A 72,089-nucleotide genomic window follows, 5' to 3' on the forward strand; every position below is an offset into this window, starting at 1 on the left:
TGGAAAGCCTGATAACATTTACATTTGTAAGGAACATACATTAGTGGGATGAGCAGCAGAGCTGCTCACAGGTGCTGCCAATCAGGGGAAACTAAAAGCTCAAATCAAGTGTCAATAGCAACAGCAAAACAAGCTGAGGCAGAGCAATGGCAGAGAAGATACAGAGAAATTAACAGGCCTTCCAAAGATTTTTTTTTTACCAAGAAGCATTAAAAAACAAAGAAATTATGTACCAAACTCAAATTTCCTTACTTTTTGTGCTATGTTTAGTTAAATTTTCTCAGTATTGTTTATTTGGTTTCGTGTTTTTAAAAAAAATTACTTTGAGGTTAAAGTCGTAATATTACGTCCTTACTCTCGTAACATTAAAATTTTAGTATAAAAAAGTTGTAATATTACAAGAATAAAGTCATAATATTACAATAAGAAACTTTGTAATATAATGAGAATAAGGTCGTAATATTACAATAATAAAGGCGTACCATTATGAGATTAATGTCGCAACCTGTGTTTGCTTTCTGTCTTGCTTTTGTTTAATAAACCCACATTTATGCCCACCATCTTATCTTCCTAAACAGCCATAGACTACTAATATTTGTATAACTGGTGGGCACATTATCCTTATAACTCCAGTGTAAAACAAAGGAAGCAAACTTCATACAACAAACACATCTTAACCATCAAACAACATTCTGGGCTGGGGAGTTGACTGTTTAAACGTGATATTTCATTAGTGTTTATGTGAGTGTGCGGTTGCTCTGTACATCATGGCCATCTAGTGGATATGAATGTGTATGTAAATGAGATGAAAGTAGTGTCCACTCCAGAAAAAAACACTGGGCAAAAGAGCTGCTTATTCAGAGAAATTATTATAGAATCTATTAATAAAACATGAACACCAGTTTCTACCTGTAGAGTTATTCATTGTGTGGTGTATGTGGGAGTAATCATGTAATTAAATGACTGCCAACAGTATTTATTTAAACACTTCTGGGAGGTTGTAGGTTGTTTTTGAGTTTTATGTTTTGTTATGAATAGATACAACCCACACTGAAAGCTGGTTAAATGGTGGAATACAGAAATTGAGAGTCTGTTAACATGACAACATGACATGACATTCGCAACTCCAAGAGTTTTAACAGATAGGCCCAAAAATGTTTGTACAGTGACGGCAATCTTAATGATTTGGGCTCTGCATTACACCACACTGGATTTGAAATTAAGCAAATGAGAAAATAATAATCTGTAGACTTTTAGCTTTAATTCAAGGGGTTGAACAAAAATATACGTTTAGGAATTGCAACCATTTTCTTCACATCCTCCTAATTTCAGGGGCTCAAAATCTGTGGCACTGTTTCAATAAGCTTCTGCAAGGTCACACGATTTTATTTCAATTCAGTGTTGCATTAATTTTTCACCAAGATCTTGCATTGATAAGAGTAGAAGAATCTCAATGGGGTTAAGGTGTGGACTCTGTGGTGGCCAATCCATGTGTGAAAACGACGAGCTCCCAGCCCCATGAATCCTGGCATTGTCCTCTTGGAATATGTCCGTGTCATCAGAGAAGAAAAAAAAAATCCACTGATGGAATAACCTGGTCTATAGTCAGTATATTCAGGTAGTCAGCTGACCTCTTTCTTTCAGCACATACTGTTGCTGAACCTAGACCTGACCAACTGCAGCAACCCCACATCATTTACTTTAAATTCAGTTGGCGACTTTTTCTTTTGGCCGTGTTTACATAGGTTTACATATCATCTCCTGTGGATTTTGCGTTTTACAGAGACTCTAAGACAAGGTCAGTGGCTGAACTGCACCTAACAGGGTATCACACATGTTGAAAAGTAACATATGACATTGCCAGACTGTTATCAGTGTAAAACAATATGTCTGCATGTATAAATATTCATTAGCAAGAGCCGAAATCTTATCGTTTCTCCCCCCACCACTCCTCCACCAGAATAAAACAACGTTATACCCGATCACCAGATCACAAAAAACAGCTCACAAGGCATTCATTCATACTAAAGACCACAATATTAAAATGAATGAAGAAACTATGGAATCAGACCTTTAATTTTTTTCTTTCCTAAGTGTTTCCAAATCATTTACATCTGTGCCGTGCGAACTTTCACAATTTGTTGGAGTAAGCACCAGATCATGACCTAGAACTTCCTATTCCCTTTTACCAGGGAATCTCTGAGCCGTCCCAGGCATACGCCTTCCCGCTTTTATCCATACTGAGGCTGTCTATGATGTCCATGAGGCACTGCACAGAATACTGTGTGCTGAACAGCTTGTGTTGGGGGACATTCTTGTGGTAGGGGCGAGAGAGGTCCGTATTCACTGTTCCAGGGTGCAGAGACACACATACTATTTTGGGCTGACTGCGGCCCAGTTCTATGGACAGATTCCTGGTGGCCATGTTCAGAGCAGCTTTGGACATCCTGTAACTGTACCAGCCTCCTAGAGCTGGAGACACAGACACAGACGGTGACAGCAGAATTAGTAGTGATGCAAGAAAATATCAATATACATCTTTTGTACCAGTCAACAGTTCATTCAATGTTTTTCTTTATTTCTTCATTTAATTTTTTTGTTTAAATTGTAGATTAATATAAAAAAGAAATGAAACACATAAGGAATTACATAGTAAACCGTAAAAAAAAGTGTTTTTCCTCCGCAGTCCCCTGACCTAAACCTGATCAACTGAGATGGTGATTTGAGGTGATTTGGAATGAGCTGGTGCTGATTCATAGCATGAAGGAAAAATCTAAAGTATAAAATACATTCTGGTTTAACACTTTTTTTAAAGAATAATTCCAATGTTTGTTCCAGTATAGCTTTAATATATATTCTTCAATAATACATTTACATTACAAAAAAAAAAAAAAAAAAAAGAAGTGTCCAAACTTGGCACTGGTGTCCTGTCCTATATATATTTAAGTATTGTGATATTCTGTTTCGCAATGTTGTCTTGATTCTTAAAAAGGTATTGTTTTAAATTAATAGTTTGCATGCAAAGACTGGCATCAGACAGTGTTTCATATTGTGTTGTGTTCAAACCCTTCCCACTAGAGAGCAGTGTTTTACTCTGCTCTCATAGATTTTAAGCATATGATTAGTTTTTATGTGTGTTTTTAAATAGCGTACCAGTTCTCCAAAACATTAGGCTGACTATGAATTAGTGTTGCACAATATACCGATACCAGAAAAGTATCTTGATACTTCGTCATTAAAAACGGTACAAGACCCCATTTATTTAGTACTTGTGCTAAATGATGAGCATGTTTTAAAGTAAGAGCAGAGAATGTGTAGCATGGTTGCTAATAGGAGCAATTTTGCAGACCGTCCTCAGCTTGTAGAAAAACTACATGCACAAAGCCAAGGATTCAATTATTTTACATACACGTCCTGACAGTCATCAAAGCCTGTCTGCAAAGATGCTTTACACCAGTACAAACCGAAGGAGCCAACACCTCCAACTTAGGAAAGCATACTTTTGGCAGACATGCAGATTTATTTAAAAAAAAAATCATTATCTATAGTCCTAAAAACATTTGACTGATTGAATAGCACATTGACATACATGTATTCCTTGCTAGGAACCCTAAGGTGGCCAAAACACTCCTGAAATAGGTCAGCGAGATATGCTCAGATATGTTCAATAACTCAGTAGCTGTGACATAATAGTATAGTTAATATATTTTTTATAAATAATATTAAGATTAAGATTTTGTTTATTAATAAATGAAATACTAAGTTTAATTATCAATGATTCCATTACTTTTCCTGATATTCCATTTTTTGCCGTGGTATCGTTTCAGTATCGGTATTGAGATATTTAGGCAGACATTTAGTCAAAAGCATAGGCGTAGGAACCGGGGGGGATGGGGGGGGACATGTCCCACCCAATATCAGAAACAGGTGGATTTGCCCCCCCCAAAAATGATACCGCAGAAGAACAGGGGCGTCGCCAGGAGCGAATCGTTTCTCTCAGCTCAGGTGTGTTTTTAATGAGTAGACAGAATGCTGTGTAAATGGGAAATCTCTTTGGGCCAATCACGGAACCGGTTCAGGAAAAGAGTCCCGCCTCTTAATAGAAACAGAATCAAAAATCAGCTCGCTTGTTTTGCGGAGGAGAGTGGGGAAGCCCCCCCTCGCTGTAAAGGATTTGTAAAGTTTTCTTTTTTAGATTTAGCAGCGGGGCGCAGCGAGCTGACGTTAAAAGAAGGTAACGGAGCCTATTTCTGATAGCTGGTTAAAAATAAACGAATCAAAACCCACAGATCAAACCCACTGTGAGCTTGTGATAGTCATTGTTACTTGTAGACTATGACTGCAGGATTACTGTAAATTAAGGAAAATTAAAAAATATTTTAGCTAGCTTAACTAGTTTGCTAGAAGCTGGGTGTAGTAGGCATATTTCAGTACAATACTTTATGTTGGTAGTTTAAAGCAGTTTCTTCTCCCTGATCACTGCACTGAAATTTTGTGTTTTCACCGGATCCAGCTCATCAGCTAATAAACACTCATTTATTGAGTTTACCTGTTAAAATCCCTTAGATTTACTAATTGAATATATCTGGTCCTTTAGTAAAAGCTCAGAACAGAAGGTTTGGGTCATCTAACGTTTATATTAACATCTGCCAAAAATCTCTATGAAACATAAGGTTACATTCTTTTACGTAAAAGACCACCATCATAAGTACTTTTAGTCGACAAAAGGTGGCGTAAATGTAAATATACAAATATACAACAGAATTGACACGCCAATACATAATAATAATAATAATAATAATAATAATAATAATAACATCTATTATTTTATTATTATTATTTTCAAATATGCACGCATATTTTTTTCTAACAACAGTAAATCTAAAGTGGAGTAACATATTTAGGTTGTAAAGTCACCTGTACTTGGATGTAACTAATAATAAACAGAAGTACAGAAAAGAAAGGTTTATTTGTGATTAAAGGTAACTCCACAAATGTTGTTCTAAGAGACTATAAGGTGGGCTTTGATTCATATAAGCAGATGTGTCCCCCCCCCAATATCAAATCCGCTCCTACGCCCTTGATCAAAAGTCATAATTTTGGTATTGTGACAACACTACTATGAATGGAATAAATTGGAATAACAAAATCAGATAAATTAACCCAAATTTAAGGGTAATTATGAAAATCCCAAGCCTCTCTCTACACAAGATAGACCACATACCATTGTCTCCTATTGAGCCAACCCTGGCGCTCATGTTCACCAAGACGCCGCTGTGTTGCTTTGCTTTATCTTCAGGCTGCTGACCGAATGCTCCAGTTCCCTTCTTCAGTAAAGGGGAAAAGTACTTTGCCATCAACAGTGGGCCCACCGTGTTGGTGGCTAATGTGGCAGTGATCCCCTGTAGATGGACACAATGAGAAATATAAGCAGAGTATGAAAAACAGGTAAAATTCACTTATCATCAAAAAAGATAAACGTTTTTCAGGAATAAATGAACAATTAAAAAACATAGAAAGGACAATATTTATTGAGCTAAACATACAGAAGTAGTGCGTAACACGTCTAATAAAACATGTCAAACTTTTCAGCATGGAGCAAGAAGGATCCTAATGGTGTCCTGTGTTAATTTTAGCCATATCATCCACGCCTAATTATACAGACATGCCAAAAGTCATGGGATAGCAGAATGTAAATTGTAAGATGCCTTAAATTATTGAGTGCAAGTGAGGCCTGGTAGTGATTGCCAAATAGATGAAACATTCAATTTCCAAAGTTGTGCGGACATTTAGCGCTGCTCAATCCAATGAGTTAAGATGAATTAATAAAACTGAGATTAATAACTATTGTTTATTTACTATATTCCATATAGATTTGGAGAGGTGTTTTATAAATTAAGGCATTTTAATTATTCTTTTTGCTATTTTCATAAAAATATTAAGCTATTGGAATGTGTAAAAAATCCTTCAGTGCCTTTATGAAACATCTGACATCATTGATATCACAACCTTCAGACTTTTATTTTCATGGTTCAGCAATTATATATATGAATTTCACTAAATATTTCTCTGTACAACAGAGGTAACTCTTGCTCTTTCTTTCTGGGGTGGTCCTGATGAGAGCCAGTTTCATCATACATTTTTGAAGCTCTTTGGAACTGCACATGAAGAGAATCTAAAATATAAACCATATTTTGGTTTTAACACTTCTTTTTACTAAATAATTCCTTTACTAAATTCCTTATTATTTAGTTTTGACCTACAATGCAGATTAAATAATGAAAAAAAAAACATTAAATAATTATTTGATATCAGAGTGATGATAAACAGGTACAGTACTCTGACAATGACCCATGAAAGCTGTTTTATAGAAGCTGTAAGTGGGTCTGGGTGTCTGTGGGAGTAATGGAGAAGACTGGTTGTGGGACCTGAGCAGACACGTCTCGTAGACTGGTCTCTCCTCTGCCGGACGGGTGAAGAACCGCCGCGCAGTTGATCAGCAGGTCTAGTTTGGGGAAGGTGGAGCTGAGCCGCTCAGCGGCGCTCCGGACCTGCTCCTCCCGGGTTATGTCCACTCTCATCACCGCCAGCCGGTCTGGGTACTCGCCGGAAAGCGCGGCTAGGGCTGGAGCTGTGTCCGGGTCTCTGCAGGTGGCGATCACCGCGGCAGGAGCTCTGTGCTGCATGAGGTGCCTGCAGAACTCCAGCCCGAGCCCCCGGCTAGCCCCCTGCACCAGCGCTACAGCGGCCATTACACCAGAACCTCCAACAGCGAGGAGATCCAGGAGATCACCCACTCCAGAGCCTCCACCACCGGGTTATCACACCACCAGAGGGCGCCACCCAGCGAGCTTGATTCACAATTAGTAACTCCCATTTCCTCCACTTAAAATACAACAAAATCAGCACTTCTTTCACATTAATTCGTAAATTGCTATCTATCTCATTATTTTGAGATACTATGTGTTTACTTAAAATGTTTTTTTTCCTGACAATTTTCAAATAATTAGTTAGTATCTCAAAATAATAACACTATCTAAAAAATTATGATTTATCTTAAAATGTTGTGATAGTATCTCAAAACGATGACTCTCAAAAAACAACTTAGTATCTAAAAATAACGACTTAAAAGGAGTATAAAAAAATAAAGAGTTTCAGTTTAGTTAGTAGCAGTATTAGCATTAGCCACTAACTGGGCTAAGCATTAGCTCTTTTACGGTTTAGAGGTGAGTATTATCAGCCTGTTGTCTGCTGCTAACCCCGGGTAGCACTGCTGGAGCAGCATTAACATTATCCGCTAACTGTGCTAAGCGCTAGCTCTTTTGCTGTTCAGAGGTGAGTATATCTGACTGTAGTCTGTGTGTTTACCATGTTGAAACAAGATACATGGGACGAACCGCTAGCTAATATCACCTTGGCTTATCAGAACACTCTACTCAGCGTTCCTCAGTGTAGCGCTGTCAAGTGGCATCAGAGACTGTAAAAAAAGATGGACGCCGTGTCGCCGTTCCCATTCATTCAATGAAAATGAAGTCAAAATCTTCCGCCATTTTGGCGATTCTGACACCCGATTCTGCGCAGTAGAGAACAGAGGAGGGAGAAAGACTGTGGAGAGACAGCCTACTCATTTAAATAACCCCGCCCCTGAGGGCTGCATCGTGGTCACAGACTGCAGAGCGGGGCGGAGCGGAGCTGACTGTCTGTTATTGGTCCCGCCCATAACCAGCCCTTTTACAATAACCACACCTTTTTTGAATAGAGCTGAATAAAGTTTTAAAAAACGAATTCTGTGGGGATATAAAAATTTGACAATATAAGCAGAGGTTACACTAGCTGTTGCATTTAAATAATGGAGGTAGACTTACAGTATATGGGAAAAAAACGTGATTGAAAGTTGTCTGTTTTGCCATTGAAACCTATGGGGATGGGTGGAGTTACACAGCTTTCTGCCGCCGAACAGCAGGGGGCGCCCGACCTGTGGTGGCTTCACTTTTGAGAGACGATGCTCTGTCCAGCTATATACAGTCTATGGGTGGCATTAGTAATGCTAATGCTAATGCTGCTGCACCCAGCCTTAGTGACAATCTGTAAATCTATGCTTACTGTAAACAAATAAAAGCACTTTACTCAGTGTACTTTAATCTCTTTAGATTTACACTTGTTTGACTTTAAAAGAAACATTTTTTTTAAGAATTACAGTTTTGTTTACTTAGCTCCGCTTTTCTTAACTTACACCACCACCCAGCAGCGAGACCTGCCAAATCAGAAGGAAAACATGTCAACACCACTTTTAAAACTTCTAAAGCTTCTAAATTCACTGTTCTCTCTGGACCTCCAGCATAGCTTACCAACTAGTTAGCTCTTATTAGCAGTAATCCTAGCACCATTACTGCATAAAACCCGTTTACTGTAGAAAAAAAAAAATACAGGTAACACATAACTTCATTCTTCTTTCCAAAATTCAAGAAATATCCTGAATAAGTAGTTTTTTACTATTTTTAATTTGTGTTTTAGCTGTTTAGCTCCATTCACCCCCATTCATAGAGCACTTCCTTGCGGGCTCCCTCTAGCGGTGGAACAGTCATTTCCTATATAATGAAGGAGATAGGAAGTGGGTAAGCTCTCTATATACAGGCACTGGCCGTAACACACACACACACACACATACGCTCGGTTAAAATGAATGGGGATGGAGTGTGTGTGACTGCCATCTTGCGGGAGAAGGACACTTACACAATCACTTTGTTTTATAACAACACTATTTATCTCATGTGACTTACTGGATTTACACAACATTAATATATACGGTACCAGTCAAAAATATTTACTCTGAATTAACACATTATTGCAAATATAAAGCAATGTTAACCTTCACTGCAGTTTTCTTCGATGTGGGGAGTGTTTTTTTTTTTTACATAAAAATGTCAAGCTGTTTAAAGACTATTTGAAAAAATGAAAATTTAATTCTAATACAGTATCCAAAAAAAAAGTAAAAATATACACAAAATATTAAAACATGGTAAAAGAAAAATGTAAAACTGTATTAATTACTGTAAAAAACATGAACATTGTAAATGTAAACACTATAACAACTCTAAACATATTCATGCTGGTGAAGAAGAGCTGGTATGGTGGTCTATGGTGCAGAGACAGCTGCAGCCAGGTTCTCATATGCATCTTCTAATTATCTTTTCTTTTCGATTAGTTCACAAGTTCGCCTTGTGCTGAGCGACATCACCCCTTGGAGTGATGAGGGAGAGAGCGCCATCTACCCACCTAAAGAGAGCAAGGCCAATTGTGCTCTCTTGGGGCTCTGGCAGCTGATGGCAAGCTACATGAAAAGAATTTGAACCGGTGAGCTACCCCTAATGACACACCGGACCCGAGAGAGCTTGCTGTTAAAATGAACAGGATCGAACCGGCGATCTCCACTTGTACAGGGCTCTTTATAAGCTCTCAGTAAGGGGTCAAGAGTTTGAGGGTAACACTGATGCCCCCATGCCCATAGATGCATCTTCCTGCAGGTGGGCATAATGCCTCTTTATACAAGGGGCTGTTCTTCAAAACTCTGTAATTATGCACAGAGCCAGGATACCCAACAAAAATGCCTAAAAAACTTTCCTTGGTGGTCAAAGAAGGCTAGCAGCTGGATGGAGTGAAAAAGCTTCCTGGTGTTGACGTAGCAGTGTGTTTTGATGTATGTTTTTTTTTTTTTTTTTTTACAGATTTGGCACCCGACAATGGCACCCACTGCCACTGGAAAAGATGGAGATCTGGCAAAGCAAGCAAACCCTGCTCCTTTCACCAATCAGAGTAATGACACTTGTAATGATACCACAGACAGCCTAACTCACTAACTCTGTTCACAATGTTGTGCACAGGTGACTTTGGCTATGTTCACATGTTCAGGCTGAAGTGACTCAAATCTTCTCTCTCGTACCCACACAACTCTTAGTGCAGCTGTGCAGCTATAGCTGTAAAAACAGCAAAAGCAAGCCACCTGGCCTTTTTTCACCTCTTCAACCCGAGCATGTACTTTTTACTCTTTTTACTTTTTTTGTACAGTTTACTCTCCACTTGAGCAAAAGATTCTCCACTAATTAGCTGATAATGCATTTATTTCCCTTTGCAAAGCTACGAGTCATCTCTTAAAAAAGATGTTTTTTGTTTTTAGTAAAGAAGGCGACATTGATATACGTACCAATGTGCGCATGTGAGGTGTTTTAGGGACAGATTCGTTCACATTACACACAGATACAGGTCAGCTACATTTGTGAATGTGAACCGTTAAGACAGACAAATTCGTTCTGAGCAAACATTCGGATTTGGGCAATGTGGCTTGTAATGTGAGCATAGCCTTGGAGATGGCAAAGGCTGCTCAATATCCCTGCTCCACCTGTCTTCAGTCATTTTTGACAGGGCCGAAAGAAGGCCAAGGGGAAATAGTGAAACAGAGCAGGAAATGAGGTTAGAAGTGGTTAGTTTATTAGAGGTGTTAGGTGAGTGAGTACTATTTAAAGATCTCTTTGTCTTCATGAGTTTCTTAAAGGTAGTGAGGGATGCTCCTGGCACTGGTGACCTTACTACTGAAGACGCATTGTTGAAAATACAAAACTGACTACACTGATGAGTCAATTCTAAAACCATGAACCACTTGGTGGTGCTGCTGCTACTCTGGTCTGCTGTCTGAACCATAGACTGTGTGCACAGTCACTAATCTGAACAGTGGAAAATAAATATCTTTAATGTTTGAAAAAATAGGTAATCAAAGGATGACATATATAAATGTATTCTAAAAGTAGATCTTCTACAATCTAATGCTCTATAAATAGCACAATAAAGCAATAATGTAAAATATCTTCAGAGTCTATAGGGACATACTTACAATACAAATAGCAAAATACATACTGTATATATACAGCTCTGGAAAAGAAAGAGACCAATTGATCATGTTTTCTTTTTGCTTTTACCAAATTGAAAACCTCTGGAATATAATCAAGAGGAAGATGGATGATCAAAGCCACCAAATCAAGCTAAACTGCTTTGCACCAGGAGTGGCAGTGACTGGTAGAGGAGAACAGCCCAAGATGCATGAAAACTGTGATTAAAAACCAGGGTTATTCCACCAAATGTTGATTTCTGGACTTTTTAAACTTTATGTTTGTGAACTTGTTTTATTTGCATTATTTTAGGTCTGAAAGCTCTGCCTCTTTTTTGTTATTTCAGCCATTTCTCATTTTCTGCAAATAAATGCTCTAAATGACGATATTTATATTTTGAATAAACAACAATGTTAATTTTACTCAAACATATACCTATAAATAACAAAATCAGAGAAACTGATTCAGAAAATCTGTCTGTTTCTGGAGGACTGGAAGTCGTCTATCATCGCACTTTTTCTAGATTTTTCTAGAGTTAGGACCTCAGAGCTTACATGTATGACACTTTTGTTGGGTCTTGTCACATTCCCTAAACATCACCAATAGTGACTCATGTGAAGGTTTGGTGCGAGGTCTTTGTGACAGTGATGATGGGCACATTTTACGTCTGATAAACCGGATATTTAGTGCCTCAGACTGAAGGAGGCTTTCTTTTCTCCCCACCCATACTGTGACAACTTTATAAAAAGAATAATAAATGCCACTTCACGCCTATAACGGCCTCACGCAACCCTACCACAATAGGGTGGTCCAATCAGAGCTAGTGCTAGCCAATTCGGTACCCTAAGCACAAATGTTTTTTTGTGCCCCCCCTGAAAATTCTACAGTAATATCACTCAGCAGAGGAAACTGACCTGCTCATTCATGCTGTGAAGGTGCACAAGCAGGTCATTTACAGAAATGTGATTTTCTTTTTCATTCTTTTTATTGTTGATGTAAAAGTTGAGTTTGTGCACTTCTGCTAGTCCTGTGTTTGTGCCAAAATAGCAAAGCACATGCGTTGCCAACATAGCAATGAACGCCTGAGTGTTGAGTGTTTTCTAGGTTAATTTCAGTTTGTGGGTCCTGTGTTTTCTGTTGCCAAGACACACTTTACTTCCAGACGTCCAGACCACCACCCCCTTCGGCATAGATATAATAGTAAACTCCTTTGTTATACAAACAGCACAGGTGCAAGCATGAAAATAGACTGTTGGTAGGGTGTAAGAAAGCAATGAGCATTATGACGCCTCTTGCGCAGTGTGTAAGATAGGGCCCTTAATCTGGTAATTGAGTGGTTGGGCCCAAAGTCTTCAGAACATGTCAAGAGGCTTAGAGCTGTCTGATCCACATAATTGACTCTAACAGAGCCAACTATGAATCAGAACAGAATGTAGAGTTTGGCATCATTGTTTAAAAGCCCATTTAACTGAGAGCCTGTCAAAAGCAAAACAGGTCAACATTAGAAGTGCTGAAGGTGAAGTATATCATGCTGAGGTAGCTTGTCTGAAGCAAGAAAGAGAAATCCTTAACACCAGTCCACCAAGGAAGTTAGATCCTGTCCTCGACTGTAATGGACTCTTGAGAACTGGAGGGCGTCTTAATCAATCATCTCTCTCTGCAGAGGAAAACCACCACCCCTGGTCACATTGGTCCTCTGTCACATTGGTACTCTGCTAATCAACACACTAAGTAACAGTTAGGATATAAGTCTTGACTTGTACTCAAAGGCAAACTTTTCAAGGTATAATATTGGTCTTTACAGGGTCAAATGTGTTTCCTATGAAGTACAAAGTTTTTTCCTAAAAGCAGGAAGTATAGATTTGTACCATTTAACCAGCAAAAAGGTACATTCAGTATTCTGTATCACTGTACTAATGAACAATATATATATTTTAATTATACATTTTTCATTGAAAAGCCAGACCATTTTGAATTATCAAGTTATTGACACATATTCAGTTCATGATAATGTTTATAATCTTTAGAATCTTTACTGCTACAAAAACATGGGTACACACAGGACTTTCACTGAAGGGTACTCTATTGTATCTCAATATAAGGTGCAGCCAACAAGTACTCTTTTACATACAAATCTGTACCTATTTTTCTTAGTGTGTACTACCATAAAAAGAGAAACATCAAGGCTAGGTAATCACAGAGAGGCAAAGTAATGCAATGCAAAACATTAAAAATACATACATGTAATTTTAGGAAAATTACAGGTGGAAACTTTGTAGATTTTATTTCTTAATAGAATGTAAGCAGATTTTCTAGAGTAGCACATTGGGATTGTTCGAGTAATACCAGAGAACCACTGGGTTAGAACATTTGTGTTAAGTTCTTCCGCAGGAGAGAATTTGATTGAAATTAAAGTTCCTGTGGAGTTTCTGTGGTTCAGTTCAGTTCATTGTGTGTGTGAGGGAATAAGTGACGTCAGGTTAATAATATAAGGCACCCCGCTCCCTCTCTCGCGCTCCTACAGTGTCCCCTCTCTGCGCGTTACGCACGCGGTGCGCTCTTAGTTCAGCCTTCTCCTGTCCTCGCGCTCATCTCTTTCCATTGCGCGGTAACCGGCGCGTGAATGCGCGCGGTGAGGAGAAGATAATAAGAGACCCGTGAGCGCGCGCGCGGCTTTCATGGTGGTCGGCGACGCGAACAGGACCACGGGTTACGGAGAGAGCGCGCGCTCGCTCATGGCGGAGGCGCGCGCGCGGGAGCCTGGCGCGCACGTGGCAAGCGCGAGGATCGCGGAGGCGCTGCTGCTTCCACGGCTCTTGGAGCTCGCGCACGACGGCGGCGGCGGAATTGGCATCGGCGGGGATCGCGTGCCCTCCGTCGCACACATGCCCGCGCACACGCCCGGCTCCGCAGCTTCGGACATGCTGGGACCCTCTGCGCTCGAGCCGAGCCTCGTGATGGCCGCGGCCAACCGCACGCGCTGCGCCGAGCAGATCCTGAGCTACGGCGGCGCGGAGAAGGTGCTGATCGGTGCCGTGCTCACCGCGCTCACGCTCAGCACCATCTGCGGCAACGTGCTCGTGCTGGTGTCCGTGTGCTTCGTGAAGAAGCTGCGGCAGCCCTCCAACTACCTGATTGTGTCGCTCGCGCTCGCGGATCTGTCCGTTGCGCTCGCGGTCATGCCCTTCGTCAGCATCACGGACCTGATCGGCGGCCGCTGGATCTTCGGACAGTTCTTCTGCAACGTCTTCATCGCCATGGACGTGATGTGCTGCACAGCGTCCATCATGACGCTCTGCGTGATCAGCATCGACAGGTGAGTTCACCTGTTCACCTGTCAGTACTTCCATTTCAGTATTTTACCCTCTCTCTCTGACTTTAGACACAGATTAGTACTTTACATTTACTGTCTCACTGACTTTAGACACAATTCAGTACTTTACTCTCTCTCTCTGACTTTAGACACAATTCAGTACTTTACTGTCTGACTTAGGACACAATTTACTCTCTTTCTGACTTTAGACACAGTTCAGTATTTTACATGTACTCTCTCACTGAATTTAGACATGATTTTGTACTTTACTCCATCTCTGATTTTAGACACAATTCAGTACATTAAATTTTTTCTCTCTGACTTCAGACACAGTTCAGTACTCTACATTTACTCTCTCTCTTTCTGACTTTAGACACTATTCAATATTTACTTTTTTCTATGACTTTAGACACAATTCATTACATTATATTTCCTTTTCTAACTTCAGACACAATTCAATACTTTACTCTCTCTGACTTCCAACACAATTTAGTACTTTACATTTACTCTCTCTAAGACTTTTGACACAACTCAGTACCCTACATTTACTCTCTCTGACTTCCGACACAGTTCAGTACTTTACATTTAGTACTTTACAAATCAATATTTTACATTTACTCTCTCTGACTTTAGACACAATTCAGTACTTTACATTTACTCTCTTTCTGACGTTGACACAATTCAGTACTTTACATTTACTCTCTGACTTTAGACAGAATTTAGTATTTTAGATTTACCCTATCCCTGATTTTAGAAACAATTCAGTACTTTACATTTACTCTCTCTGACTTTACATTTACTTTATAGATTTATGGATGACAGCTTTGCACACCTTGGTATTTTCTCAGTCAGCTTTATGAGGTAGTCAACTGGATCAAATGGAAAAAAAAGTCATGAATATGGTAAAAAAAAAGAATTCTGTGTAGTTTGAAAAAATATCTTATAAATCTTGTAAGTCATATAAATCTGATAAAAAGTAATTTGTTGTGTTTTAAGGTCCAAAACCACAATAGTTTGATAATGCCAAGTAGTGATTGATCACTGTTGATCGTTGACCTGTTAGAAGCTAAAACCTCCTTACCATTTTCTATTTCAGATACCTGGGTATCACCAGACCCTTGACATACCCGGTGCGGCAGAACGGCTGGTGCATGGCGAAAATGGTCCTCTCTGTTTGGCTGCTCTCTGCGTCCATCACCCTGCCGCCGCTATTCGGTTGGGCGCAGAATGTAAATGACGACAAGGTGTGCCTGATCAGCCAGGACTTCGGCTACACCATCTATTCCACGGCTGTGGCATTCTACATCCCCATGACGGTCATGCTAATCATGTACTACCGCATCTACCGGGCAGCCAAGCTAAGTGCAGCCAAGCACACCATCACCGGCTTCCCGCGGCCGGAGAAGAACAGGCAGGATGAGGTGGATGAGGACGAGGAGGACCCTGGAGACGGCTCAGAGGTGTCAACAGGCGTGGACTGTGTTACTGTTGCGATGAAGCTGCACAGGGAAGTGGAGGAGTGTGCCCGGTTGCCTCGTCTCTTGCGGGGAATTGGCGGTGGCTCCTCTGACCGCAAGAGCATCTCCATCTTCAAGCGGGAGCAGAAAGCAGCAGCCACTCTGGGGGTTGTAGTGGGGGCCTTCAGCTTCTGCTGGCTGCCCTTCTTTCTGTTGTCCACCACCCGGCCCTTCGTGTGTGGGACGGAGTGCAGCTGTGTGCCGCTGTGGGTTGAGAGGACCCTGCTATGGTTGGGCTACGCCAACTCGCTCATCAACCCCTTCATCTACGCCTTCTTCAACCGCGACCTGCGCACCACCTACCGCAGCCTCCTGAGCTGCCGCTACCGCAACATCAACCGCAGGCTATCAGCGGTTGGCATGCACGAGGCTCTGCGGCTGGTGGAGAGGCCTGAGACCACGGTGTCTGGGTGACCTTGGCTTACAAAAAGGGAAAAAGCATGAAGCTGCAAAACTCAAGCGGAAAAAAATGCTGAAAGACTTCAGGATTCCAGAGCTTGACAGGGCCATGGAACACAGCAGGGTTTCAAGCATCATTATGAGGACCCTTGTAAGGTTTTCTAAAGAGAAGTCCAGATATCCAGCTTTACTCTTGAGCTTTCTGCGATGGCATGGAACACTTGGTCCTGATGATTTTTTAGAGTCTTGCGTCTTTTGAACATCTTTGAAACAGGGATGCCCAACAAGGATGCTGAACTCTTGAACTCATAACTGAACCAAACAAATAAATGTCATGACATGCTCAAGAAAATATGATGATCTGCATAGAGGGTTCCTGCTATAATGATGGACCAAGCAGTGGACTTGATTCCCCAAACAGTTTTGGGTCAATTGGGTCATTATTTGTGCTTTTCCAGTTGAGTAAGTATCTTTTAAGGCTTGATCACATCTGGCATTAACATGAGTTTTGTATAAAAGCACATCATCACATCCCATCATCAAAGGTGTCAAATGTATTCTCATTCATTACTCTGTAGAAGTATAGATACTAGGGTTTAAAATACTTCTGGAGATGTTGAAGTATCAACTCAAGCTTTTTACTCTTTAAGTAAAAGTGTAAAAGTACTGTTTCAAAACTACTTAAAGTATAAAAGTAATGTAAGGGGAAAAAATTACATTAGGACAAAAGCTTAGGCCAGGCCACAGGGTCCTTCCCTTTTTCTAAAAGCCATAATAATAAACATTCTTAAGCATTATTTTTTTTAATTTAAATTAAATGATTGTTCATTAGGTGATTCTGCCATGTGCTGGGCATTAAAGGGAAATGCAATTAATACATATTTAATATGTTTGACCAGATATTATTTGATCATGTATGAGATTTTAGAGAACTAATATTTTAATTATATAAGGAACACACAATCTACTTACATGAAAAATCAACCTGCAAGTTACATTCATTTTATTATTATCATTATTTAATAATGCAATAACAGTGTATGTAATGTAAATATACACTCTGCTGTGATTATCATAGCTTTAAATTTATTATGTTAAAAAAAAGTTATTAATTATTTTTTTTTACTCTGAATGTAGAAGCCGCCACATTTAATGTGAAACGCGAAACTTGCTAAACAGGAGTGAGATATAACTTGATTAAAATATAACACATCTTGTTTAACTACTCTAGAAGGCTCTAGTAACACTGAATGAGAGAAAAAATAGAACTTGAGAGTTAAATTGCGCCTTGTTTTGGAACTTTAGGTTGAGCTGGAAGGGAAGGGAAAACTTATATATAAATATACACTATTATACATTCTTGAGAATAAGAAAAATCTTGTTTAACTACTCTAGCAGGCTCTATGAACATTGAATGAGAGAAAAAATGCAGCCCTAAATCTTGTTTGCAGTGTGTCTTGGAGGTGTTTAAAAACACATGTTAATGCCAGGTGTGAACAGGCTCATGGTGTCAATTGATGACACAATTTGTTAATAAAGCATCATTATCCAAAAATCCTGAGAACAAGAAGATTGGACCGTATGTGCACTATTGATATAGTGTACAAACCCACGTTTTAAAATTAGGTTTTTTTGGGGCTTCATGTGTTCGAGTGAACAAAGACATTGTCACTGTAATCTAAGAATCGCCATTTCAAATGCCGGATAATGCTGCTTACCATCAGCAGCCGGAGTCTGAGAATGTACAATTATCCATGCTTTCTCAGGGGTGATGCTGCTCAGTTCATTTGACTGGGGATTGAGTAATTTGCCTTCAAAATTGGGGAGAAAATGGGAGAAAAGTAGAAATATACAGCTCTGGAAAAAAACAAGAGACCACTTCAGTTCTGAATTAGTTTTTCTGATTTTGCCACCTATAGTTATATGTTTGAGTAATGAATGAAAATTGTTGTATTATTCTATAAACTACGCACATCATTCCTCCCAAATTCCAAATAAAAATATTGTCATTTAGAGCATTTCTTTGCAGAAAATAAGAAATGGCTGATAAAAAAGATGCAGAGCTTTCAATATTTGGTGGAATAACCCTGGTTTTTAATCACAGTTTTCTTTCATCTTGGCATGTTCTCCTCCACCAGTCTTACACACTTCTTTTGAATAATTGTATGCCACTCCTGGTGCACAAATTCAAGCAGTTCAGTTTGGTGTGATGGCTTGTGATCATCCATCTTCCACTTCATTATATTCCAGAGCTTTTTAATTTGGCAAAATCAAAGAAACTCATCATTTTTAAGTGGTCCTTTATTTATTATTTCCCGGAGCTGTATACATACAGTACCAGTCAAACGTTTGGACACACCTTCTTATTCAATGTTTCCTTTATTTTTATATTTTATATTTAATTTATTTTGTACATTGTAGATTCATATTACAGACAAGTCACATGAAGGGACACATATGGAATTACATAGTAAACAAGACCGTGAGAAAATTCCCAGGGTGTGTAGATCTGTCCTCAAAGCTAAATGTGGTACTTAGAAGAATGTAATGTTTACAGAATAATTCTGCACATGTTCCTGTATAGCTTTAATATAGTCTTCAATATTAAATTTACAATGTAAAAACACATTGAATGAGAGGATGTGTCCAAACTTTTGACTTTTACTGTATAAAAAAAGTAGACTGTCTTGACTGAAAATTGTTGAGGACATGTTTGATCTTTCCCCATTAATTAATTTATTGACCCATTAATAACTCGTTTGTCAACTGCCAATGTCGATTAAGTCATTCAGAGTGGTTAATCAGTGGCACCAAATAATTTAATTCTTCTAAAGACAAAAAAAACAAATTGTTTAGCACTTTCTGTAATCCACACGTTCTGCCGCAGCTGAGAGGCTCCTGTGACTCGTTTAGCTCGCCTGCTGTGGTCAGAGTTGAGGAGGAATAATAGGCATTTGATACAAGTTCTGCAATTAGATCCTCACTGAGGAAGAGTGATGGTAAACCGAGCTCACCTTCTTCTCGTATCAGCAATATTTGATCTGACATTAAAATAACTGCATTTACATTTTAAACCAGTACGTATTACAAGCCCGTTTGTTTATGGGTATTTCGCGCCGACACCAAGTATTGTGTAAGATGATTTATTTATTTTGTACAGTTATTATTATATATAAATATTTGTACTGTAATCTATAGATCATGCATGTTCGGGATACCACACATAAAATATCAGTGCATTCTGTCTGTCAGGGATCAGCTTTTTTTTCCCAGCATTTTTTCCACCTTTGTCTATGTTATGTAATAGTTACTAAAATGACCAACACCATACGTCTGTAGTTCTATTGACCTGATCTACGCAACATTTCACAACAAGCGCCACTTTTGACACAGGGCCACAGTGTTGTTCTGCATTCTTTCCTCCGTAAAACACATCAGTGTAGATGAGTGTTTGCTGTTTATTTTCCTCAAGCCAGCTTTTTGAATAAATACATGTTGATGAATGCTGTGTTTTTGCATATCTGACAGATGCATATTTAGAACAGCACCATGTTGGTCAAATCAACATACTGAGGCCCTGACAACTTGCAAACTAGAGCTTTCTTCCAATTATCAACTGCCCAAACACTGATGTCTTTTTTTTTTCAGCTTAGGCGTAAAAAACATTCTTATACTTTGTAATTTTTGGACCTAATGCGCCTTACTTACTTTGCACCCAAGATGCGAATTACGGGTGGTTATTCAGGGGGTCAGATCCACTAATTAAGACTTCAACCCACCCTAAAGGGGTAAAAACAAGTTTGCGGGGTACAAAACATTTAAATATGCTTCTTACATATACTGTTAAATACTACTAAAACAATGCAGTATCTATGTCTGGAAGAATATTGTGATACAATTTTAAGCACCCCTAAAGTGGATCAGACCATTCCATGTTAATAAGAATTCCTAAGTTAAGGTGCACAAGCTGCTCAAGCTACAGCATTTTGTTTCAGTAGCTTGCTATCTACTTAGCTTTCTTAAATGTCATTTAAACACACTTTTTCTTTACATAAATAACTCACATGAATTTGCTATCCCACCTTAAATGCTGCTGTGGCGGCATGCAGACTTCAGGCTGTAGATACTATTTCTGCCGCTTTTAAGGTGGAACAGAACATTCAAATGGGAATCCACGTTCTTTTTTATATGGACTGTTTGTGATTTCTGCACAACCAAAGCAGAAATGTCTAAAAAGGAAAATGTGTTTTAATGCAGGGAAAATGTTACGGTGGAATGGAAATGTGTTTTAAGGCGTAAGGGAAATGTGGACAAGAAACTAAATGCTTCATATGCTACAGTAGACCTAGTGAGGAATTAGTTAGATGAGTAGTTTTACAGTAAACTGGTGTATTACAATTTTTTAAGGTAAGCCTTTTTTTCTATCTTTTTAATTGGCTACTTTGAAAAATTAACAATAGCTAAGCTATATAAATAGGTTCCTACAGCTCCCCTTTACATTAATATTGTAGTCCCAGTGTAAAAATATATGGATGAGATGGGACAAAAGACTTATCCTACAGGGATTTTCAGTTACATTGTTATTTTCAATTTATTTAGAATTAAATAACAAATGATTCCTGTGGAAGAGATTCTGTAGAATATGTATTAAAAGATTATGGTAAGAATAGCAGCCAATATCATTGTGTGTGTTTTTGCAGGATTAACTGTGGATGTTGCTGTATAATATATTATTTATGACTATAAAAATGTGCTCCTTTGTGCACAACTAACCTCACACACCTCCCTGAATTAACAGTGAAAGCAGTCAAAAAATGGGCAAACAATAAGTGCAGGATTCCCCAGGCTGTTTTACTAAAAGGCTACAGCAACTGGATTAAGGGTTATGTGCACCATGTGAAACTAGATAATTGCTTTTTTTTGCTGTATTGAATTTTCACATGTTAGTTAAGCTAGCTTACTAGCTAGTTAGTTAGTAACTAACTTAGTGACTGTAAAAAAAATACCTTGTAGTTCATGATCACGTTGAGAGCCCAGCAAGATCTATTTTTCCTGTTGCTACGATAGCAAAGACACACTGAGATGCTCTAAATCAAGCTGCCTGATGCATGGTTAAGCTAAAAGAGAGCACAACAGAATCCTCAATAAAATCCCAGAGTTCTCTGGGACTGCACCACAATGGACGTTTTAAAAGTACTTTTTAGCATGCTCAGAGCAACTACACTATTTTAACTATTTTTAATTATAAAATAAAAAACAAAAACTTTACTAAAATTGGATTTAGAATAAATACAGTTATTAAAAAAAAAAAACTAAATACAAGCCATTTTATGTTTTCTCACATCTCAACTGCAGCCACCCACTCCTGCAATTCCAATGCACTCCACTCTGGGGCGCACCCCACAGTTTGAGGACTTGTTGCTTTGATGGATTTTATTAATATTTAATAAGACTGTATTGCTTTATGCAACGCCAACTGTATCATCACACACTAGGATAATTATATTAAACAGTATCGGGCTTCCTGTAGATCTCACATTTGGCAGGGCCGGTGATGATGCCCAGACAAGGAGGGTGGGGGGGTGGTTGCAGTGATTGAGTGAGAGGGGGAGCGTGAGGATGAAGTGGAAAGAGTGAAAGAAGTGTTCTTATTCTGTTCTGAATCACTTGTCATGACTCAAATCCAATTAACCACCCGTTCTATGAGCTCTCGCAGGAATGGGTGGCTAATTGCGTGTAAATGTGTGTGTGTTTGTGTGTGTGGGATAGGATGCCCACCTGTGAACGCTACCTGGCAGGCTAGCCAAGGTTCCATCAAAGTCATGTTCAATGTTCTGCTGAATGGAGAGCAGCAGAGACGCGTCTCAGAAGTCTAATGCACACAAAAAGGAATTATTTTTGTCCGCCGTGTTCTGAGTTATACTTAGCTTAAAAGCCCGTGGAGCCGCGGAACAGGGGCTGGAGAGCCTGTGAGCCTCAGACTGAGAATAATCTGCTCTGTTCCCTCCACTTCTATTCACACTTTCAGAGAGAGAGAGGACAGCTCTGTGATTAACCAATGTGCCTATATTTCCTTCTCCACTGGTGGTCAAAAGAACTTGCCTTTATGTGATTTTTACAATAATGGCTGGTGGACTGAAAATCGAACAGGATAAAACTAGGTATTCTAAGTATTCTGCTGCTGGTGTTACGCAAGCACTTTTTTGTGTTTTTTATGTTTGTTGGTCTCTCCCTGGCTCTTCCTTTACAGGTCACCTGCTCTAATTAGACTGAAAACAACCACCAATAGGAGATCTGGCTGGAGTAATTGGGTACCCATGCTGCAAAAGTTGAGAAAACTCAAAATTTCAAGGCAGCTTACTGCATTAGATTTTTCAAGTTTTAAGGCCAACTCAGAATTTTAAGTTTTGAAGAAAACCCATGTGGTTTGCCAACTAGAAATCTTTAGCCCAGATAATTAATTTTTTATATGTATTGAAATTTCAAATATTAACTCTCACCAACCTAAACATTTAATTTGTGTTTTTAAGTTTTATGAAATGTGCATTGTATAGGTTATCTGGCTATCTTTTAGGATCAACCAAAAAAAAAGTTGTGCCAGTGAAAAGGTGTACATTAATTTAATCATCTAGCAGGTGCAACACTATATTTTGGTTCATTTAACAAAGCAACTGGGGACTTTATTTAGTCTATTTCATACTTGCCTTATGGTCAATCATATAAGATTGCGAGTAATGCAGATGTTATCAGCTGGACTCAGCCAGTATATAACCTTCAACACCTTTAACCAGACTGTTAATAGTATATAATGCATATGCAAATTTCATGAGAAGGCAGTCTGTGAGGAATGACTATACACTAATGCTGAGTGAGAGGTGGGAGGACACGCCCAATATGCAAATAGCATGACCAACATCAGGTGGAAACCCCGGCTGAATTGCTCTGTAGACCCCGTTCAATTAAAAGGTCAACCTGAGCATGTGCAGTAGTGCAGAGTAGTTGGCTTGGCCTCAACAATTTGTAAATTTTGTAAACACAAATTATTTAGTTTGGCAAATTGTTTTTTTGTTTAATACATTTATTTCTATTTTTTCCCAAGGAAAGCGCAGCGACTCGGTTCCAATACATCACCTCACAGACGCCCGTGCTGTGGACATCACCCTAGGAGTGATGTGGGAAGAGAGCACCATCTACCCACCCGGAGGGAGCAGGGCCAATTTTTCTCCTTCTGGGCACCGGCAGCTTTATGGCAAAGCTGCATGAGCAGGGGTTCGAACCTCTGACCTCCCGCTCATAGTGGCAGCGCTTTAGACCACTGGACCACTTGGCACCTAGTTTGGCCAATTTTTAACAAGAAATTTAATAATGTTAATTGAGTTTGAGTTAAACTAGTTTGCTATAATTTAGAGTACAATTCAATATTTTTTGTTCAGCTGACTTAAAAATCACCTGAAGGAGAACAATTTTATGTTTTGTTTTTCACAGTGCAAGATGGCTGCAGAAGAGAGAGGAGTTTTGTCACTAGCTTCGTTACAAAATGTAGGCTGTTGTAGGCTGGTGGGATCAGTGACGGTTTCCAGCTTCCAGCACATTTAACCAGTGTTAAACTAGCTGTGACTGTTCTAGTCAGCCTGTCCTGCCTCTAAGTATCATAGATCACTCAGTCCAGGTTGTGTTGCCTCCACCGCCTAATTTGGGGCGATTTGCAGCAGTTTGGAAATCGCCCCAGATCTCTCTTTTTCACCAAGTGTATCAGGTTCTGCAATGCAGTCTCAGCAGTTTCCAGGAAGGCTTGCACTAGCATGCTACATCACACGCAACTTGGGCGGGGTTTCAAGGGCTGTCTGGTTTTCCAATAGATTGTATATACATTTGGTTAACCACGAAAGCAGGAATGCATGGGCAGCTCAGCGAACCAATCACATCTGCCACTGCCCACGTTGCTTAGTTACATTTTTGGAGATGTGTGCATTGGGCTATGAACTAGAGTCCGCGTCTGCGAGTAGGATATTCTTAAGACCAACTTATACTCCTAAGTTGAACCCATGACGTAGCCTTCGCGTACCCTGCCAGAGCACATTTATACTTTTTCTTGTGTGTGTCCATGGCTCTGCGTTGCTCTGCAGTTTAAACCATAAAAGCGGGAATGTGTGGGCGGGAACACGAAGCCTGGTGGACCAATCACAGCTTCAGTTATCTACGATGCATAGTCACATTTCTGGAGAGTTGCCAACTTCTAGTCGACAGTTTTTTGATTGGCAACAAAAACCTCTGCTCGGAGGCAAACTTTGCGATTACACACTTAGCAGCAAACATCTAGCAGGTTTAATATCTAGACCAGTTGTCGACTGCCAGTCAAGAGCAGCATCCACTTACAGCCAATAGAATTGTGTTGAGAGAGAACCACATGTCCAACCAACGTATCTACTGCATCTCATCGCTAGTTTCTTCTGTTTTCTCATGTTAAAAGTGTGTTTTTGAAGAGCAGCCAGATGAACCTAGAAGAAAAATGGTTTATCGCTTGTCGCTTATCGCTCATGTGGTGTCAAATCCACAACAATTGAAAGACTCATGATTTCAGCACAACCAGTCGTGAACTGTGAGCGTCATAAAGACCTAACAACTCAAAGAATCGTGTAGTGTGGAAACAGCAGCACAACTTTTTCAACCATATGGGCACAGAAGGGGGTTGAGCCCCTGCCCCAGCAGTGCAGTGGACTGATGAAGTGAAAATATACCTTGGCACCAATCAGCAAAGCTACGATTGGAGGAAAAGAGATCAATAAAAACAATATACCAGCAATAGCCATTTTTAAAAACAGCTTGAGAACTTGAGCATTCCAAAATCAATGCAGTTGAATTGGCCCCTCCAAATTCAGGCATCACGCACAGGTTTTATTACAGCTTCGTATAGTTTCTGATCTGGCATGGATCCGTCAGCTGAGCTCAAGATCTTTCAAAAGCTGCACAAATGCTTTCTTCAGCCTCAGCACAAAGGATGATTAAAGCATGTTCAGTGTTTGCTGAAGAGTGTAGACTGTACACGCTCTAAGGCCCCCTGTTTCAGCAGCACTTTCATCTTTTTTGATTCAATCCTCAACTTTAGCAAGTGTTGCAAATTCAGAACGCAGGATTGCTGCTTCTCTAAAACACTACTGCTAATGTAGATGACGTGCAGTGCTGATCTGCAGTTATAAAGCCAACATTTCCCAAGAACCCCTCTGAGCCCCTTGCACTCTCTCTGTGTGATATATATCACCCACTCGCTCTCCCCCATGCTGAGAACCCAGCTGTTCATTCATCTCAGGACTTCCTGACAGAGTAGCTTCATTTGGCAAAAAATAGGCAAAATAGCAGTTAAAAAATAAAAAAGACTGAATCATTTATTCCTAATCAATCAATCAACTTTTTTTCACTTGGGAAAAACATTGAGGGTGACCCTCGTTTAACATACTCTAACATATACCTATAAATAGCAAAATCATAGCAACTGATTTAGAAACTGAAGTGGTCTATTTATTTTTTAAGAGCTATACATATATGGAATATGATCCTAATAGAAATCAGAAAAATCTGTTGTGGTCATATCTCATTTCACATATCTCATATCAAAATCTTATAGCCTGTTTAACTGCATTAATTAATGATGTTATTTTTACCCCATGTCCGGATGTCCCCTGCGCTCCCCTACTGTCCTGATAAACAGCTGTAACTAATGGAACGGTGGACGGAAGGTGGTCTGGGCACATCTGGTTTGCCTCATCATAATATTCTATTTAAAATATCAATAACTCATCATAAAGTAATAGAGAAAAGTGACGTACCTCTTTATGGCTTAAAAATGGTCACTTATCCCAAAGAGTCCTAATTTGTTTTTTATCCAATTAGGCGGCAGGTTGCAGCTATAATACATATTTATAAATGTCTGAGCCCACGCGCTGTTTCAAGAGCAGCATGTACGCACTAATGAGTTTACTCTACACAGGCACTGCCACGGGCCATCTGGCCTTAAACCTAAAATGTTCTCTGACTGTAATGTCCAAATCAAAAAACAATTTTCTCATCAAAATGATTATAACCCTCAGCTCTAAAAAAGTGTAAAATGTAGATAAATGTGAATAAAGAATGCAATAATTTGCAAACCTCTTAGACCCATATTTTATTCATAATAGAACGGATATTATGTCACGAGAATTAAGACGCGAATGAGTGATACAAATTTATTTGATTTTTCAGATACAATGCAGCACAAGATATTAGATATTAGATACAATGCAGGACAAAACAAGCTCGCAAAACAGACAAGGGCAAATACAAAAATTAAGGTTGAGAATACAGAAACAAGATTAAATACAGAAAAAAACAGAGATAAATTCAGAATGCTTTGAAAAGCCATAAAGAATCAATTAAGACTATTATGCACCACTGTTCAGGTGCGGTGTCCTTAAATAGTGCAAACAAATGCTTCTTAAAGGGCCACACCTGTGTGTTTTTCGGGTCATTGTCATGCTGGAAGACCCAGCCACCCTTGCCAAAATCTTGCACTACATGACCCTATCCATCCTATCTTTAATAGAGTGCAGTTGTCCTGTCCCCTTTGCAGAAGAACAAGTATGATGTTACTACCCCCATGCTTCACGGTTGGGATGGTTTTTCTTTGGCTTGTACACATCCTTCTTCTTTGGTGAAAGAACATAATAGGTGAGAAAAAATACAAAAAATGAGCACGGTGAAAACAAGTGAGCATAATTAAAACTGGGGAGAGAGCAAACTCCTGTGTCTTGGAGGTGAAACGCCAGGGCCATTTGTGACATCAGATGTTGAGAGTAAAACAATTTATCAGTTATTGTTTAAAATGGAATGAGTCACAGTGGAAATCTGTTAGGAACCAAGTTACAGTACAGAAATCCAGGGCAAACCGACAGGTTTACTCTTTTTATTTTTTTCCTTTTGTTATGTATTCTCTAGAGCGCTACTGATGTCTTACACAATGCAGTTCTGTTTTAATCTTGCAGATGGTTTACTTGTTAATAAATAAAAACAAGTGTTTAAACCTTAGTCACAATTTCTGAATGTGTCTTCATATAACAATGCATGCATTGCTGTTTAAATTATTATGATTAGTACATTAAATTAATGTTTTAACAACTTTGTCACCCCGGTGTCCAATTCATGACTTATGGCTTTGCCTTAAATATACTGTACGTGAATGTGGATATTACAATAATATTGCAATAATGACTTTGCAATAATGTTGGCATTGATATGAACATAAATATGGTAGATTTGGTATTATTTGGTAGATATTGGGTGAACATAAATTATATATTGTGAATGTATATATCTTCTGAACTTATTATAAACACACACTGTATTTCATCATTATTTTTTTAATCCCATATCCTCCCAAATTTGCACAGCCTATTTACCCAACCCACTTATTAGGACTCCCCCTATCACTAGTAATGCCCCCAAATTAGAAGGGTGAAGACTAGCACATGCTTCCTCTGATACATGTGAAGTCAGCCACCGCCTCTTTTTGAACTGCTGCTGATGCAGTGCTGAGTAGCATCACAGTGTGCTCTGAGGAAAGCGCAGCAACTAGGTTCTGATAGATCACCTCACAGACATTGGTCTCCCAAATTGTTCTCCTTCAAATAAAAATATTGTAATTTGCAGCATTTATTTGCAGAAAATGAGAAATGGCTGAAATAACAAAAAAGATGCAGAGCTTTCAGACCTCAAATAATGCAAAGATAACAAATTAATATTCATAAAGTTTTAAGAGTTCAGAAATTAATATTTGGTGGGATAACCCTGGTTTTTAATCACAGTTTTCCTGCATCTTGGCATGTTCTCCTCCACCAGTCTTACACACTGCTTTTGGATAATTTTATGCCACTCCTGGTGCAAAAACTCAAGCATTTCAGCTTGGTTTGGTGGCTTGTGATCATCCATCTTCCTCTTGATTATATTCAGAGGTTTTCAATTTGGTAAAATCAAAGAAACTCATCATTTTAAAGTGTAGCTGTAGCTCAGTATTAATAACAGTGTGATGTATGGTTGAAGTATTCCTTCCACCTCAGCCTGTATCTGTAGCTTTTCCCGCTCGGCTCTTACATAACAGCGTGCCTTCACTCCGGGAGGCTGAGCGTGTGCTTTTTTGCGGGGCGTTTTTCAGAAGCACCTGAAGTGAACTCCCTGTTCTGGGCCGAGCCGTGTGCTGGCACGCTGCCAGCTTCAGGAGATCCAGGCCCTCAGCGGGAAAGAACGGTATGCAAAAACAAACAAGCGAGCGAACAAACAAACAACGTCAACAACAAATACACAGCGGTACACCGTGCACATGCAGCCGTCCCGGGGCATTATGGGCCGCCGCCCCTGACCGCCCACTCCTCACTGAGAGGATGATTAAAGAACGCTGGTCTCTCTCCAGACGACCCATAATTCCACAGCACAGACGCACACAGGGTGCCCCGTAATCCCTCAGCGCAGACCTACTATACATGAATTAACATATGAGACACACCTGCTCATAATAACATGTTCATACATGTCCTCACACATACACACACACATGCTTGTGTTAACATATGGAGATGCATATGTATTCCTACTTATACATTCATGGCCATATGTGTGGTCGCAACGGCTAGAATTTGAAATAAAAATAGAAAATAATGACTAACTAATTGTTCTGGGTATTTATTTTTGGAAAGTGAAATAAAGTATTTTGCTAAAAAAAGGGAAAGAAAGCGTACCTGTATACTTCAGTTTTTCAGTATTTAGATTAAGCAATAAAGATGCTTCATTACTGCTGTTATGAGCTGATTGGTTGTTAATAAGATGTGAGCGGAGCACTGAATTTTTAAAGGTTTAAAATTGGAGTTTAAACCCTTAAAAAGAATGTCACAGGTGCTAAAACATTTGACAGTGTTCTGTGCTGAGGACATATTTCAGTTTAAAATTGATCAGACATTTATGAACTCACTCACTTAAGTGGGTATTCTCCTCTCTAGAGATCCTCTGCAAGGCATCGCTAGTTCTGGCATGTGTTAAGTACTGGCTTGGTCTCATGATAAACATGTTTTTGGCAAGCAGCCAGGTGAGTCTGCGATTTTCTACAATGAAAAAACTGTACAATTGATGACCCTGTGTCACCAATCAGTCATGTAGCGTGAAAGTCTCTCACGATTACAGCACAACCAGTCATGTAGTGTAAACAGCACAACAACTGGAGAATCAAAAAGTGTTGTAGAGTGAACCTGGCTTAACTCTCCCTATCTTGATGCATGGGGGGAGAAAAGGGGCCTTCCTTAATTTGTGTGGCCCATAGACAGATTACACTAAGGCTGGGTGCAGCAGCATTAGCATTAGCATTACTAATGCCACCCATAGACTGTATATAGCTGGACAGAGCATCGTCTCTCAAAAGTGAGGCCACCACAGGTCGGGCGCCCCCTGCTGTTCGGCTGCAGAAAGCTGTGTAACTCCACCCATTCCCATAGGTTTCAATGGCAAAACAGACAACTTTCAATCACGTTTTTTTCTAATATACTGTAATTCAACCTCCATTATTTAAATGCAGCAGCTAGTGTAACCTCTGCTTATATTGTTAAATTTTAATATCCACACAGAATTCGTTTTTTAAAACTTTATTCAGCTCTATTCAAAAAGGTGTGGTTATTGTAAAAGGGCTGGGTATGGGCGGGACCAACAACAGACCGTCAGCTCCGCTCCGCCCCGCTCTGCAGCCTGTGACCACGAGGCAGCCCTCAGGGGCGGGGTTATTTAAATGAGTAGGCTGCTCTCCACAGTCTTTATCCCTCCTCTGGTCTTTACTGCGCAGAATCGGGTATCAGGATCGCCAACATGGCGGAAGATTTTGGCTTCATTTTCATTGAATGAATGAGAACGGCGACACAGCGTCCATCTTTTCTGGTGTGGCCCTACACAGCATACGCAGTTAGCGTATAGGATGGTACGAAACATATTGCAACATTAAATAATGTTTGAATAAGCACTGAAATGCCAGGTGGGTCCTCTCTAACTGTTTGAATCATCTGCAGCTAATCTGCAGCTCCTAATTCTAATGTCATACATTTAAAGAAATAATAAATGTAGGAGTGTCCTAACTTTCTCCTTACAAATGAAAATTGCATGTCTGTTAATTTCATTTTATAAATTATTTTTTGTGTATTTTTTTAATGATCCTGGTTTAATGAGCTATGAGGTGTTAAAATGTTTAATAATAATAATAATATACAAAATTATGATGAATAATAATAATAATAATAATAATAATAATAATAAACTTTATTTGTATAGCACCTTTCAACAAAATTAAGAAAACAAACACAAGAACAAGAAAGAGATGCAAACTAAGACCCATAAAAAATAAATACATATATACATACAAAAAAACATTTATAAAAACTTTAAAACAAATGAGAAATGAATGTTAATCAGAGAGGCTGTATGAACTGAAAGTAAAGAGGTGGAAAGGTGAACAGAACAGAAACCAGCATGAACGTTTGCTCTCGAGACGCTCACACCGTCCGGCGTGCTGCGTGTTAAGACGGTGGTCTCCATACAGACCCCGGCGTGCCACAGAGCTGCCAGAGGAGCAGCGTGAGAGCTGCAACACTAACATTATTTAACTTCCATTAAGCTGTCAGAAACATCTAAAGCAATTTGGCTTCAAAAAGCCTGGCCAACGTGCCAATGGCTTCCCACGGCCAGTAATAGCTTCTCTTCAGAGCTGAGCGCTGTGTCAGAATGCTTTATACATAAAGGCATGGCATTGTTAGCATGTTCTGTATGACAGTGGAGTGCAATCAGTGACTGTCAGACAGAAGCAGAAACAAAGACTCATCTTTATTTATTTATTTACATCTTTATACTTTATTTATAATTGTGTGTGTAAGGAGCGGCGCTCCTGCATGGCTAAGATAGATAGGTATAGACTGTTGTTTGTTGTCATGGTTTTAATCAATCAGTGGCACACCTGTTTTTCCCGCCGCAAGGTAGAAACACTCCAGATATTTACCTCAGCATACCTCACTTCCAAACCACCACACTCATCAGTGTGGATTAATTCCTAAACTCTGACGCTATTTTAACATTGCAGGCGCAAGGCATGAAGGCATGACTGTTGACGGGGTGTGAGCCAGCATCGAGCATTGCAAACAAGGGCGTAGGAGCGGGCTTCATATTGGGGGACACACATTTGCGAATATGAACCAAAGCCCACCCTATAGTTTCCTAGAACAACATTTGTGGAATTATTTTTTTATCACAAATAATAATTTTTTTCTGTAATTTGTTTATAATTAGTTACATCCAAGAAAAGGTGACTCTACAACCTAAACATGTTACTCCACATTACATTTACTGTTGTTAGAAAAAAATTATGCACGCAATGTCTGAATTATATACATAGCACAAAAACTGATCAGTTATCACCTAATGTTTAAAATAATATAACAGATTTGGTTATTATTATTATTATTATTATTATTATGTATTGTATGTCAATTCTGTTGTATATTTACATTTTCTCCACTCTTTTAAAAAAAAACTTTGGGTCCTGTGCTTTTAATTTTTTTTCTACTGAGAGCACTTCTTTCTACTGAGAGAATGTAACTACGTTTCATAGAGATTTTTGGCAGAAGTTAATATAAACGTCAGGACATGTGGTCTTACTGTTAACTACATATAAACAGAAGTCAGGTTAGATCAGTGTTTCTTAACCCTGTTCTTACATATTCTATTGCATACTCCCACTGTTCTGCATATTGTACAGCTTTCTCTGTTTAAAGGCACTTAATAAAGTAAGTGGTGGTATGATGTGTCTAATAAACTGCTGGATATACATAATGATTAATTTAGGCTCCATAGGAGCCAAGAGATTTTAACGGGTAAACTCAGTAAATGATTGTTATTAGCTGATCAGTTGGATCTGATGGAAAACACAATTCTAGGGCAGAGATCTGGGTTAAGAAACTGCTCTAAACTACAAACATGTACTCAGTGTTGGGAAGTAACGGATTACATGTAACGGCGTTACGTAATCAGATTACAAATTATGAATAACTGTAATCCGTTACAGTTACTGCTTCAGTAAGTGGTAATCAGATTACAGTTACTCTGCTAAAATAAATGGATTACATTGCGGTAAACTTTCCTATTTTTGGTCTTCCAATTCAACACTGACAAAACGCAATCATATTCACATAAATCACGACATCAGAATATTCTGTGATTCACAACCTCCTGCTCAGAATGTTTTCACTGCAGAAGCGCCCCCTAGCGGGCCCGTCGGCGGGCCCGTTCTGACTATGTAAAGTAGAATGCTTAAAAGCGTCAAATATTCTAAAAACACCAACAAACTAATATTCTTTAGTACTACTTTACCTACCTGCATGCAAAATTACAGCCATCTACATGAAACCAGTCGCCAGAAATCTCCAACTGAAAATAGCCTGTTTTTTCACATTGTTTACATGGGGAACACGCCTCCCCAACAAAATAGCCTTATAAAATAGTATTAGTATGTAAAATAACATCAGATTACACTATAGAAAATTCACTTACTATCACAGCATCCACAGTACAGCACTGACCCGCAGATATAATATCCATAAAGTCCTTTATTCGCCTGCTTACTTCTCCTCACAAACATGCGTTTATTTTCAGCGCAGCCGCAACGTAATATTCTCAGGCTCCTAGCGACTACACAATGTAATATTTTCACGTAAAGTTGTACGTGAATACAAAGCTAAGGATGTCCTCTTCTAGATTCTGTGGTTTTCATTGGTCCACAAACCATTGAGTGATCGTCTTTTGAACCAATAACGTGAGCGCTGGATCAATCCAATCCAATCAAATGAGGTCATAGCCTTTCTCCAGGGTCACAAAAGTGATTGACACCTATTTCAACCAATAGTCCACCCTTAGATGAAAACACTGGTACGTACTTTGCCCTGATTGGTCTCCTAATGGCTGGGGGCGGGGCATGCCTAAACGCTGTCATCAAAATCCCTCTGCTGAACAAAGGTGCACCCACAGCGCGGATACGTGTGATTTTGTGTCATTTCATCAAAAAAATCTTAATATTACTCTGAAGTAGACTTACATTCATTTATTTTATCACAAACAAACAAAAAATATTACAAACTCTGGTTGTATAGAGACAGATTTACTTGTGTATCTTTGTATTAGATTAAAGGCACTCTAGAGAGGTTTTGAACACTTTGGAGACGCCTGGTGGACACCTAATATAATGCAGTGTAACTCTTCAATGCTTTGTTCTATAAATTACAAATTTTGTAATTTGTTTGTCAAGATCCTACTGAATCAGGAAATGTAGAGAATGATTCACTATTCATCACCAACATCCATACACACATTGTAAACTTTAAATATAACTGGCGCTTTTTTTTTTTACATTTTCTTCTGCATTTGATGTTTTCAAATGGAACTTAAATAATGGAAATGAAAGTGTTGAAGTGAATTATTGTTTACTGTTTATGATTACACTGCATTTGACATTTAATAATAAAACATTAAAATTACATTTTGTTTGCATTTGTGAGTTCTTACAAAAAGGAACAGATTGTAATCACATTAAATCATATTGAACCGAATCGAATTGTATCGTGACATAATTTGAGGTATCAAACATTTTCGTATAGCTGACTAAAATAATCGTATCGTAACGTATCGTAATGAATCTTGTGATTTACACCCCTAGATAATCCTGGCAAAAAATCCACCTGCAGAAAGTGGCAAACCTGCAAAGAGATATCTTACAGTTGTTGTTACATTGTTTGTTTTTAATGATTTTATCATCAATTTATAGAAGTGTTTCATAAAATTGTTTGATGAAATGGTTTCATAAGTATTTTTATAGGGTGATTGAAAAGATCTTAAAAGAAGCCACAAAAAAAAGAAAAGATCTTAAAAGAAATAAAGGAATACTTATAGTGTGCAAAATTGCTATTTATTTAGATTACCTGCAGTAAAAGTGTTCTTACTCCATATTCGTCGTGCAATTACACATTCTCACCAGAGGATCTCTAAATCCCCAAATCACTAAAATATACAGACTATCGCTTTAAGTAACATCCTAAGAAAGAAAAGAAGACGAAACCAGAAAGCGATACATGTTCACTGTTAGTCACATAAAGAGATGATGATAAGTCCCAGAAAGAAGCACCAACAAAACAGAGTGAGAAAAGTCCATTTGAGCATAAGAAAATGAAAAAGAAGGGAAGATCAGGACAATGTGTCCAGGTGAGCAGCTCTGAAATCCACCCTAAAGCCCGAAAGGAAACGGATAAGGGATACTGTAAGATGTGTAAGAGGCATGTTTATTAATAAACAATGGCAATATCAGGTTATACAGTGGTTATTTTTACGCTCATGGAAATTGAGGATGAAGTATCATTTCAGGAAGGCCATGCTGAGATCCGTCACTGCAGAAATACGATGGATATCTGCATCAACTTTTTGACCTCAGGTCTGGGTCGGTCGTGGCACTGTTCGGGCACTGCTAATCCTTAGTCAATTTTTTTTTATGTACAGTATTCCTGAGTTTAGGACATTGAGCCCTATTTTAGTTATCAATAGACGAGCTGTCAACTGCGTGCAGCTTGATTTAGGGCGTGTCAGTGAGTCTTTGCTATCGTAACAATAGGAAAAGTATGTCTTGTGCAGCTCGTAACACACAAAAGGCATGTACTAATTATCTTCATTAATCATGGGTGTGTTTTGGTAGTAATGTGCAATAAACAAATCAGTGTGTCACTTGCATTTTCTTAAAGTGCACAGCTGCATGTCCTTGTGTGTGTATTGAGTGGGGGGTATGCACGTTGAACATATGCGGTGCACCTGCATTGCCGAGATAGCAATAAACATCTGCCGGTTGACTGTTGCCTAGGTTGTATTCAGTCAGTGAAGCACCTGTGTTTCCCGTTGCCAAGATAGAAACGTGCCAGATATTTACCTGAACACACCTCATTTCCAGACCACCACACCCATCAGCATAGATATATTTGGAAATTTCATTGCTATTTAATAGGGCTGCAACGATTAGTTGATATAATCGGCAATGTCGATTATAAACATGTGTTTCCTCACTAAAAAGCAGCGCTTTCCACATTTAACCCTCCTATTATGTTCATTTGTCAGGAACAGTAATGGTGTTCTGGGGTTAATTTGACCCGGTGCATGTTTAATTATTCAAAAGATGTCTGAAACCCCCAAAACTTACTCCATTGCTAATTATTCTATCAGTGGTGTTCCTTACCTCTAACAGGTAGTGGTTCAATTTGGATAATTTATTTTTATTTTTTGCAGGGGGTGGTTGCAAATATGTGAGATGAACCATTTTCATATTATATGTTGATTACACTAATTAAGGCAAGCAGAAGCAGTTTCATACTAAAAAAATACTTTTAACTATTTTTCTTAGATTTTCTAACTTTAAAACGGGTCAAATTGACCCGGAACATAACAGGAGGGTTAAAGGGCAATGTTCTGGACATTTAAAGGACATTTAAAGGCAACAGGAGCCGTAACCACAGCAAGCAGAAATGGAGTAAGCAAATCGACTAATCAGAAAATTATTCGCCAGATTAGTCAACTAACAAAATAATCATTAGTTGCAGCCCTACTATTTAAACGACACAGGCAGAAGACATGCAAATAGACTGTTGGCAGGGTGTAAGGTAGCAATGAGCATCGCAGGGCCCATAAAGCTTTTTAGATTAATTATCGTTTAAAACATTTAATACATTAATCAAATGCCTTTAAGTGTTAACTTTTTGTTTACTTCAAAAATAAACTTAATTTTGTATTAATGCCAGGGGCGGAGTAATGAGGCCATGAAATGATGTTTGATCAGAACAGGTGGACAGACAGTAATAGCCTCCAACGAACAGTAGTTCTCTCTCTCTCTCTCTCTTTAAATAAACACAAACAAAAACATACAGTATATTCCCAAATATACTCTCCCTCAAATAGAATAAAAACCCTCTATAATAAAAACAACAGAAAAGGCGCAGCTGCCCCGTCCTTTATGCTACTAGGTCTAGGCAACTCTAATGTCAGAGCGTTCGAGTTTCAGTGGCAGCTCAAAATTTTGTGAAAATAAAAAAATTAAGTTCTCCACACCATATTTGTGGCATTCATGTAATATTCTGTATGACTCATTGCACCTAGCAACCTTTAGAAGCATTTTGCCAGCATGCTGGATGTGTGTAGGCTGCTTCTATTCTTCCTCACTAACTACCAGTCACAGATTGTCCACAGTTGGGAAATGGCCCATGGAGCCTATCATCATGATGACAGTTAGCCCATTCTGCTATCTCAATATGCAACAGAGCAAACTAACACATGCAATCTCTTGCATTGTCAAGATGCCTATTTTTTCCTCTTTTTCTTACATAAAGACATTCTGAACTGCCGACTGAGAGAAACACAAAAGAACTTCTTGAGCACAAAGGGTGAAAGACCGTCACAGGGCTAATTGTAGGCTGTAATTAAGGCTATTTGAGTGGTTACACTGGCAGCTTCATGAAAGCCTTCGCTAGCTTTCGGATTGAGCGAGAGTGGCTGGCTAGGCTACATCAAACAGATTCCTGTTCTCAAGCCTTTAAACAACTAATGCTGACCTTACACCAAAGATTTTAAAGCGATTTCACTGTTGCAGTCAAATTTCCAGTGTTGGGATAGAATCATGAGAGTCTTGCTAGAGTCGCTAGGGTTGCGTCATCTCGATCATTCAGTGTAAGGTGGTTAGGATTGACGGTTTAAAGCGGCAGTCCATATTATTTTGTTTCTAAACTGAAAGCAAAAGCATTCCTGTGTAGAGAAGAGACAAAATATTGTGTTTAATGGTACCAGTGTGCTGGAACGACCATCCCTGCTAAGCCAAATATATTAAATAAAACTGGAGTGTCTGGTCGCTTTTTGCGGGAGTTCTTCTAGCCACTTCACACGTCTTTACGTACTTACATCACACGTACAGCCTCTAACAGAGGATCTGGCCCAGTTTTACTGAACGCAAGCGGCTGGTGGAGCAATGGAGACTTCAGAAGACTCAGAAACTCAGAGATCTGTAGCTCACTCATTCATACTACAAACAAAGTGTGCAGATGAAGTTTCTGACTGAGCGCTCTCTCTCTCTCTCTCTCTCTCTCTCTCTCTCTCGCTATCTGACTGAACATAACCTGGAATCGGATTCATCCGCTCTGAAAGGAGACCGCATCACACCCACCCAGTTTAAAATGATTCTTCCACATGCTTGGTGCAATTACCCATTATCACCAGAGAATGGGTAATTGCACCAAGCATGCGGAAGAATCTTTATTTTAAGAAACATTATTCTTGCAAAATGTCTAATTAATAAACTTGTTTGTATCAAAAATAACACTGCAGAGGCGCCGAGTGGTCCAGCGGTCTAATGCGCTGCCGCTAGGAGGCGTGTGCTCGTCCGCATCCCCCAAGGGTCACGGGTGTCACCGGTGATGGGGACGCACAAAGGGGTGGGACAATTGGATATCCAAATTGGGAGAAAATGGGGAAAAATCAGAAATAAAATTATAAAAAAAATAATAAAAATAACACTGCACAATAAGACAAAGTGCAAAATAAAATAACTTTAAATACAGTGACTTTAAAGTGCTACCTCACCAGAGAGGGCTCTAAATCCCAAAACTTACGGTCATCAGCTTCAAGTCAGTCTTTTTCTCCTTCTGGCGCTTAGATAAGATCAACAGTGTTTAATATTATCGTAAGTCTTGAGACTTGGCTCATGCAAATAGTGATGTCAACAATGTCAACAACCAATAGGAGAGGTACAGGAGGCAAATGATTTTACAAACAATTTGAAAAAGATCACATTTTGCAGTAAATATGCCTTATATGGGCCTTATTTTAATATGTACAGTATTTTAAACACAGGTAGCACTTTAAAGTCACTGTATTTAAAGTTATTTTATTTTGCACTACTTTGTCTTATTGTGCAGTGTTATTTTTGATACAAACAAGTTTATTAATTAGACATTTCGCAAGAATATTGTTCTTTATCGCTTTAATTCGTTCTAAAACAAAGGCAAATGTTTAACAGTGTAACTACTGTGATTCTTTGCTATACAAGGTTGTAGCAAAAAAGAAGGGGGGGGGGGAGCTTATAGGACGAATTGAACACAAAATGTACTCTATTAAAAAATATAAAGAACAGTGTGGCAGAAAAAAGAAACTGTTGATGGGGACAAAAGTTTTGAGTCTCTGATAAATCACAGTATTGATATACAAAGGCAGCTGTGTCCAAAAGGTGCTTCTGTTTCTGCTCTTCCTGTTAAACTCCACCAGAAGCATGATGGAAATTAATCTGAGAAAGAATCTAGTTTACACTGTCTTTCTAATGTCACCCATATCTGATATTCATCTGGAGAGCTTGCATTGTGTATCAGCATAGCTTCTAGTGAAGTTTCAGTTTCATTCTTTCATCCAGAATCTCAAGAGCCATAAATGAGTTCAGGCTGCAGTTGGGCTTAACACTGGGAACTTGCTTGAGCTCGCTGTATAAGGGCATGTTATTAAGCCATAGAAAGCCAGTACTTTCTATAAACTTAGTTTTTAAACTTTTTATTTCTTTTGACGCTGCAGCTGCATCCTGTACATATTCTGGTTAGTTTAAACCTTTTCTATAATAAATAATACTGCATGTGTTCCTGTACACATTTAATGTCTTTAATATTAAAGTTACAATGTAAAAAAATAGAAAAAAAGAAAGAAAACACATTGGACGAGAAGAGGTGTGGCCTAAACATAACTTACAATTTAAGTTATATTCAAGTGTTTTAACGGCGATCACTGTACCAGCTGTAAAACATGGTGGTGGAAGTATCATGCTCTGGGTCTGTTTAGCTGCTGGTGAAACTGGTACATTGCATAAGGTGAATGGAATAACAAAGAGGACCCTGTGTTCATTTCAGAAAAAAATCAGAACTGAAATATTCTTGCTTATAATTTAATACACTGTATATGTTGTGCTCCAGAAAAGAAGAACAGCTCAATAAAATAAACGTTACAACTTAATATCGCCATGAGGTTCAGTTCCCATGATGAGATTTCTATTAACATTTCAAAATAGAATGTTTAGACATAATAAAGTTGTTTGTATAGTAAAAAATAGGGAAAATTCAGTTTTAATGAAATGAGCTCTTCAACAAAGCATCCTTACACATGAAGTGCATTAAAAATCAGATCATTATTGGGCCTTTATTGGCAGAGCATCAACCAATCTCAGTAAATCTGTGGAAACTTGGACAGAACATATTTTATTGACCAAATTATGCAACAGGACTGTGTATCCAGCATGGACAATCAACAAACAATGAGAATGACATCACTCGAGCGCCAGTGGCCATTACCTTTATCTGCTGGCTCGACTACGTCATCACCGTGCACTCAGTTCTCCCCCATCACACTGATCTGATTAGACTCCCCACTGCTTATCATTTACCCCACTTTCCCCTACACGTTACTAATCATATTACACAGGAAGCATCCTATTCACATACAATAAACTGTATTAGAGCAGCTGATTTGGAGCCACGTGCACAGACTGAACAGATATTTTAGGCCACCCTGGTGCGAATCACCCAAACTGGCACAGACTTTAAAGAGCCAGCATTGGTGGTTTGTTTATTTTTTATTGCTCTCACCCACGTTTTACGTGCATAAAGCGAACAATTAGTAATTACATAAGCATGAATCTATTTCGAGCATGCAAATTCTTTCCAAAGCAAAAAAAAAAAATCACAAGATTTGCAGATGTGCGCTGCCTTTGGCTCAGAGCTTTAGGTCTCTTCAGTTCCTTCTTGCTTGCTTTTGTTTAAAAGCTGCACTTTTTCTTTACTTTATCATCAATCAGAATACTTATACATATTTAATTACAATTTAACTCATTATGAACTTTTTAAATTATTGACATACTGATATACTGTTATACTGACACCCTTCCTGAAAACTTACTACCCTATACTATCTATCTAATACAGCTTTGGAAAAAAATACCAGAGAGCACTTCTTTCTGGATCAGTTTCTCTGATTTTGCTATTTATAGGTATATGTTTAAGTAATATGAACATTGTTGTTTTATTCTATAAACTACGGACAACACTTCTCCCAAATTCCAAATAAAAATATTGTCATTTAGAGCATTCATTTGCAGAAAATGAGAAATGGCTGAAATAACAAAAAAGATGCAGAGCTTTCCGACCTCAAATAATGCAAAGAAAACAAGTAAATATATACAGTTTTAAGAGTTCAGAAATCAATATTTGGTGTAATAATCCTGGTATTTAATCACAGTTTTCATGCATCTTGGCTTGTTCTCCTCCACCAGTCTTACACACTGCTTTTGGATAACTTTATTCCACTCCTGGTGCATAAAATCAAGCAGTTCAACTGGTTTGATGGCTTCCATCCATCCATCCATCCATCCATCCATCCATCCATCCATCCATCAGTAATATAATACCATATACTACCCTATACTACTCTATAATACCATATATAACCATATACTACCCTATATTACCATATAATATTATGTATACCACCCTATATTACCATATAATACTATATATTGTAATATAATACCATATACTACCATATACTACCCTACACTACTATATACTACCCTGTATTGTCATTTACTACCATATATTACCCTATATTACCTATAAACTACCCCATACTACCCTACACTACCATATACTCTTCTACATTCATATATACTACCCTGTATTACCATATATTGCTATATAATACCAGAAAATACCCCATACTACCATATACTACCCTATACTACCTACAGTATATTACCATATACTACCAGTATTACCATATAATACCCTACACTACCCCATATTACCATATACCACATTATACTACCTACAGTATATTACCATATTACCCTATACTAACTACAATATATTAGCATATTATAACAATATATTATCCTAAACTACCTCACCCTGGTTTCTTAAATATAAAGAGCACTGACATGAAAATAGTTTCTCGATTAATCTTAGATTCTGCACTCGGACACTGTGTACGTATTTCATTGCATGCTAATTGAAAGGCAGCCCTTGGTGATTGATGATTGTGAATGCTGAGTTCTGTTCTCGCGTCCGAAGTTCATTAACGATGAGAAGAGAAGTGTGAGGGTCAGAGATCAGTCTTTGCACAGTGGTCTGTATTTAGACGTTTAATGTTTGCTACATCGGTGAAGGCAATTAAAGTGATTTATGGATTTCTGCATGAGTCGAGCACACATGCATAAGATACGGGGATTGTTTCTGCAGCTAAGTAGATTAGCTTAATTAGTCTGGCTAGCGATGTTGTGATTATAGTCGAGGGGAACACAGCACTGGAGGATTTATAGCGCACCCTGCTCGTTTTAGTTCTCAATTAGTGCTCAGGCTCATCACACAGGTATCTCACCTCTCAGAACTAAAGATCTTTCTGAGAAGGCAGGATTTTAACGAAGCATAACTCAGCTGAAATGAAGGCGGTGTGTTCAGTTAGAGGCAAGATGCATGCTTCTTCATTTTTACACCTTCCTCCTCCTTGTTTGTCACTAAATCTCTCTTATTGCTATATGCCTTTGCCTGGCATTCCCTATCGTTTACATCATCATTTTTCTCTCATGCTCTCTCATTCTTTTTGTGAAATGACTCTATAGTAAAAACAATCACTGTTCAGCCACATACAGTGGTAGGAAAAAGTTTAGGCACCCCTGAAAAATTTCATTATTTTCCTTTATAAATCATTGTTTTTTCGGATTAACAATTGTTTAGTATCATACATCATATAGCAAATAAACACAGTGATATTTGAGAAGTGAAATGAAGTTTATAGGATTTACAGAAAGTGTGCATACATTTTTGCACTCCAACAGAAAACTAACATCAGTATTTAGTAGATCCTACTTTTGCAGAAATAACAGCCTCTTAACACTTCCTGTAGCTTCCAATGAGAATCTGTTTTCTGGCTGAAGGTATTTTCGATCATTCTTCTTTACAAAACATCTCCAGTTCAGTCAGATTTGATTCAGGTTTCTGATCATGAACAGCCCACTTTAAATCACACCACAGATTTTTAGTAATATTCAGGTCTGAGGACTGAGATGATCGTTCCAGATTGTTGTACTTGTTCCTCTGCATGAACGCTTTAGTAAATTTTTAGCAGAGTTTGGGGTCGTTGTCTTGTTGAAGTATCAAGCAACACAGCGCAACTTTAACTTTCTCACTGATTCTTAAACATTGTCCTCAAGAATCTGCGGTTATTGACTGGAATCCATGCGACCCTTAAGCCCCACAGCATGATGAAACCACCACCAAATTGTAGGTGGTGAACTACAATGGTTTATCTGGTTGGTCTACAAAGCTAATAATTAGTGCTATTAATGTGTTTATGCTTGTGATTAATCTGAAAAGTTTAATGTGTTTTCTTTATAGAAATTAGTTATGTTACCAAGTTTGACCCAACCTTCATTCCTGAGTGCTGAGAACAAGAACACCCCACCCAGATAATAATAGCTGCTCTACTATGGAGATCTTGTGGGGCCCTAACCAGTAAAGAGCAGGGTGCAAGGAGGATAATAATGAAGTATGCAGAGAAACTTTTTGATTAGGTCCTAAAGTTTTTTTTTTTTTTTAATTATAGTATTATTGCATGTTATAGTGACCTTCACATCATCTAAACATATCTGTGAACATGCAAATATTTTTATGTTTTACAAAGATAAAACAGCCTGGGGTAAAATTGACCCCAAAAAACAGACACATACAACATGTGAACAGGACATTGAAAACATGTGATCATGTTAATTTTATGTTTACCCAGTTGTCCCCATCAAATAATAAACATTTATTAAATTTGAAGTATGTATAACAATCATTTATTTAAAGACGTTAAACATTGATTAGAGTCAAATTGACCCCAAAGATAATAGAAGGGTTAATGTTTATGTGTTTTCAGACCACATTATACGATTTAATAGATAGAATTTATAAATATTTGAGTGGAAATGGGTTTTTGCAAGGTGGAATAGACCACTGAAGTCATGCGCCATTCTGTAGTGCTCGTACAGCTTCCGTGTCTAAGCGTTTTTTCCCTATGAGAAAAATGAATGGGGTTTTTAAAAACCCGCCTCTGTCACATTCGGTGGTAAATAAATCTGTTCAGAGATTAGCAGGGGACTGTTTTAGGCGCAACACCAGAGAACTAGAGAAAATAGTCCGGGGTCATTTCCCAACGTGGTGGTGTGACGTCAGTTAAGCATTAGCTTAAATTTAGCATTTTTCTGATTACTTCCCTTAAACGATCTCGAAATTCAGAGGATTCAGATATATTTAGGAGTAAAATGTACACAGAATAAAACGTACAGGGTTCTGAACATATTTATTTACCACAGAATGTGACAGAGGCCAGTTTTTGAAAAGCCCATTCAAATCCCGTATTGACATGGACGGACGGCTTAGACGCGGAACCCCAAAGAAGCCCCAAATATGTGCATAAACAACATGGTGTCGACTACAAAATGACGTCACGACTTCAGTGGTCTATGTCTGGAATCATTGGGTGAAAAGCAGGTATATCTTCTGGATAAGGCACCAGTTTACCGTAAGGTGCCTGACACTACCCAGTCCCTTAAACAAACACAGTAACACCCAGGGACAAATCATCCAAGTCAGTTCATCTACCATGTGTGTTTTTGGCAGGTAGTAGGAAACCCGAGCACCTGGAGGTAAACCCACACGAGGAGAAAACACCAAACTCCTCCCAGAGAGAAACCGGAGAGATATGGAACCCACAACCCCAGACTCCTGGAGCCGAGCCAATCTGTACCTTTATTATCTGGAAACTGGGTTTGGATGAGCGCTCTTAGATCAATGTCTTCGCCTCAACTGACTTCTAGAGCTCTAATATTGAGTTTCCTTCTGCCTGTGAGAGATGATGACAGCACTAGCAGTGCTTAAGACAGTGATGACAGCTTTATTGGAGCATTAGAGGAACCTGTCTGAAGATGACAAGGAGAGCAGACTGTGAAACAGAGCAGATCAGCAGAACAGCAGGACGGAGACCGACGCTCGATCCACAAAAAGAGACACAGTGACAGGAAGACACCTTGTCCATTTTTACACGGGTGAGCTCATACTGACGTTTTAACACTAATAAGAGCAGGGCAGTCCATCTTTTGGGTGATGTATAGCCGTTATAAAGGATCCATTAAAAAACGTACACAATTACGAAGGGGAGTTCTTCAAGAGTCTACCAATAGGATTCTGCCCACAGGACAATAAACACAGGATGCTGCCCCCAGGATGCTGAACACAGGACTCTACTCAGAGCTGAACAACAGGATGCTGCCCCCAGGATGCTGAACACAGGACTCTACTCAGAGCTGAACAACAGGATGCTGCCCCCAGGATGCTGAACACAGGACTCTACTCAGAGCTGAACAACAGGATGCTGCCCCCAGGATGCTGAACACAGGACTCTACTCAGAGCTGAACACAGGATGCTGCCCCCAGGATGCTGAACACAGGACTCTACTCAGAGCTGAACACAGGATGCTGCCCAAATATGCTGCCCACAGGACGTTGCCTACAGAATGCTAAACACAGGACACTGCCCACAGGACGCTGCCAACAGGATGCTGCCAACACGACGTTGCCCACAGGACAGTTTTCACAGGATGCTCCCAACAGGACGCTGCCCACATAATACTGCCCACAGGAATCTAAACACCAGACACTGCCCCCAGGATCCTGAACACAGGACTCTACTCAGAGCTGAACACAGGATGCTGCCCAAATTTGCTACACACAGAATGCTAAACAGAATGCACAGAATGCTAAACACAGGACACTGCCCACAGGACGCTGCCAACAGGATGCTGCCAACGCAACACTGCCCACAGGACAGTTTTCACAGGATGCTGCCAACAGGACACTGCCCACAGGATGCTGACCACAGGACAGTTTTTTTTACAGGATACTGCCCACAGGACTCTAAACACCAGACACTGCCCACAGAACAGTCTTCACAGGATGCTGGCCACAGGACAGTTTTCACAGGATGCTGGCCACAGGACAGTTTTCACAGGACACTACCCAGAGATGAACATAGGACCCTGTTCATAGGATGCTGCCCACAGGACACTGCCCAAAGGAATATGAACACAGGACACTGCCCACAGGACGCTGCCCAAAGGAATCTGAACATAGGACACTGCCCACAGGATACTGTCCACAAGATGCTGCCTACAGAATGCTGAACACAAGATACTGCCCATAGGATGCTGCTCACAGGACACTGCCCACAGAACAGCTTTCACAGGATGCTGCCCACAGCAGTGTTAAAAAACTCCAGCAGCACTGCTGTATGTGATCCACATTAACACCTCATACACCACCACCATGCTAATCAGTGCAGTGCTAAGAACAATGACCCACCATTCTAATAATAATAATAATAATAATAATATTAATAATGATAATGAATTAATATTAATAATGAATAATAATTAGCTCCTCTGTGCTCCTGAGTATTGAAGAGTGAAATGTATGAGAGTATTAAACAGGGTGAAATGAGAATAATAATAATAATAAAGTAGGCAGAGAAACAGATACAGGAATACAGTCTGTAAATATAGAACTACAAAGGACTACTAAATGCTTTGTGGAGATGAAAAAATGGGAAATGGGTGTAGAAATAACTAGGCCATGCATCTCAGCATAGTTGCATAATGAGAGTTCAATACATAAAAATAACAAACCCTGATCCTTAAACGGAGGTTACTGTCACTTTTACCAATAAGAAAATCCAGCATAGACAAAACAGAGCTATAAAAACCCTCAAATACGTAATTACACTCTAGAATCATTATATTTACATACCTAAAATATTTACACATCCAGCCCACTAGCAAAAGCCCTTCAAGGCTAAATGCAATGGCCAATGGCTGATTTTAGAGACTTTAAAAATGCTATAAGCTAATGCTAGCCAGCTATGAAGCACCATTTGGATGAGAGTCACACAGGTTGTAGGAAAATTAGTTAAGTTTGCTATGACTGACTCTTTCGCTAGATAACTACACATACAATGCCAATACCATAAAAGGCAATCAGAGTGTTTAATTTTGAGACAAGATAACAGGGTTGTAAATAGGTTTGTAAAACGGAATCTGTGCATTTTCACCCCAATCAAATACACATATTACTTAGACATCAAATAAGAATTCAAAATATTCAGTAAGTGTATTTATTGGCACCTTTGATATACAAAATTTCTTTTTTCGATCTCAGATTTTTTAGTGGGACAAACACAGATTGCCCTGGGCTCCTTATTGGCCTCCTGATCTAAACTGTGATATAGACACATGCCGATGACCCGTCCAAATGTGCCCGATTCTGTCAACTGAGGTCATGCTCTTTGAAAATGCTCCTCCATATGTGGCTTTTATTGAGTGACCTTAAGAAAAAACTACAGAGCTTCCAGAAATAGCATTAATACACCCGCTCCAGAGCTGTTCATGCTTCGTGGAGCATGCCTAACGAGAGCACAGCCCAACCAATACGATACAATAACTCCTAAGCCCAGAACAATAGTAAAAGAGCTTGAGAAAATAACATTAAAACACTAATGAAGAGAGAGTAAAGCAAGAGGGGGATTAAGAAGCAATAGTTTTTGCCCTAATTATGTTCTAAATTTAGTACAAACGGCAAGCTAGAAGTATTAGTACGGACCCATTATTGGTCTGGACCCAAAAGGTCAGGGTTTCAAAAGACCAGCTAGCAATAAAAGGATTGCTAAATATAAAAAATTGAGGCGCCGCTAATTAGCAATAGACAAGTGACATCATCCAAATATATGGCTGCTCTGCTTTTGTCACTTTAATAATTTTAGCATATTGGATATACTCATTGTTAAATGTACTCATTTAACCCTCTCAGGCACTCTGCTCACTGCAATTTCTTTCTAATTTCTTCCTTTGCGTCTGTGCTGAAATGCAGAACATTCAAAAGTGTAAGCAAATTTTATGTGTGTATTTAATGGTATTTTTGAGCATATAAATCAATCTTTGATCAAAGGGGTTGGGGACAAACTGGCATTTAATGAAAATGTGGTTGCAAACATTGTGAATTGTTCATGATGACCTTGCTCTGGTCACAGATACATTTTGATTTCCTAAAATTATGTTAATTATCTTCATTTTTAATCACATCATATTAAGTAAAATGAACATTTAGTAGGTTTTGTAAGTCTTCAGTCTAGGGTTGGATAGTATTTACTTTTTCACACCGTCATACCATGTCAAAGCATTGCTGCAGTATACGGTATTACTGGTGGCAGAGATTTGTTCTGTGTGGGCGTGGCTACAATACCATCAAATTCTGATTTATTTTTAAACTGAAAAACTAACAAATTCAACGTTCAGTTTGTTTACAAAGTTGACTAAGCTCAGTTTAGCTGTTTCTGAAGAACTAACCTGAGTACTGATCATAAAAAAAAAACTTGTGTCTATGTTAGCAAACAGGCTAACTGCTAACAGGCTAACTAACTACAAAACTACTGGGCTTCTGCCCATTCACAGGCTTCTACCTGGCCACAGGCTTCTGCCCATTCACAGGCTTTTACCCATTTACAGATCTCTACCCATTCACAGGCTTTTGCCCATTCACAGGCTTTTGCCCATTCACAGGCTTCTGCCCATTCACAGGCTTTTACCCATTTACAGATCTCTGCCCATTCACAGGCTTTTGCCCATTCACAGGCTTCTACCCGGCCACAGGCTTCTGCCCATTCACAGGCTTCTGCCCAGCCACAGGCTTTTGCCCATTCACAGGCTTCTGCCTATTCACATGCTTCTGCCCAGCCACAGGCTTCTGTCCATTCACAGGTTTATGCCCACCTACAGGTTTCTGCCCATCCTCAGGCTTCTGCCCATCCACTGGCTTCTGCCCAGTCACAAGCTTCTGCCTATTTACAGGCTTCTGCCCAGTCACAGGTTTCTCCCCAGCCATAGGTTTCTGGAAGATAATCTATTTCTTTGACCTGGAAATTGCTGTGATTAATACAGTTTATCACTTTTAAAGGATTTATATTTTTTACTGTCAGAACCCTTAAGCTTTGACTAACATTAGTTAGGTTTCACTCTGTATGTGTTGGACTTTTTTGGGAAAATTTTGGGATTCCATGACCTGAAAATAGTTCATACGACTGCTGTAATTGGAAAAATATGGAAAAATAGCCATCATGGTAATCAACATTTGGGCTTATATATTTAGATATTTGGCTCCTCACAGCCATAATGGAAAATATCTTGATTCTGTAAGTTATTAACTGTGAAGCTGTTTGTAGGCCTTGTGCATCTTAGTTAAAACAAGCCAATGCAACGTTTGACATTCTTCAGGTAGCATTTTAAAAAGCAGCCACTGCACCATACTGTTCCATTATGGACGTTCTGAAACATCTCCAATTTTAAGTATTACAGCCATTAGGTTTTCCTATACAGCACAGACTATAAACTGTGGACTTGGCATATATTTACGCCAGCTATTAGCTTTGTACTGTGAAACAAAACGCAATTATGTCGGCACATTAGAAGCCCTTTAATTGGGCAGACGGAAATGGGTGTTTTTGTTGATTCCCTGCCATCTTGGGGTAAACTCACTTTTAAAACCTATAAAATAGTAATTATGGTGCTGCGGTGGGACAACAAAAGACAGAATTTGGGCCAGCACATGCAAAGAAAAAGCTTTTTCTTCTATTAAGTAAGTGAAGCAGCACTGTTTCCCCTCGAGTAGCCTAGAATTGAACTGGCTAAAGCAAGGAAAAGCTGTCAACACCTAATACAGAAAAGAGAGATCTACAGTATGTCTCACTATATTAAAGCCCTTATTTGTAATAATTTACACTTTAGACCTCCCATAAATGCGGCAGGTCCTAATCAACATCATATTTCAGTTCCATGAAAAGGTTTGGGGACCCCTGATCATTTTCATGCTTTTCTTTGGTTGTTTTTAACAGGATGTGCAGCGCAGATGTAGCAAACAGAGTGTAGCGGCTGTGAGCAGTTCACGCTGCACATACTGTGCTCAGTGTGAAACAGCATGAAGTAGCAGAGACAGCGTTTGTTCATAGCAGTGTATTATAAGGCTAATATATCATATTAAACTGAGCTTTATCAGCAATTTAGCTTATTTAAAAAGAAGCATGTTTAATAGCTGAGTTGGATCCAGACCAGATTATGTTCTCACCATAAGCCAGGGGTGTCCAAACTGCGGTCCGTTTCCTTTTTTGGAGCGGCCCGTGAGGTATTTTAGAAATAGAATGAAAGTTGGCCCGCTGTTAAGCAGGTTTTTATAATGTGAGATTCAAAGTTTGAACGCTAGGTGTCAGCAACGGGTCAAAGAGTCTAAAAGCGGAGAGGGTGCGCATTTCTAGCGCAGAAAAACAGGCCAAAGAGTCTAAAAGCGGAGAGGGTGCGCGTTTCTCGCTCAGAAAAACGGGGCAAAAGAGTCTAAAAGCGGAGAGGGAGCGCATTTCTAGCGCAGAAAAACGGGCCAAAGAGTCTAAAAGCGGAGAGGGTGCGCGTTTCTCGCTCAGAAAAACGGGGCAAAAGAGTCTAAAAGCGGAGAGGGAGCGCATTTCTGGCGCAGAAAAACAGGGCAAAGAGTCTAAAAGCCGAGAGAGTGCGCATTTCTAGCGCTGAAAAACGGGGAAAAAGAGTCTAAAAGTTGCCGTAATTAAGGAGTTTAATATTAAGAGATGTCATAAAATAAAACATCAATTTGAAAAATCTTAGTTTACACCATACTATCAAAGATAAAGATAGTAAGTCAAGTAAAATGATGTGTAAATAAAATAATCAGGAAAAAGTATTATTTAAAGTGGTATATTCATTATTTGTTTTATTACAGAGTGTGGCCCGTGACTTCAAATATATTTCTCCTTCTGGCCCCCAACAAAAAAAGTTTGGACACCCCTGCCATAAGCGAACCGCTCCATAAAAAAATAACATGTCATTGATTCCAATTTAATTGCAAGAGTTAGCACTTTAACTTTGACAGTCCTATTCTGATTCAGTAGCTTTAGTCTGTTATGAGCAAACTAGGCTTAAAAACAATGTAAAAAATAGCACGGTGTATTTCTGGATTTTCGGAAGCTACTGGACCATTTACTCCACAGCTAGAAGAACAGAGCCAGGAAAGCGCAATGGAAAAAGGGTGGGAAGATATGATGGCAGGTGCAGTATGCGGTCAGGACATTTGAATGACATTCAGAATGAAGTGAGGGAGAAAACGAAAGGAGACACTACACCACAGCACGCCACACACTCACTGGTCTGCTTGGGGGACCAGCTTTTGGATGCTGAGCTTTGCCACTCACACTCCACGCACCTGCCAGCTCAGGCCCATTTCACTAATTAACTCATGCCTTCAGCCAAGGGGTCTAGTTAAGTGGATTGTTTAGTTTCTGGCTGGTACCAGTATGAATTCAGTACATGCAGCCTTCACGCTGAACCATCTCGATTTACATTATGCACTGTAGGTAAAAGGACGGGAAATGGAGCGCAGTCAGGGTATAAAGTGTCCATTATGCATATGACTGCTCCGCTGTGCTAAGAGTGTGTGAAATGCCTTAGGCGTTAAGTGCATGCAAAATCAGGCCTGTAAAAATGCGTCAAATGGAACGTTATGTTATAATTCATCACATTAATATTCAGTAAAGAAACCACTCATGTTTCAGGACACTGAAATTCTCAGGCTATTTAAACAGTAAATATCAAAATCCAACAATACTTTCTGTATTGTTTGTGCCTATATTACAATATTCGGAAAAAAAGTAGTCCTCTGAAATGTGTTACCCTGCGTTCACACTAGCAAGCAACAAGTCGCCTAAGTCTACCCGCGTTTGTCTCTTTTGTGTGTGTTTGATGCTGCTTGCACTGTCACATGTGGGGTTGTACCAGGTCTTATAGGAACTGTCCTAAAAAGCAAAAATCACACCGGTCATTTTTGGGTTTCGCACTTTATGCCGAGCTCAGGGCCATTTTAAGGCAAGCAAAATGGACCTGCGTTAAGGCGGTCCATGGCTACAAATATAACAATATAAAACTCAGTTCAGTTAAATTAACTTAAGGTGATAAAGTTAATAAAATATTGTCAAATATAAAGGATAGGATTATCCGTTCTATTGTTACCAGCCGGTGTGCATGGATATTGCTGAACATGTTCCAGTCTGGTTATATGCTACTGTCAGCAACTAATTGGAAGGGCCCTATTGGGGGGATTCTGATAACAATGTTGTTGTACTGTCCAGCACTTACCAACACAGAATTTATATGGCCTCTCACACAGTTTGTCATTGCATTCAATTCATAACCAGTCGTTGTCTGGGGGCCCCAGGCAAGTGCCTGGCAATTTTTGCCTGTTCTGTTGCAACTGGCCTGGCAGGAGCTTGACTTGCATCAGCCGTTTGAAATCAGGTTATAGGAGGAAAAGGCGAACACCAAAACCCTGCCATGAGGACTTTCACTTGACCTGAAGCATTTAAGGACATCCAAGGCTGCAACCTCACAGTCTTCTTCATTGTCTCAGCCTCCCTTTCACCGCTGGGTAACTCCTCGCTGCAGACACAGGATCTCACTCCAGCTCTTTCATATTTTAACAGTCTGGCAGAAACAGCCGCACTTCTACGTCACACAGCACGAGGAATGGTGACCAGTTCCACTTTTCCACCCTGAACTCCAGAACAGGACACAGGAACAGAGATAGAACAGTCACAAATCTCTCTTTTTAGCCAAGACATCCCTGCTAAAAAAAATCCAAAGAAACTGGATGACCAGTTGGCTCTGAGCTGGATTTTTTAACAGGGTTGTCTGTTGGGTTTCTGGTCCTCTTCACTAGCAGCTGGGCGATTATGGGAATGCTACTCTGCCTTTTGGCCCACAAAACAAAACAAACAAAAAAAACGTTCTTAAACGATGCAGGGTTATGCCAAGATGGATGGGTGGACAGGGAGTTCTGGGTTATGCTTACATGTGTACATATCTCCCAAGAGTTCTCCCAAACTTTAAGAAATGTGTTAAACTACTTATAGAACAACTTCTTCAACTTTCCCATGTACCACTGTGCATATGGCAACCCCTCCCCCCCCCCCACAAAATAGAGGGAAACATTTCTCTATTGTATCTATATTAAAAGTATTTTACACAGTGTTTGTTTAAAATTCTAAACTAAACTTTGGACAGAAAAGGAATTTTATGCTGATATTAGTCGAGAAGCTAATGGTGACTAATTAGCACTGATCCACACACTCAAAACTATGTTGCATAGCTAAAGATAGCAGTAAGAAATATGCTAGCCGGAGACGTCTCAAACATGCACTGGCACAAAATCAGGGGGTGGAGGGACATTTGTCTCTAAAATACACAAGATAATAACAAGAGAACATGCTCACCAAAACTGGACAGTTGAAGACTCTACAAATGTAGCCTGGTCTGATGAATCTTGACATTCTGCTGATGGTAGGGGCAGAATGTGGAGCCAACAGCATGAATCCATTAACCCAAACTGTCCTGTAGCAGCAGTGCAGCCTGGTAGAGATAGTGTAATTATGTGGGAATATTTTCTGTGCCTACTTCAGGCCATTAATATCAATCAGTCATCATACTTATGCACCATGGCATACAGCAAAGCTTGTCTGAAACTGGATTAATGAACATGATCTGTTTACACCTGGTCACTTCATGTGACTTGTATACTGATTAGATTTAAACCACGTGTTTACACCTGGTATCCAGATAGTTAGAAAGAATTTAGATTGCTGAGTGAAATGGAAAATGTAAATTTACTCGTTACATGTCAGTTGTTAATGGTGTTACAGTTTTACTTGGATGAGTTTCGGTTGTGATTCTACACAGTGGTTCTACACAGTGGTTCTACACAGAGATTCCACACAATGACTCTATGTAGTGATTCTACACAGTGACTCTACACAGTAATTCTACACAGATTTCACAGTGATTGCACAGATTCTGCAGTGATTCTACATAATGACTATATAGTGACACTGCAAGGTGATACTACATAGATTTTACAGTGACTCTACACAGAGATTGTCACACCTTAGCCTGTGTCTGTCTAGTCTTTCCTTTTTTTGGTTCCTTCCTGCTCCTGTCCTCTGTTCTCTTGTTTTGTTTACCTCCCCATGTCATTCATGTGCTTCACATGGCTTTGTTTTTGTTTTGGTCTTGTCTCCGCCTTAGCCCCGCCCTGTCATCTGTAACCCCTCCTGTCTCATTGTAACTCCGCCCCCTCATTACTTCCACAGGTGTCTCTAGTGTGTGCCTGTGTATAAATACCCCATGTGCTCCTTTGTTCTCTGTTATGCTTTTTGTTTGACCTTGTCCTGTTACTCTGTCCGGATTTTGTTTATCTGTGTTTTGTTTAGCCTCAGACCTGATGTGATCTTTGTCTTCAGTGTTCCAGGTCTGCTTTATGTAGTTTGTTTCTTTGTTTGTTATTTTTGCTTGTTTGTTTCAGCCTTTTAGTTAATCATCTGTTTCATAGTGTTTTGTTTTAGTTACCTTTTCTTTATATTACTCCCAAGTGTTTTTTTTCTTTTTTAGTTTAATAATGGAAAATAAAGAAGACTCTTGCATCCTGCCTTCTACTCTACATTACAGATATTCTACACAATGACTGCACAGATATTTTACACAGTGACTCTACACAAAGATTCTATACAAAGACTATGTAGAGATTCTACACAATCACTTTTCACAGAGATTATACACATTTATTCCACACAATGACTCTATGTAGTGATTCTACAGTGATTCTACACAATGATTCTACACAATGACTCTACACAGATTCTTTACAGTGATTGTATACAATGACTCTATGTAGTGATTCTAAACAGTGTTTCTATTCAATTATTTTACACAGAGATTCTTCTCAATGACTAATATTAATTCTACACAGTGATTCTAAAGAGTGATTCTACACAGTGGTTTTACATAGATTATATACAGATTCTACACATGTCTTTTTTTATATATTTTTTGCAGAACTTCAAACTTTTAGACAGAGAACAGAGATTTCAATGAGTCTGAGAGGTACGACAAAAGGGAGTGGGAATTAGAGTGTGTTTGTGCCAATATGCCTCCATTCTTGGCATTTCATCTGAAATCCTGTTTAAAGCGTACCCCTCCTGATGAGCTCCAGCAATTACACTTTTCCCCCACGGGGTCCCGGCGGCCGGCTTTTGTTCACTGTTCATCACACCACAGCCGGTGCAATGGCAGCTTTTCTACTTGTTTATCACCTGAAACGGGGTTGTAATTTTCTCCTTCAGATTACGGCTGCTGCAGGCTCCTCCTATACATCGCTCAAACATCCTTCATCAGACTGATGGCCATTTGCTTCTTCGTGGGTGGGTGAGTGAGTTAGTGAGGGTGGGAGAGGTGCTGTTCACAGAGACAGTGTGATGGAGAGAAAAAGTGATGGAAAGATGAGGGCCTAGGTGGTAAGTACAGTACAGTGACTTACAATGGGCACACACACAAATACCCAAATACACAAATGGTGTTAATAGTATAACATAATAACATAATGTTGAAAAAAACAACAATTTAGCTTTTCCAATGAAAAAACAATATTTCAACAATTTCTGTTCTAGGGTCAATTTTAGGGTAAAGGTACCTTCTAATGGCACAGAATATTACTAATTTCTCATAAAGGGGAGAAATGGTTGATACTAGGCCTATGTATCAATTTTTCTTAAATGGCAATATAATACATATCACGATACAGGAGTAATGATTTAATATATTGCAATATATTGTGATACCACTCTCACCAGCCACTTTATTAGGTACACATGTCCTACTGCTCATTAACACCAGAGACTGTAAAAAAAGATGGACGCCGTGTCGCTGTTCCCATTCATTCAATGAAAATGAAGCCAAAATCTTCCAACATGTTGGTGATCCTGATACCCGAGTCTGCGCAGTAGAGTACAGAGGAGGGAGAAAGACGGTGGAGAGACAGCCAACTCATTTAAATAACCCCGCCCCTAAGGGCTGCCTCGAGGTCACAGGCTGCAGAGCGGAGCGGAGCTGACGGTCTGTTATTGGTCCCGCCCATAACCAGCCCTTTTACAATAACCACACCTATTTGAATTGAGCTGAATAACGTTTTAAAAACTAATTATGTGGGGATATAAAAATTTGACAATATAAGCAGAGGTTACACTAGCTTCTGCAGTTAAATAAAGGAGGTAGAATTACAGTATATTAGAAAAAAACGTGATTGAAATTTGTCTGTTTTGCCATTGAAACCTATGGGGGTGGGTGGAGTTACACAGCTTTCTGCAGCCGAACAGCAGGGGGCGCCCGACCTGTGGTGGCTTCACTTTTGAGAGACGATGCTCTGTCCAGCTATACACAGTCTATGATTAACACAAATGTTGAATCCGATAATCACATGGCAGCAACTCAATGCATTTAGGTAATGTAGACATGGCCTACCTGAGTATTGTTGCTGACCATGTCCATCCCTTTATGACCACAGTGTTCCCATCTTCTAATGGCTACTTCCAGCAGGATAATGCGCAATGTCATAAAGCGTGAATCATCTTAGACTGGTTTCTTGAACACGACAATGATTTCACTGTACTGGAATGGCCTCCACAGTCAGCAACTGCATGATGCTATCATGTCAATATGAACCAGAATCTCTGAGGAATGTTTCCAGTACCTTGTTAAATCTATGCTACGAAGGATTAAGGCAGTTTTGAAGGCAAAAGAAGGTCCAACACGGTACTAGCAAAGTGTACCTAATAAAGTGGCCGATTTCTAATGACACTACAACACTGCTATGTTGTGGGGGTGGTTTAAACACAAAATGAAATTAACCACTGTCTAAAACCAATATTTACATGTAAAGTACTAATTCAGGGGGTTTACTGCCCCTTTAAGGTTCATGTGTGGTACGTGTGAATTGTGACATGACCTTATTTACCCTAATAGTGCTTTGCCCGTGCAATCTGTGACCCAGAACCATGACTGACCGTGTTTTATGAATGCATGTTCTACTGCAACCCATTACAAATCATTATCATTATGGCAACAATCCATGTTATGTTTTTACGCCATTCTATATCGTGACCTCTTTTTTTTACTATGGATTCCTGACCCCCCCCCATTATACTCAGTTCACACAAAAAAAAAAAACAGGAAACAGCTCTGACAAACGCACACAACTGTGAACAGCATTCAGGATACGAGTCCATTCAACAGCTGATGGCTACAATTATGACGTCTGTAACATATCCGGCAGACAACATCCACCCACCCACACACACACACACAGTTGCAGCCACATGTAGATTGGCATGTTTTCATGTTTTTTCGTACATTTCATGTAAAAAATGTCATAGAAAAGCAAAGACAAACAGCAAACAGGCCTGCAACAGAAAAAAAGTTTTGATTAGTGCAGTCATGGTTAATCTATGTGATTAATCTTGAAACTTTAAAGCATTAAAAATCAATCATTTGGCCTCAACTTTCTCTTTGTCTTCAGAGCCTGGTGACACATTAATGGATGTATAGCGCTGCAGTTGAGACCAGGACCAGGAATCTGAATCAAGACAGAAATTTACTGTCCATTCATTTTCATGTGTTATAAACAATATGTACAGTACCAATCAAAAGTTTGGACACACCTTCTTCTCATTCAATGTGTTTGAATACTGAAGTCATCCAAACTTTAAAGGAACCCATAAGGAATCATGTCATAAACTTAACTTGCAGTTTCTGAGACTGATAACTCTGATTAACTTATTCTGTGCAACAGAGGGAACTCTTGCCCTTCCTTTCCGGGGGCGGTCCTGATGAGAGCCAGTTTCATCATAAAGTTTTTGATGGTTCTTGCAACTGCACTTGAGGATACTTTCCTCAATATTTTTTCTAGCCTAACTGGCCTACTGGCCTAGGTAATAATAATAATAATAATAATAATAATAATAATAATAATAATTGTGATAAAACAATATATATATATATATATATATATATATATATATATCTTTGAAGTTTTTAAACAACAGAAGATTGGAGACCTCTGCGCACTATGCTCCTCAGCATCCGCTGCATCCTATCACAGTACCACACTGGAATCCACTGAGCTCCTGAGAGCGATCCATTCTTTCTCTACTGTAATGTCATGAAATTGACTGGAACACCTGAATGCAGTGATTTGGATAGGTGAGCAAGTACTTTTGGCAAATATATATATATCCGTATTTTAGCACTATAAGGCACACAGGATTATAGGGCACATTATGTGACACTAGTAAGGAACAGGAGTGTCACCATGTGGTGGGCTAGGTTAACTAAGTTAAGTAAACAAAACTGTAGTCCTTAAAAGAAATCCCTCTTTCTTTTAAAGTCAATTGAGCGCTGGATGTTAACCTACACAGATTCTGTCCTGAAAACTGTTTATTTAAATGAGTAAAGCGCCTCTGTTTATTTACAGTAAGCTTAGATTACAAAATTTCCCCAGCACTAAAGGCTGGAGCATTAGCATTAGCTGCAAACCACTAGAGGCTACAGTCCGAAATACTCACCTCTGCACGGTGAAAGAGGCGGCGAATGCTAACGCTGCTCCAGCAGTGCTACACATATTTGGTCTTTTAACATCAATAAGGTGTTGAGGTTGAGGGTAGACCTTAACAGTAGTTTTGCATGCCTGTATGTATCAGTGTGTGTGGAGCAGGCCTTGCTCTTTTTTCCTCACTCCTCTCACTCGACAGCTGCCCCTCATCCTCCTCTTGCCGTCACACACACAAACACACACACACACACACACACACACAAAGATCTCGCACCTCCATTTTGTCCTTCTCGCCCGACCCCACACTTCTGACACACGCCTAAAATCTGTGAGTCATCTCAGCCGCCGACAACTCTCCGTCCCAACCTCCCTGCTTCCTGTTGTCGGCAGCAACAAACCAACAAGCTTTTGCTCATTACACACACATACACACGCACACACACACACACACACACACACATTCTCCTTTCAGACAGTCTGTGGAACTTTGGCTCTGGGCGCAGCTCCACCGGCTCTTGGTAAATTTGATTATGCCTCAGAGTTGCATTAAGCTCTTCACTCAGCGATTCAAACGAACATTCAGCTGGGTGCCATTCTGGACCTGGCACGGAGTGTCTCACCGCCGTGATAATGGCCGTGCTTTAGTTTTTTTTCTCCCACGAGACATTTTAAAAAAGCCTCCTTCTTCACAGCTACTGAAAACACAGCTGCAATTAGTGCTTAACCTGTTTTCTGATTGGATGGCAAGACTTGCCTCCTAAAATTGGATTGGCAGGGAGTCCTTAGCGCAGGCAGGCATGCCTTAATATGTTTTTGGCCAGACCTGAAAAGAGGGAACGAAAAGAAAAGTGTAGCGCTCCCTAGAGGTGACTACAGGTAAGTTTAATTTTAGAATGGACAAAGGGAACTGATGGACCAGTTTAGGTTCGCTCGTGAAGCAGCAATAATAAAGACACAAAATTAAACTGGGGTAAAATTACAGAGATTGTATTAAAACTTTAAAAATAGGGGTCTCAATAGGTAAACAGGGTAGGGGGTAAGGAAATAAAATAAAAAAAAAAGATCAAAGAAAACACAGTATCACAATAAAACAAATAATAAACAATGGTATTCACCAAGAGGTATGTATCAATTTTGTTTCCCTCTTTCTATAAATATTTTACATAATACCCAGTGTTAGACGTTTATAATATTTTAGATATATATTTAGAAAGTATTTACTATTTTATTACTCAGTCCTCAGTGTTAGTATTTTAGGTTTTATTAGGGTTTTTAATCATCGGTTTCTTTTCCTTATTTTAGGTTTTAAGTTAGGGGTTTTGGATCAATATCTAAGGTAAGTATAATTAGGGAATTATGGTAAGTATTTAAGGTAGGTATTGTCTATTTTGCAGGTTAAGAGGTAAGTATGGTATTTATATTATTCTATAATATAATTTACACAGTTTTCAGTCTCAGATTTCTTTTTCCAACAGAATAAATGATTCCCAATGTTTCACAGTAACAATATAACCAAACAATTAACCAAAATAACAAAATAACAAAAATAAATGATTCAACAGTAAATTAAGTTCAAAAGAATTCAACCCAATCATTCAATTAAATTCAATAAAAGAAATATAGTAAAGGTGTGGATTTCAACAAGATAAAAGTCTCTAGTGAAGGTTTAGCGCTTCCAGTAACCTTTAGAGATTAGAGAACTTCAGTCTATTATGTTTAGCGCAGTGTAACTCACTCAGAGTAGTTGGAAAAACAGTCCAACCTCAAAAATATGGGATACTCAGAATCAATGCTCGGGTACGAAGTTCCGTGGACCGTGGCTCGCCAGCTCGTGTCCCACTCGACTGGACTCTCGCACCCAGGCGGCAGGTCAGAGCAGATCAGTAAGATTCATCCCCAGGGAAACTGGCCTATTCATATGAAACATGGCTTTTAGTGCTCAATCAGAGTTTTTTTTTCCTAACATTTAACAACTATTTACAGTAGCCTTTTAGGTTCTTATGTCTCTGGTTACACATCTAACATCCCAAACTTAGCGTTAATATATCACAGCACAGTAGTATTAAACATTACAGAATTACAGCCTTAACTCATCAGAAAAAAAAGGGTACAATTGAAAAAGATTTGCTTAACCCACTCTTATTAGCTTAGCTAAACAGTCATACCTTCACCTATGCACGTAAAACCGACCAAAATACCAGCTTTTAAAGTGTAGAACTCACCAAATCCGATCCGGAATTCTTTTATTTTTTGTTAGTCTGGGATCCGCGTCAAGGACTCGGCTCCCGCTCGGGCGACGAAACGATTCACAGCGAAGAATCGGCTCCTTGCGGTGATGACAAAGCGATCGCGGTGAAGACTCTGTGTCCCGCAGCGATGACTAAGCGATCCGCTGTACAGACTCGGCTCACCGCGGCGATGACTAAGCGATCCGCGGTACACTCGGCTCACCTCGGCGATGACGAAGCGATCCGCTGTACAGACTCGCTCCCCGCTCGGAATAACTCCGTCTCTGTTACAAATCCTCTCGCCGGTTTACACGACCGAACTGCTTGTTAGCCGTCTAGCGTTAGTACCGATGGCTAATAAGCATTACTCACGTATGAGGTACTTATATCTCAACGTAGCTTTCTATTCTCAGCGCGATAGCTGTGCCGCGATCCGCACGGTTCAGCTTCCAACTCAAGAGTGAATGCGTTTTCCACACAGGGGGTACTAGACTAACTTACTAAGCTGCTGATTGGTTGGTCTTCCCGCGCAGTAGGCTGCTTCAGAGTTATCTATTGGTTAAAATAGTGGCGTGATCTGTTTCAGGGTTTCTACTGGATAAAATTGGCGCGATAGGGGTTGTCCTATTACCACTGCTGGTCAGATTTAAAGAAATAGTTGCCTTATTTTTAAAATAAGTATTTTCTGAAATAATTATTTAGTTTTTTTTTTCTAATTTCAATTCACAAAGAAATTCCTATTAATTATATTTTTAGTTCTTTAATATTTTAATTAATTAATATTTTATTATTTTCATCTTATTCGTTAGGACTTGATAATCTATAATACTTACTAGGGGTAATTTCTCTAAAGGGTGTCAGCTTTAGTAACCTGGGTTACAAAAGCAAGAAAAAAAAATATCCTAATCAAACAGGCATTCCCTTCCGTACTGCATTGGGCTCTGGAGTAGTGATGCACAGAAATTCAGTTTTGACAAACTGAAACTACATTATTATACCTTTTAATTGGGTTCATGTGTTCTCTGGTCCCCACATATAAATGTACAGAGTATTTCTGATTTTCTATCTTGCAAAGTTTAGTAAATATCTGCTGTATTCTACTATCACTCTCCACTGGATGTAGAATGGTAGGGGCTAAAAGTGGGTCAGGCTGACTTTAGCAGAAAGCTGACCAATCACAAGGCGAAGACACTATAGCTCCGCCCTCTGCTCTCTTCCAGTCTGAGCAACCGGGACTGTTGTAAAGATATAGCACTGAGTGGTAAAGTTAAACTTAAGTTCAGACTCTCAGCATTGATCAGTCGAGTGGTGGTGGTATGTGTGTTGGGGCTCTCAATACTAATTGTGAATACTAATTCAGAGGTTGAAGTAGACACAATGCTTTTGATGATCAACTCGTTTTTCTAAGGCTTTTCTTTTACTGGCTACTGCAGACAATGGGGGCTGAGAAACAGTTTCACATGCAGCATGCATATACAGCTCAGAGAGACCTATAGTATTTTACGAAGAACAAGAAAAAGTGGATTTTAGCGGAAGGACACCTTTAAGGCTGTGCGCTGCCATGGTAATGCAAACAAGCATTTGTTTTTCAGTGAGAATATTACGACCATGCCCACGGAGTTCTCAGAGAGGTCTGAAAAGCGCATTTTGCAGATTTTTTATTTATTGTTTATCATATTTCTGCTTTGTGTTTTCTCTTTAAGCTACTTATACATTGTGTTTTATGTAACACCCAAGTTTAGTTATACACAATAAATTAATAAAGAAACAGCTCTGATCTGACCTGACCCTCCCGCCACTCCTTTACCTTAAAGCACCGTAATCAAAACCAAAGTGCTGTTTCACAGGAAGCAGAGAGAGAGCATGGCAGAAAAAACGTTGACTGATCAGAAAAAAAAATAACAGATTAGTTCACTGCCAAAATAATCATAAAATGCAGCCCAATTACCTTCCCATTAAAAAAAAATGTTTTCGCACTATAAGGAACACTTGTGCTTTATAATCTGGGGAGCCTCATGCATGAATTTTACCAGACAGCTGAAGTACAGTGTTAGACATTAGTTTCAGTTTAGTTCTCAAGCACCAAGGGCTGGAGTAGCGTTAGCCGCTAAACACTTGTTCCCTGTTCAGAGGTGAGTATTATTGCCCTGTAGCCTGCTGCTAACCCCGGCTAGCACTGCTGGAGCAGCAAATAACATTAGCTGCTAACCGTGCTAGCTCTTTCATTGTTCAGAGGTAAATATATTGGGCTTTATACAAAAGTTAGTTCCGACCTCACAATCTGATTGGTTGAGGAGTGTTCTAGCCGTGCTGATATTTGTAATAACATCTGCAAAAACGGTGTTAGGTTGACTGCAGTGGCGGCAGGGCAACTGGACGTGCTGGAACTGGCTGGAAATTAGCAAAATACAGTTCGACAAACAAAATGGGCTACAAAGTGCTTTACGGACTGGCTCTTACAAAATTACTTTAAGGTCAATTTGGGAACAGTTGAAAAGGCTCAGCTAAGGCACTAACACTAAGGCAGTTCTATGGCTCCATCCGCACCACAAAAGGTGAGCTTTACAGTATAAGCAGCTTTCTTGGACTACGTACGGGGCTCAACAGGTACCTTAACAAGCCTCCACTCAGGCGGTCCTGCTGTTTGAAGAGTGACCCTGAGTTTAAACCTGCAAACAACGTCTTCCTTGGAATCATTAAAACAATGAGACAGGAAGGGAGAGACAAAACAACCTACCATCCATCCACCACCCATAGATGAGAAAATAATCAGAGAATCTAACGCATGTAATCCCAACCATGCAAGAGGGCTCCTCAACAAAGTTTGGTTCCAAAGTTTGATATCCAGCTTTATTTCGGACAGCGAGGTAAAGAGGGCAACAGAGCTTTTACAAAGGAGTCATTTGTTACCAAAACAGACGAAAATGGCACAAAATACTGCACGTTTCACAAAAAAACACAAAGACATCACAGAGCGAGACTGTGAAAAATACAGGGGATTCATGTTTGCCAAACCTGAAGAACCCCTATGCCCGGTTGCAACATTAGAAAAATACCTGAGCAAAATGCCACCCAATGCCCCTGCCATTTATTTACACCCCAAAAAGACAGCGTGCACTTCAGATGCAGTTTGGTACATTGCGAGTCCTCTTGGTGTAAACAAGCTAGCAAATATTCTTCCCCAATCTACCCCAGATATGCAGAGAGGCTGGCACCAGCCGCATATACACCAACCACTGCTTACGAGCCACAGAAGTACAAAGACTATCTGATGCCGGTCTGGAGTCAAAAGAGATTATGTCCGTTACTGGACACCGGTAAGAATAATTTAAATATACATGTCCAGTTATCAAATTACCATAAAAGTATATATTTTTTCTAAAAAGGTCTGAGAGCTCGTTAAAAAGCTACTGAAGACCAACGCTAGCTGACAGAAAAAAGGTGGAGCGGATTCCTCAGTGCAGAACAGGACCCAGCTGACACAGTTCAGCCACCACCAACTGCACAATGAATGGAAGTGTGCAGATTAATATATACAAAAAATGAAATAAACATATATACTACCTAACCACATTTTTTAGTTAATAATTACCTTACTTTAATGTTTTTCTTAGGTAGGTATATTTTGGCACATGCCTTGAATTTTGTAATCTTTTTGCTTAATCTTCGTTTTTTTCCAACTTTAATTTTAATCTAATGTTGGTGGTGTTAGCTTGTATAAATCATACCGTTTTGTAGCATTTGAGACAGGCCAGGGAACTATTACTGTTAATTTGCTGTGGAACTACTTTTTCGTGGAAGGCACTCTCCATATTAAAACACATTCAATATAAATTTCTTGAGATTTCTTTGATTTATTTATTTTTTTTATTTTGTAAAAAACTGTTGTATAAAAGCAATAGAACACAAAAGGGAGTGTGTTATCGCGAATAACATCACGGCTGTGATGATCTACGGCACGCCCTCTCGTGTTCTATTGCTTGAGTAGCCTGCGTGTTTACAGTATTAACATAAGCTACATGGGATGAACCGCTAGCTAATATCGCCCTGGCTTACCGGAACTCTCAGGGTTCTTCAGTGTAGCTAGAGGCTAGCTGTTAATGCTAACGCCTACTGTAAATAAACAGAAGCGCCTAACTTAACCCAAATAAACAGTTTTCAGAAGAGAAATTTGTGTGGATTTACATCCAGCGCTTATTTGATTATAAAAGAAAGTCTTTTTTTATTACAGTTGTGTGTACTTAGCTTAGCTTTACTTAACTTAGTTAGCTATATATATGTATATATATATATATATATATATATATATATATATATATATATATATTATGGCACATCATTAACATCCCACAGCAGCCAATTTTACTTTGGAGTTCTGGTGTGCAGTCTGTTAATAAGATTTTTACTTGTCTTCTCCCCTGAATCATGACCAATAATCTGAAAAAGAGAAAATAATGTATATCAATAGTTATGCCTCTTTCATAAGATATAGACTCCTGATCAAAATATTAAGAGAACATTAAAAAAACTGCAATAATTTGTATCTTGGATGTAAATTAGATGTTAAGAAGGTTAAGCAGAGCTATACAATGCTAAAAAAAAGAAATGCAAGCAAGAGACATTTATCCAAGAGGTTTTTATCCAACTGTAACATTTAAACATCACATCACAGTGTTATGTGTGAGCAGTGCTGTCTCTGTGTCTGCTGCTGCCACGAGGTAACCGCATGGCCTCCACATGGTTGGACACGTGCTTGTAAACGCAGCAGCTGGCGGCCTGTCCAAAGCTGTGCAACTTAGTCTGGCACAGTTTTGCGCACATATTTCCAGTTACAGACGGAATGTTGCTTCCAATCCCAAAAGACGCTTATATTTACCTTTTAAAAAGCCTTTTAAATGCTTGATTCATATTGTTTTGCTGTTTTCCTCAGATTTTGAGTGCTCACTCTAAAGCGCTGACCCAGCTCTCGGTCGCTATGGATCTGCGCAGATGGGGGCGGGGCTGGTGCTGTCACAAGTCCTGCATTGTTTAATATCGCTATATATATCGTCAAAGAAACAAAACAATGCAGTGTCAATTTTTTCCAATATCATGCAGCCCTAGTGTTAATTGTGTGCATTAATGCTTTACCATTGTCAGCCCTAAAAGAAATATATGCACAGAACTCTGAGCTTTGATATAGGTCAGAAACAAAATGATATTTTGTCATAAAACAAACATTAAAAAAACTATTTATTTGTTTACCGTTATTCTACTTTGGCCTCTCAAAATACAACACTTTATATGGAAAAATCTAAAACTCAAGAACAGTGTATTGTGTAGTAAGTGCCTGCAGATGCGCTAGCAAAAAACTAATAAATATAATCCCTCTTTCATTTGATCGTCAACCATTTTATGTCACAAACAAACATCAGTATAGACACACGCTAACACAAATCCTATTAAGTCATTCCCAACATATTTCACTATAAAAGGCTTTTAAACTCATTTTATGATGTGGTTCACTAAAAAGCAGCGTGAGTCATTTAACAGGTTGTAAATGTGGTCCAATAGCCAGTGTGTGCACTGTCCATGTGCCAATCACAGAAACAGGAGAAAGATTCAGATCATGTCAGGTAGGACGATGCTACAACTCATGACAGCATAAGCCTAACAAGCCAAAAGTGCCTGAGGAAAAAAAGACACAGTGGTTTAAAAATGAGGCTCAGTGACAGGACTGGACAAACAAACAGCAGAGCTGCTTAAAAAAGGCAACCCTGAACAACTACCCCAAACCTGCCAGACTGCACCTCCTCAAACATGAGCCCAACATCACAAACCCAAGCTATTTAAACATAATAAAGACAAAACCACGCTACAAAAACAACCTACAAAACAACCCACAGACATGCACTCTAAACCTGAAGCTTTCAGCAGAGGAACCTAGTGACTGATAGCTATCATAATTTCTGTGCTATAAGCTATATTTCCACATGCTTTGAACACTGTGGCTTATTTAATGGTGCAGCTAATATCTTATGTTTTCGCACTATAAGGGGCACCGTATTATAATGCACACTATCAATAAACATCTATTTTCTGGTGTGTTTTCACTCATAAGGCACACTGGATTATAAGGCACATTGTGAAACACTAGTAAGGAACAGGCGTGTTGCCATGTTTTTCTTCTAATTCAGCAGGTCTCACCACTGTGGGGTGGGGGGGGGAGTAAGTAAGTAAAGGTAAGCTAAGTAAACAAAACTGTAATAAAAAAATAAACATTGTTCAAGTCAAACGAGCGCTCGATGTTAATCTACACAGATTTCTCTCCTGACAACTGTTTATTTATTTGAGTAAAGCACTAGGATTAGTTTCCTTACATTTTCACTAATGCTGAAACATTAGCATTAGCCTCTAATGCTAGCAGACAGAGGCTAACGCAGCCCGACAACAGTACCCTGACGAATCCTGAGTGTTCCGGAGAGTCAGGGTGAAATTAGCAAGCAGTTCCCTCCACACAGCTTGTTTTAAACATGGAAAATACTTATGCTAAATTCAAGTATACTCGCCTCTGAACGCTGAAAGAGCTAGTGCTTAGCACAGTTAGTGGCTAATGCTGCTCCAGCAGTGCTAGCTGGGGTTAGCAGCAGGCTTCAGGACAATAATACTCACCACCTCTGAACGGTAAAAGAGCTGGCACTTTGTGTGGTTAGTTGCTAATGCTAATACTGCCTCAGTCTCTGTGCTGGAGAACCTGACTGATAAAATTCATACTTAAGGTGCAACGGACTATAAGGTGCACTTATGATTTTTGGGAAAAAGTAAAGGATTTTAAGTGTGCCTTATCGTGGGAAAAATACAGTATATGTCCGCGGTCGGCAATAGGCGGCCCGTGGGCCAGATATGGTTGTTTGAAATATAATGGAAAAATTAAATAAAATGCCTCTCTGACCAGATTTTGTGTACATTCCTCATCTGTCTCTCTGTTTCGCTCGTGTGTTTTTGGACCGCGAGCCTGAGGATTTGGGTTCAATCCCGCGTGTGGAGCGGTGTGTGTTTTTTTTTTCTTTTGTCTTCCTCAGTAAACTTTCCATCGCCCGCTTCGAGACGTCCCACCAGCCCAACCGAGGTTCAGTATCATAATGATACTTATTATTTTCATAATGATACTGAACCTCATTTGGGCTGGTGGGTTGGCTTGAAGCGGGCTACAGAAAATTTTAATGTAACGATACTATCGTTACATTTTAAGACAGGTTTACAAGAAATCTAAAATAACCACTTACAAACCACAATAAGATTATTAGAATCTGTTTGTTGACACTGAAATGCTGTGGACTTTCCTACATAATTCCTGTAATTCTTATAATACAGTCTAAATGAAAACACAAAAAGGAATTGAAGCACATTTATTTATTTTAAATATTTTCAGTTTATATACACATTGCTTGTCTTAACATTTTATTTACACAAATGTACATTATTTTCACTCTTTACACATTTTCAACATGTTCAGTTCATGTTCACTCACGTGGTTCTCTGGCATTCACTGATTTATTATAGAAAGTTGTTGCAGACTTAGCATCCTTTAACACTTTTTTGGAAGGCGTGTATTCGTGGGCTGGGCCAGAGTGGTTAATTTTACATGAGAGTAAAGCAGGAACAGTGCTGTTGTCTAATGACATCCTATTTTCTGTTACTATCTTTCTCACCATACTGAACACTCTTTAGAACTGGAATTGCTGTGAGGAATGCATAGTAAAGCCTTCATTAGTCGTGGCAGCTCACAAAAACTCACATCCTTTCCTACCAGAATCTGTCAATTTTGTCTTCTTGCTATCTGTCACCTGGTAGTGAATGAGTTCCTCTCTCGGCCTATCCTCACTCAAGCTCAACTGAGGGAACATCCCTAGCTTTTCCACTGTAAAGTAAAGCAAGTGTTTGAGCATTGTAAAACTAAACCATTAATTTATTTATTCTACCAACTAACTAACATGCCCCTGTCACTGGGATAATGTTGAAGCGAGCAGCAGGGTCCAGCACTTTCATGTCCCTCAGAAGTGGATGGCCAAGAGGAAAGGAGGAGAACATCTTCTGTAGCCCTGCTTCATAGAATTTTCTCACAGATGTACAACAGCATAAGAGAAAAAAAAAGCATAGTAGTAAAAACCACAATAGCCTTTACTCTCATACTGTCAAAAGATGATATCATAATTATAACAATATATAATATTATAATATAACTGCTAGGTAATATACTTACTGACTTTTTTCTTAGCTGACACAGGGAGCTCTGTGCTTTTCATGAATGCCTTTGTGTCTGCTCCGATAAAGAGCTTTTTTCATCAGCCAACTGGTGTCCTTCTCCATACTCCATCTCCCTGAGAGGTACACCCACCCATAATGGCCCTGGGTGGTATGAGGCACCCCAGAATTCTTCCTGATCAGCCTGCACATTTCCTCTTCAAATCTGTTAATCTGTACTCCTTCTGACTTCAGAAAACACCAGTGATCACAACAAAATAACATTAAGATATATTTAATATATAATATTTAATATATATTAATTAGTTTTATTCACTCACTCTGTAGTGGAACAGTTGTTGTTCCCCCAGGACTATAGGGGGCGCAGACTTTGCTATATTGATTCAGTTGTTGTTCCCCCAGGACTATAGGCTGCGCAGACATGTTAAATGTATCAGAATAGTAACATCATATCTGTTCATTTGAAGTTCATGTAATGTGGCTGATAAGTTAAAAAAAATATTTAATGCACCTTATACATTGAAGGTTTGATTTTATTGATTGATTTGATTTTAGTAGACATATGATTTGCATGCTGAGTATTTTCCTGTATTTTGTTTTGTTTTCAGTTTCACACTTTTTTGCATTAAATCCTGTCCAAACACAACACTTGCCTGTTCCTTGGAGGAAGTGATGCAGGAGAGAGTTTAGCTGGCTGTGAATGTTAGTATAGGACACAAGGTTACATTGAGTGTAACAGTACACACTCATATAATATCATTGACACCAACATGGAAGGCAATATTAAATTCAGATAAAGAGCAGCACTCAGGAACAGGAAGTAGGTCTTCACGATTGGATCACTCAGATGACTTCCCTGATCACGCACTTTGACACTACTCTCCACCTCCTCATGACTGTTAAAGTACGCCTACAATACATAGCTAAAAAAAATCATGGGTAAAATGGAAATAGAGTAAACTGCTATATATCTGCTGGAGTTACCATCCTTACCTGTAGTGCTCCCCACTGGTTTAACACTCTCTGGATGCAGGTTATCAGACTCATTGCAGATTTCACACCTTTTGGCACTGAAAGATTGATTGAGAAAATGATTGTAAGAATATCAACTGCAAGCCTAAAAAATACCTGGCATAATTAATTTATATGTATTTTTATTTTTATATGTATTTTTATCAAAGTGAGTGTATATCCCCACCAAGATGTCTTCAACTGGTACTTGTAATGCCACAACCAGTGGCTAGCTGTACCAGGTGGCAGGTACAACCAAGGTCCTGGATGTGGGGCTGGCTGGTCTTTACTCTGCTGATAACAGAGTCGTGCCACTTGCATTTCAGAGTTAAAGGCTATGAGGTTCTCCTACAGAATGCCTCTTTTTCTATTGAAAATAGGAAAAAATGTAACAAACGTAAGATTACAAAGAAAACAGTTCCATACCTTGACTCAGTTTTTCAGCATTTCCGATGTTGCATATAGGCATCTTCATAAATCTTGTAGCGACCTGCAGAGTGGCCTCATTGTAGAGTCTAGCCAGGATGATGAACGGCTTGTCTGTTTGTCTGTTGTTCGATTTGTCGCACATTAGTGAAAATGGTTGAGATCTGCATGTTTTGGCCAACTCGTCATCTAGCTCTGTTGCTATTGCACCTGTTGAGTGAGCGCCCAGAAATTAGCTAACAATTAGCCTACAGTATGTTTATGGGACATTATCAAATAGGCATACACAATACTCATACCTAATTTAACTCAAAGTACCTTTGATGAGCTGCGTAGCTTTGGTTTTTCCCACTGAGTAGTGAGAGTCCGGGATCATCTCAGCTACACACTTATTGAAGTCATCACAGAAGGTGAAGGCAACGTTGTTTTTGGTACACAGCTTTGCCATTTTCACCTCTGCATTTAAGATCTGGTCTGCCTCTGTGGTATTACTAATCACAAATGCAGACATCGCCTGGGCATGTTTCTCTGCTTCTAGCCCGTGTTTGGTGGATTTTTCATGCTGACTGACATCGTTCTTTCCCCCATGAGAGACACTAAAATCGCAGTTACAAACCTTACGGAATGCAAAACTCTGCCCCATCCTGCTCCTCTTTAGAAATGTAAATTCGATGTCCAATTTCTCATGGTATTTACATAACGTCTTCACTTTTTTGACAGGAATGCCCTCTCTCTATGTATCCATCCCTGTCTCTGATTTGTTGTTGCAGGGTTGTTCTCGCTGTCGCACTAACCTCGCGAGAACTGACACTTCCAGCAGCCTGGGTGGCAGGTCTCGCGAGGTTAATAACATTTCAGTTTGGAGAGGCACAGGATTTATTTTTTAAATACTAATACGGGAGGATGGTGGGAAAGAGGGGTAAAATACGGTAGTTTCCCGGCCAAAACGGAAGACTTGACAGGTATGCTCAAGATCAGCATGAAGCGTGCATTTAAAGTGGTGCTTCGAGCTGAGCAGAAGGCTTGGATGAAAAGCAGCGAGAAATAATTTACCAAAACCTGCTGCATACGAAGAGCACACAACATGCCAAGCTCAGACTACACAACATTTTTGTCCCTCACGATGTTCACTATGTCAGATTATGCAGTTATCTTCGTTTCATGTTATATTTGAGGAAAAGGCAACACTACGTGTTAGTTACCGACCAATCATTGCCTGCGTCCTCACGTGAGTTCGTAGGTCATCGCGGGGGAGAAGCACAGAACCTGACAATCGTGGCTACAGAAGCCCTTTGCGTGATGGTAGTGCTTTTGTGCTCAGAAAAAAAACTTTGGACTGTGGGCTCATTCCTGGGTGACCCAAAGAGGACATTACATGCTTTGTGTACTCCAGAGAGAACTTGAGGTATGGTAATGATGTAGCTACTTAGGTTTCAGTGGCTGTAAACAGAATATCTCATGGATGAAGTAGATTATTAGATGATTATTAGATGATTCTTCTGTTTCGCTGGTCTCCCCACACAGACTCTTTTCATGGTGGAGGAGCCGAAGCTGAAGCGCAATATAGACTAGGCTACCAATAGAAACTTTTCTCTTGCAACTTTTCCTGGTAGACTGCTGTATTTTTTACACCAGCCATGCCATGTTAGCACTGTTCAGGGTATGCGATGTTATTTGTGTACATATCCTATTTACCTGAAAGTTTCTGTAATATATTTCTGTGTAAATATACCATGTTATATAACTTGCACAACTGTGGCTTACAGTCAGGTTCAGCCTGAATTAAATTATTTTTTCTTTTTAAAATTATTGGGTGCGGCCTACATTCAGGTGCGCTCAATAGCCTGGAAATTACAGTATTATTTCCTCTCTTTTCACCCGCACGATTTGTGTTTAGAGGAACCTACAGAATATAGAAAAGCATTCACCATGTTCTGCCCGTGCCACAGAGATTATAGGGCATTTTCTCCTGAAGATCAGGCCGAAAGTGTAGTGGCCATTGTATGGAATATGCACAACAGCTTTCCGAGAAGGAGCAAATCTGTTCCGAAAACACGAGGCAGCCTCACACCCCAGCAAACCCTGTAAATACCAGCTCATTGTGCTCATCACTGGCAACCTGACACAAGCACCAGGATAGCAGAGCATTTACTGCAGACTGTGGGAATGCACTCAATCTCTATTTTGGAGTTCTCGAAAAACCTGGCAAGCTTCGAATTCTAATCAGGTTGCCTCACTTAGTTTGACAAAAATGATGCATTTGATATGAAAATTTAAACACAATGCAGAGTCATGGTTTCTTCATATAGTTATAAACATATAATTATGAAAACTGGTTCTATTAATGAAAATTA

The 72,089-nt window shown here is 39.3% G+C and overlaps 2 protein-coding genes and 1 long non-coding RNA gene across 4 annotated transcripts; 2 read left to right on the top strand and 1 right to left on the bottom strand.

Moving 5' to 3' along the window:
• Positions 1–1,241: 1,241 nt before the first annotated feature.
• On the bottom strand, positions 1,242–6,752 carry zgc:65997 (SDR family oxidoreductase). The gene is made up of 3 exons (XM_007244580.4): positions 6,429–6,752; positions 5,225–5,402; positions 1,242–2,472 (listed from the first exon to the last, which is right to left on the bottom strand). Exons 1-3 carry the CDS (start codon positions 6,750–6,752, stop codon positions 2,186–2,188), a joined length of 789 nt encoding a protein of 262 aa, XP_007244642.3. The 3' UTR covers positions 1,242–2,185.
• Positions 6,753–6,780: 28 nt separating this feature from the next.
• LOC125781094 (uncharacterized) lies at positions 6,781–11,808 on the top strand. 2 transcript variants are annotated; one of them, XR_007424195.1, is made up of 4 exons: positions 6,781–6,866; positions 9,206–9,354; positions 9,726–9,813; positions 11,001–11,808. It is a non-coding gene; the product is annotated as an uncharacterized LOC125781094 (long non-coding RNA). The 2 variants fall into 2 exon arrangements; XR_007424194.1 differs by having other exon boundaries at positions 9,726–11,797.
• Positions 11,809–13,002: 1,194 nt separating this feature from the next.
• Positions 13,003–19,593, top strand: htr7a (5-hydroxytryptamine (serotonin) receptor 7a). Its single transcript, XM_007244688.3, has 2 exons — positions 13,003–14,196; positions 15,290–19,593. The coding sequence occupies exons 1-2, from the start codon at positions 13,559–13,561 to the stop codon at positions 16,122–16,124; spliced, it is 1,473 nt and encodes a 490-aa protein (XP_007244750.1). The 5' UTR covers positions 13,003–13,558; the 3' UTR covers positions 16,125–19,593.
• The last annotated feature ends 52,496 nt before the right edge of the window (positions 19,594–72,089 follow it).

Source organism: Astyanax mexicanus, chromosome 14, assembly GCF_023375975.1.
Source record: "Astyanax mexicanus isolate ESR-SI-001 chromosome 14, AstMex3_surface, whole genome shotgun sequence".
In the NCBI taxonomy this organism is placed as follows: Eukaryota; Metazoa; Chordata; class Actinopteri; order Characiformes; family Acestrorhamphidae; genus Astyanax; species Astyanax mexicanus.

Coding starts and splice junctions, on each gene's coding strand:
- htr7a (XM_007244688.3), top strand. CDS start 13,559: ATGGTGGTCGGCGACGCGAACAGGACCACGGGTTACGGAGAGAGCGCG. Junction 14,197..15,289: donor TGCGTGATCAGCATCGACAG/GTGAGTTCACCT, acceptor TTTCTATTTCAG/ATACCTGGGTATCACCAGAC.
- zgc:65997 (XM_007244580.4), bottom strand. CDS start 6,752: ATGGCCGCTGTAGCGCTGGTGCAGGGGGCTAGCCGGGGGCTCGGGCTG. Junction 5,403..6,428: donor TACGAGACGTGTCTGCTCAG/GTCCCACAACCA, acceptor GTCCATCTACAG/GGGATCACTGCCACATTAGC. Junction 2,473..5,224: donor TGGCTCAATAGGAGACAATG/GTATGTGGTCTA, acceptor CTGTGTCTCCAG/CTCTAGGAGGCTGGTACAGT.